Consider the following 72,089-nt stretch of genomic DNA (forward strand, 5'->3'; position numbering starts at 1 on the left):
AAGAGTTCAATCTTGGTTTCATCAGACCAGAGAATCTTGTTTCTCATGGTCTGAGAGTCTTTAGGCGCCTTTTGGCAAACTCCAAGTGGGCTGTCATGTGCCTTTTACTGAGGAGTGGCTTCCATCTGGCCACCCTACCATAAAGACCTGATCGGTGGAGTGCTGCAGAGATGGTTGTCCTTCTGGAAGGTTCTCCCATCTCCACAGAGGAACTCTAGAGCTCTGTCAGAGTGACCATCGTGTTCTTGATCACTTCCCTTTTTTGGTACCATTCCCCAGATCTGTGCCTCGACACAATCCTGTCTCAGAGCTCTACAGGTAATTCATTTGACCTCATTGCTCTGACATTCACTGTCAACTGTGGGACCATATTTGGACTGGTGCGTGCCTATCCTAATCATGTCCAATCAATTGAATTTACCACAGGTGGACGCCAATCAGTGAGTGTGGGAATGGCTACGTCTGACAGGTTTTCTCCAGAGGCTGGAGTTCCTCAAGGCTCCACCCACAGTCCACTCCTATTTGTAATGTACATTTCAGATATTTGTTACCCCAATCCTAGAGAGGACCATGTCTCTGTTTGCTGATGACCTGTGCTACTGTGCATCTTCTTTCAACTTCCCCCATGGAGCCAAAAAAGCTTCAAAGAAGCATCAATGAAATTGAATTGTGGTCAAACATGTGGAGAGTAAAACTATAAAAAACCCAGTGTCTTATTGTCCAAAACAAGAAAAACAAACAAAACAGTTGACCTCACTCTCTAAGGGCAAACATTTCAGACCAATCCTACAGCCAAGTTCCTGTGTGTCGCATTCCAAGAAGACATGAAGTGATGCACCCATATTTATACTATAGTAAACTGTAAAAACTACCGTACACTACAGTCATGTCCAAAACACCACAGTAAATACTACAGTCTCTATACCATAGTATACAATAGTATTTTTTCATGTAGGCACACACACACCAGGACTTTATACAGCTGTCAGGACCTGTGTATTTGGCCCTATTCCTAAACTGTATTTGAGCTGACCGGTCCTGTCGTCACCAGCTCTGTCACTGTCCCATCCAGTCTCTGCATCATCACTCACAAGAATGTTAGCTCCTCTACACACACACACTCTTACATTTTCTCACACACGACACGACCATACCCACTCATTTTCTGTGAACCATAAAGTGAATCGTTGCTGCTCCTGAAGATACAATACATGAGTGTGTGTGAGTGTGTGTGTGTGTGTGTTACAGGAGTAATGTGTGTGTTACAGGAGTAATGTGTGTGTTACTGTATGATGGTTCCGAAGTGTAAGATTGGTTTAGTTCAGGGTGACTCAGAGCACCAGTGGCCTTCAGCTCTGACAGCAGCTGTCTTACAGAAGAAAACCAGCGTGATTGGCAGGCAGGTGGGGCTGCTTGTGTTAGAGAGACAGAGAGAAGAGAGAGATAGAGAAGGAGAGAGAGAAAGACTGTCCTTTAACAAACTGAGTGACACAACATCAGAGGGGACACTGTCACTGTAGACAGAACCTCTGTCACTTCCTCTGTCCCTTCTTCTGTCTCTCCCTATGTCCCTTCCTCTGTCCTTTCCCCTCTGTCATTCTTTCCTTTTGATCCACCTTTCTGTCCTCCTTTCTCTCTAATGATGTCTCTTCATCCCTTTCCCTCATTGTATATCACTTTCTTTTGCGGTTCCTGTCACTTTTTCCCTCTATCTCCCTCTTCTCTTCACTCAATATGCCCTCTGCCCCTTTCTCAACCTCTCCATTGGTGAAAACCATTGGGGTTTGCTGACAGATCCACTTTGAGTGCCAAGACCTCTTATGCCCGGAGCACTCACTCCACTCCATCACTGAGCCGCACCACAGATACCCATATTTCACTTTGCCCTACTCTTGCCAATGAGCAGTACTGTATATGAGATGGATGGATGAATGAATTGATGAGTAGATGGATGGTTTGATGGACCGACCTATGGATGGATTGATAGATGTCCATACCTGGGTTTACCTCAGTATGCAGACCGTTAGTTCATCTAAGAACCCAGAAAGCCCCAACCCCACAGGCTCTGTGGTGCAGAGCAGTCTCATTCCATCTCCCCCTAACGCTGCCAACCAGAGCTAAATCCAAACCATTGACAGCTGGCTCGCTGACCCAAGGAGCCTCTCTTAAACCCTTTTACATTATTATATGTTATCCTAATGGTAGCAGTCAGCATACTAAATAGCAGTATTGTGCCTGATAAACGATGGGCCTTTCAGCTGATATATGTGGCAGGGCCAAAAGTGAGAAGCGACGTTTTATTCCTGGCCATCAATCTGGCCCAGGATCCCTGGTCCTGGAGGAGATGGTGTTAATTCATTTTAAAGGGACTCGGCAGGGGGGGGGGGGGGGGGGGGGGGGGGGGGGGTTGATGGGCCCTCACCCCGTGATTGAGATCCCCAAAGCGGAGCTGCTTTATGGGCCTCTTAATTTAGAGTGTCAGGCATTGCCACAGACGCCTTGTGTGTGAATGAAAGGGGAGAAGATGAGCACTTGGGGCTGACCACAGCGGGAGAGATGAATTAGCAGCAGTAGGACAAGCTCACCTCGCCGTGTGTGTGTGTGTGTGTGTGTGTGTGTGTGTGTGTGTGTGTGTGTGTGTGTGTGTGTGTGTGTGTGTGTGTGTGTGTGTGTGTGTGTGTGTGTGTGTGTGTGTGTGTGTGTGTGTGTGTGTGTGTGTGTGTGTGTGTGTGTGTGTGTGTGTGTGTTTGACTCTCTCCACACATTCAAAACAAAACAGGCCCCCCTGAAAAAACAAGGCGTTAGGGCAGGCTGAGGGACTGAGACCATTGCAGGTGTATTCACTCCACGCCAGACCGCTAAATTATTTATATTCGCCATCCATCTTTGATTGGATGGGAAGTGTTGACATCCATATATCTTGTAGGTCATAGATATAAATGACGATGCGCAGACACGCATGTCCCTAGTGTCCCGTCGCACTCCATATGAGGAACAATAATCAATCTCTCGCTCTGACATCGAATCCCTGGCAATGGAACAAACCAGACGCAGCTGAGAGACCCTGACTAAACAGTGGCACTGTAATATGTATTTACTACAACAACAATATATTACAAACCTGAACATTACCACATTTTTGATGGAGATTGTTTTAAAAGTCTTCTTTTGAACAATTTACTTTTAGACTCATTCACTCCTCAAAAGTATCTGTTGAACGGCTAAGCATCAATGTATGATTCCAATCAATCAGAGAGACAAATCCTCTGTGTGGTGCCAGCCGTGCTCCATTCTGTAAGAGACAGGCTTTCTCTTGGAATACATACCAGATCCCCAGTTTGTCAGGGACACAATGGCAACGCTTACAGAGTCCATTTGCATCATTGTACGAGCAACAAATAGAATTGATTTCATCATTGATTATTGTCTTTTTGGAGAGATGAGGCATCCCTGAAGAAGAGTTGAAACTGTTGGACATCAATCAGATCAGTAAATGTATCTTCCCTGACCTTTTCTTGTCATTAAAAGATATGCAGAACATATTGCCTTGGGCAATGAGTAACAGAACAAAATACCTTCCAAGTTCCTTACTGTGAAATGGAATAACCAAAACTCCCAAGGCAAGTATCTAAGTGGTAATACTACTCTATGACTAATCTTTACCGAAACTATTTTAGAAGAAGACGAGGGAGAAATGTTATACTTTCAGTTGAATCAAAACAAAAGTCCTCTACTGTACCAAAATAAACAACATGGTATCAATAGCTCTATGTTATCAATAGTTGTTCAATCATTATCTTATCATGCGTCTCCTAAAACGAGGGAAACAAGACAGACTAATCTCTATTCAGCTCTAGTAAACACCAGTAAATGTGGTTATGTAAGACAAGAGGGACATGTTTATCCAACAACAGCCTTTCAAACATGCCGTCTCTGCCTGGCAACTGTACCGTTTAACCATTACCCCTGAAGAGTGTCCAAGCTGCATTACTTATCAGGGGTGTTTGCAGTACAGGATCAAAAGTCTTCATAGAATTGACTTAGCTTCACACAATTAAATATTGTGAAAGACAATTCAGTTACTTTTTAAATCATTGCACTCTGTGTATGCCCCTGCTATTTGCTGCTTTGACCCAAATGGAGACTTGTCAGTGTCATAATGGTATTACCCACAATGCATTAGGTCACACTGCTTGTTTCACACCGCTTGTTTGAGCAGGGCAACTCGGGTCTAATTGAAGATGCATATCACACTACAACAGTTGCATATTAACACAAAACCAGGGACCAATTGATCATTAGGCCATCGATATGTAGTTTGCATAAAATTATTCCCCTTAAATAGTCTATGTTTGAGGTGACACAGGGTTTGCTCATCAATAATGCAAATGGAACATTAGGGCATTAACAGGCTGTCTATGGGAGTGAGGGAGCGCAGGTCTTCTGTAAGTTAATATCCAATACACCCTTCCATGCCAGAGAAAGGGAAAGGGGGACACCTAGTCAGTTGTACAACTGAATGCATTCAAATGAAATGTGTCTTCTGCATTTAACCCAACACCTCTGAATCAGGGAGGTGCGGGAGGCTGCCTTAAACGACATCCACATCATCGGTGCCCGGCGAGCAGTTGTTGTTGGTGGTTAACTTCCTTGTTCAGGGGCAGAATGACAGATTTGAACCTTGTCGGCTCAGGGATTCGATCCAGCAACCTTTCGGTTACTGGTCCAACTAGATGCTATTTATACTTATTGGAGAGTTTTAGAGACTTTGGTGCACCATTTTGGGAAAATAGTGGACTGAATTGGTTGAGCTGATACAAAGGTCAGGACATACTCAGTATTGTTTAGGCAAAGTTTAGGCAAGTTGTGATATCTGATACACATTGAATGAAAGAAAATGTTTATGTTGGCTATTTTTCTTTATTTAAGTATACTTTTCAAATGGAATGCATTTGATTAACCTGTAAACTGATATATTCTGTGTAACATAAAGTGAATAATTTCTGAGGAAATGTTCCAAACGGGAGTCCAATAATCCTGAGGAGAATTCCCCAAGAAGACAGGGAGTCAGGACCTGTCTCAAACCTCATCCTCCATCTAGATCCATAAATGCTCCTGCCTGCCAGCTGCAACCTTGAGACACCTCAGCTCCCTCCACCCATCCCTCCCTCCATCCCTCCATCTTCACCTCCACGGGGTGAGCCAATAACGCGCAGAGAGAGAGAGTGGCAGCGGGAGGAAATGTTGTCTGCTAAAGCGGTAGTGTCTTCTTTCGGAACCCCTGCCACAGCACATGGGAAGGGGACGTCAACGTGATCCATCACGCCATTGATTCCCGCTGGAGGAAAGGATGCAAATCCGCAGGCCGAAATGGAGAGCCTCAGCAGCAGTGTGAGTCCGCAAAATGTCCTCAACTCTCAGAGAGGGCTGGATGTATTCTCCATGCCTTCTTTCACACTGGAAGAGTATGGATATTAGAGGAAAGTGGAGATAGTTTCACCACTCTCTTGCTCTTGTATGACTAATTTGCATAATCTGACTGCCTATACTGGAAGAGCAATGAGACCAGAGTAAAAACCCTGAGAGCGGATATGAAGAGCACTGTCACCAAATACCGTCTAGTATTTTTCAAACAGTCGCGCTCTATACAGTATAAGATTTGTAATAACACTTATTTATGGAAGGGGAAAGTGTTACAAACCCAATGGAAAATAATATGAATTCTCCAATTGAGTTTCCATGACAGAAATAAGGATAATAAAGGAATGGTGCTAATTAAATTTCCAATCAGTCTGATCTGTTATTCAGCTTCTGAAACCTGGGGCAGGCATACAGATATAAGGCAGCTAAATGAGATAAAGAGTTAGGGAAAAGTGAATGCTGTGTTTTTGATTGCATTCGCTAATCTGTAGATTTGTTGAAACCTTCAGCAGTCCTATGCAGATATGACAACCGATATCAGAATCAGAGATGAACTCTGTGATCAGTTACAGTGCATTCCGAAAGTATTCAGACCTCTTGACATTTTCCACATTTTGTTACGTTACAGCCTTATTGTAAAATGTATTAAATCGTTTTTTTCCCTAATCAGTCTACACACAATACCCCATGATGACAAAGCAAAAACAGGATTTTGGACATTTTTGCAAATGTATTAATAATAAAAAACAGAAATATTACATTTACATAAGTATTCAGACCCTTAACTCAGTACTTTGTTGAAGCACCTATGGCAGCGATTACAGCCTCCAGTCTTCTTGAGTATGACACTACAAGCTTGGCACACCTGTATTTGGGGAGTTTCTCCCATTCCTCTCTGGAGATCCTCTCAAGCTCTGTCAGGTTGGACGGGGAGCGCCGCTGCACAGCTATTTTCAGGTCTCTCCAGAGATGTTCGATCGGATTCAAGTCCGGGATCTGGCTGGGCCACTCAAGGACATTCAGAAACTTGTCCTGTCTTGTCATTCCTGCATTGTCTTGGCTGTGTGTTTAGGGTTGTTGTCCTGTTGGAAGGTGAATCTTCGCTCCAGTCTGAGGTCCTGAGTGCTCTGGAGCAGGTTTTCATCAAGGATATCTGTACTTTGCTCCCTTCATCTTTCCCTCGATCCTAACTAGTCTCCCAGTCCCTGCCGCTGAAAAACATCCCCACAACATGATGCTGCCACCACCATGCTTCACCGTAGGGATGGTGCCAGGTTTCCTCCAGACGTGACGCTTGGCATTGAGGCCAAAGAGTTCAATCTTGGTTTCATCAGACCAGAGAATCTTGTTTCTCATGGTCTGAGAGTCCTTTAGGTGACTTTTGGCAAACTCCAAGTGGGCTGTTATGTGCTTTTTACTGAGGAGTCTGGCCACTATCATAAAGGCCTGCTTGGTGGAGTGCTGCACAAATGGTTGTCCTTCCGGAAGGTTCTCCCATGAATAGCACACATACACAATCCATGTCTCAATTGTCTCAATGCTTAGGAATCCTTATTTATCCTGTCTCCTCCATTTAATCTACACAGATTGAAGTGGATTTAACAAGTGACTTCAATAAGGGATCATAGCTTTCAGCTGGATTCACCAGGTCAGTCTATATCGTGGAAAGATCAGGTGTTTATAGTGTTTATAGAATCAGGGTGTTTCTTTGCCTAATCATCTTTGTATTTTTCATTATATTCATATATTCATTATATTTTACATTATATTTTTGCAAAATGAGTTACCCAATACAATGTTTGTATCCCTAAATACTGTGTTCCATTCTGTTAATGCTTTGCGTTCTCAGAGAGACAGGACTACTAGCTGTTGAAATACCGTATGCTATTATCAAACTAAGGGGCCTCTCTCTCATTAAGGCAAACCGCTGGATTATCTCTCTCTCTCTCTCTCTCTCTCTCTCTCTCTCTCTGTCTGTGTGTGTCTGTGTGTGATATTGCCAGAGTATGTTCCTGTCATGCATGTCATTGCCTTTGAGAGGTGAAGGCTTATTTAACACTAGGCAAATGGAGGTATTTGTCAATTTTTTAAGTACTCTTAAAAGTACTTTGCTGTCTGTGCCCAACACCATGGTTATTTTATCCTCCCCCGGAAACACCTTTACTCAGAACATCTAAACAGAAACAGAAAATTGAAGATGGTTGTGTTGTGAGAGGAAAGACTAATGAAGGTGGGCGTGCACACGTGTGTGTGTGTGTGTGCATATTGTGCCAGTGTGTGTGCGTGTCTGTAGGGGTGCACATATGTTACGTGTGTGGCAGCACGGCAAAGAGCACGTGAAAGAGAGATTATGCCAACACATTTCATTTCCATTAAAACAGACAGTTAGCGTTCTTGCATTACTCGCCAAAGTAAAGAGTGGAGGCTTACCTAAAACACCCTGTGTTGTCATTTCTACTGCAGGGACAAGCTTGTTTTCATTGTAAAAAGCAGTGGAACGGAGCAGTCCTTAAATCACTTCAACCCAGCATTTATTAAGGAACGAAGGTATACACATACATCTCAGCCACCTTTCAAACCCTAATTACAGGAGCAGGCTAATGCATATGCAGTGGAGGGCCCAGCTAAGATATATAAATACAAGACCAACCGTGTTGATGTTCACTGGCTTTGGAGGTAGTCTGTATACTATTGGATTGACAGAAGGATACCAAGCCAGCGGTCCGCACTGGAGCATCCCATTACACGCATCCCTGTGCGCCGATGACGTGGACGTTGATTAAGGAGCCCCCCGGACCTCTCTGATTCAGAGGTGTTGAGTTAAATGCGGAAGACACATTTCAGTTGAATGCATTCAGTTGTACAACAGACTAGGTATCCCCTTTCTCTTCCACCAGATACTCACATAGTAGCCTACACACATGAGCATAGATGCACACACACACACAACACACATGCACACGGACGCACTCACACACACACACACGCGCGCCCACTAGGCATCCACAAACACTCAACAAAAGTGCAAACTTTGTCGAAACACTGCACACTGACTGAAGGGGGAAGACTCTGTATGGCCTACCTAGGGAAACATACCTTTTTTAAGACTATTCATGCTTGTCTGTTTTGTTCATTACAATTTCATCTGATCAACATCACTGTTGAATTTCAAGGAGAAATTAAGACTGGTTGAATAATATAGTGTCAAAGACAGTGTAACTTATACTGAAACTGTACTGGTGATGTTCCAGTCAGTCTCCAGAGGGAGTCTGAGGAGAAGTGAAGTATAGTAAGGTCTAAGGAGCCTCTCTCTGGATCAATGGTGCTACTACACTGTTTCTGATTATATCTATGTGGACAATTTTCTGTGTAGAAATCATAGCTCTTTTTTCCTGATTCTCTTGGCAGTAAGAAGACCCTGGCACACGTCGAAATCTATCTCTAACTCACTCTACTCTCGCTCCCCTCCTCTGTCTCTCATTTCCCTCTCATCTCTTGTCTATCCCTCCCCTTCTCCCTCCCTCTCTTTTCCTCCCCCTTCCCTCTCTCTTTCTCCCCCCTCTCTTCCCTTGTTCAAGCTGCCGTCTCAGTGTGTAACCTGGCCCCAGTGGCCTGTTTGCCATTCTGCTCATTACCAAACACAGGAAGGTTTTTCGGAGTTCAAGACTCCTTATTGATCAGTCACAAGACCCTGATATCAACCTCTGTTCTCTTGTGTTGGCCCAGGGTTAGCCAATCCTCCAACAAGGAACACAGCTATTAATAAACATTCTAATTCACCTAGCAGATATACTCAGACAACACCAACACAGCTTCAAAAAATACAGTGTAGCATAATCTGTAACATGTTTCATAAAATCATTACACATAAAAAGGCCATGATTTTGTAATTTTTTTTGCGTTTTGTGTAACTTATTTTTTTTACTTATTGTGTATATAATATTGCTGCTACTGTCTCTTATGACTGAAAATAACTTCCGGACATCCGAAAAGAGATTACTCACCGCGGACTGAACGAGACTTATTCCTTTAACGAGTCCGACGAGAAGGATATCCTGCTTTCACTGGAACAGGCCCAGATCCAAGCTTTTTGCATGAAGAAAAGACGCTGGAAAAGAGGCCGCAGATTAGGCATCCTTCTGAGAATCCGGTGGCGAGCGAGTAAACTCCCATTGCCTTTAATACATACTTATTGCTAACGTGCAATCATTAGAAAATAAAGTGGATGACCTACGATTTTACCAAATGTGCAATCAGGGAGAAAAAAACCTAGACCACCTTTACTCCACACACAGAGATGCATACAAAGCTCTCCACCGCCCTCCATTTGGCAAATCTGCCCATAATTATTTCCTCCCGATTCCTGCTTACAAGCAAAAACTAAAGCAGGAACTACCAGTGGCTCGCTCAATATGGAAGTGGTCAGATGACACACATGCTAAGCTACAGGACTGTTTGCTAGCAAAGACTGGAATATGTTCCTGGATTCATCCAATGGCATTGTTGAATACATCACCTCAGTCATCGGCTTCATCAATAAGCGCATCGATGACGTCGCCCCCACAGTGACGATACGAACATAGCCCTACCTGAACCCATGGATTATAAGCAACATCCGCATCGAGCTAAAGGCTAGAGCTGCCGCTTTCAAGGCGCCAAGACTAATCCGGACTCTTACAAGAAATCCCACTATGCCCTCAGACGAACCATCAAACAAGCAAAGCGTCAATACAGGATTAAGATTGAATCCTACTACACCGGCTCTGATGCTCGTCGCATGTGGCAGGGCTTGGAAACCATTACGGACTACAAAGGGAAACCCAGACGCGAGCTGCCCAGTGACACGAGCCTACCAGACGAGCTACATGCCTTTTATGCTCAGTTCGAGGCAAGCAACACTGAAGCATGCACGAGATCACCAGCTGTCATGGATGACTATGTGATAATGCTCTCGGTAGCCGATGTGAACAAAACCTTTAAACAGGTCAACATTCACAAAGCCTCTGGGCCAGATGGATTACCAGGATGTATACTCAAAGCATGCACGGACCAACTGTCAAGTGTCTTCACTGACTTTTTCAACCTCTCCCTGACCGAGTCTGTAATACCTACATGTTTCAAGCAGACCACCATAGTCCCTGTGCCAAAGGAAGGGAAGGTAACCTGCCTAAATGATTACTGCCCCGTGGCACTCACATTGGTAACCATGAAGTGCTTTGAAAGGCTGATCATGGCTCACATCAACAGTATCCTCCCGGACACCCTAACCCAATCTCAATCGCACTCCACACTGCCCTTTCTCACCTGGACAAAAGGAACACATATGTGAGAATGCTGTTCATTGACTACAGCTCAGTGTTCAACACCATAGTGCCCACAAACTCATCACTAAGCTAAGGACTCTGGGACTAAACACCTCCCTCTGCAACTGGATCCTGGACTTCCTGACGGGCCGCCCCCAGGTGGTAAGAGTAGGCAATAACACGTCTGCCACGCTGATCCTTAACACTGGGGCCCCACAGGGGTATGTACTTAGTCCCGTCCGGTATTCCCTGTTCACCCACGACTACGTGGCAAACACGACTCCAAGACCATCATTAAGTTTGCTGACGACACAACACTGTCGTACCGAACAGGCCCTCATTTACATCGACGGGGCTGTAGTGGAGCGGGTTGAGAGTTTCAAGTTCCTTGGTGTCCACATAGCCAACAAACTATCATGGTCCAAACATACCAAGACAGTTATGAAGAGGGCAAGACAAAACATTTTCCCCCTCAGGAGACTGAAAAGTGTTGGCAGGGGTCCCCAGATCCTCAAAAGTTTCTACAGCTGCACCATCGAGAGCATCCTGACCGGTTGCATCACCGCCTGGTATGGCAAATGCTCGGCATCTGACCATAAGACGCTACAGAAGGTTTTGTAAACGGCACAGTACATCACTAGGACCAAGCTTCCTGCCACCCATGACCTATATAATAGGTGGTGTCAGAGGAAAGACCATAAAATTGTCAGAGACTCCAGTCACCCAATTTATAGACAGTTTTCTCTGCTACCGCACGGCAAGCAGTACCGGAGCGCCAGGTCTAAGACCAAAAGGCTCCTCAACAGCTTCTACCCCCAAGCCATAAGACTGCTGAACAATTCATAAAATCGCCACCGGACAATTTACATTGACCCCGCCTCCCTTATGTACACTGCTGCTACTCGTTGTTTGTTTGCTACCTATGCATAGTCACTTCACCCCCACCTAAATGTACAGATTACCTCAACTAACCTGTACCCCCGCACACTGACTCAGTACCGGTTCCCCCTGTATATAGCCTGGCTATTGTTATTTTTATTGTGTTACTTTTTATTATTACTTTTTATTTTAGTCTACTTGGTAAATATTTTCTTCTTCTTGATCTGCACTGTTGGTTAAGGGCTTGTAAGTAAGTATTTCACGGTAAAGTTTGATTTGATTTTGATTTGATTTGATCAATTCATTTTTAGATAGCAAAGTTTTATAAATAAAGTGTCAGAAATGAAAAATGTAGGAATTCACAAAGAGAATAAGTGCATGCCCCACCTCCACCCGCCATTCCACTCGCGATGCCCTAACTCTGCCATCCTCCTCTCTGAATGCCAACGCACCAGGGGTCTCGTTAGCCCTCTATTACAGATGTGACGAGCGTCCCATAATGGGCCAATTATCCCAAAACTCAAAATTTCACTCCAAAGGAAAACGACTGTGTAGTGATTAATGGGAAACACTTTAGGGGGAAGAGTAACACAACGCTGCTGGATGGGGAAGAAATATGTATCATTCAGCCACCACTACAGATGCTTCCTCCCTTCTGACAACTGCAATTCATTTGAGATGCTATTAACATGCATAATTATGCTAATCAAGCGGTAATTAAGTGCCAATTCATCAGAGACAATTTTTTGTGTGTAATTTTGTGGAACACGGTTAGTTTGTTGTTTTTTTTCTTCCTCTATTTCCTTTCACAATATTGTCTAAGTGTTGTGTTCACGTTACATCCACTGTATCAGCCCTCTACTCCATGTCTCCTCTCATATCGGACTGTACACATCATCACATCCAAGATTCACAATCAACCTTCTTAACACCTTTCAAGAGAAGGCCTCAAATAGAAAGTAGCCTATGATGATCAATAATAAAGGAACAGTTCCTACATAATTTACGCAAACTAAACATAGATTTGTATTGCCAAGCTGCCTACAGTGACTGAGTACATACTGTTAGTTACAAAGAAATTAAACTGACCATGTTTGATACAGCTGTGTTCTTAGTTTATCCTCTATGCAGTCCGTCCAACCCTAGCTCCACCCCTAGTTAATGACTCGTTCAATTTTGAAAATCTGATATAGGCCTACTTCATCCATAATAGCATCCATCACGCTCTCTACATGAATATCACTGGGAGTAAAATAATCCCTCTCTCCAGCCCATTGACTGTCACTCTGGTAGTCTAATCGTGCTGGGTCTGTCTTAAAGTAGCTACAGTATATAAGACCATAGGCTTGTATGAATCTGATCTCTCTCTGTTACTCTCTCTCTCTGCCACTCTCTCTCTCGCCCTCTCTCCACAGCTCACTGACTCTACAAGTTGAACCCTTTTGGTTCAATGTAGAACCTTTTTGGTTTCCATGTAGAACCTTTTCCACAGACGGCATGGAACCCAAAAGGGTTGTACCTAGAACCAAAAAGGGTTCCCCTATGGGGACAGCCGAAGAACCCTTTTGAAAAAATTTTTTTTAAGGGTGCAGGCTATGCCTATTATCGTTATATGCAGGACTACTCCAGTGACCCAATTTGGTATACAAACTTCATAAAAAACAACAGTATAAAAAATACTCCAAATATAGTTTGGCATATTGTCTACAATACAACTTGTTTCTATTTGTGTCCTAGTAATTTGTGTCGGTCAGTGCACTATGACATAGGAAAACACATATGAAACATAATTTGCTGTGGCATCCCTCTGTCCAGTTTCACCCTGAGAGTCAGACAGGTGTTCTCATTGGACATGAAGGTCTCTGATGATTGATGTCACTCTTGATCACCACTAACTCTGGCCTGGGGTTTACGAAACTGCTAGTTTCCCACCAACATGGGATCTCTTTGGAGTCAGCACTTTTAGGAGAATTTTGGCAGCTGCAACAACCTCCAACGGTACATCGAGATGGACAGAGTCTCACAACAAGGGGCATCATTTCTCTTTCCTTGTCTTTTGCTCTCTCTATCTCTCTCTCTCTCTCTCTCTCTCGTCATTTCTAAAAACAAAACTTAAACACTGTTATAGAGTTTCTAAAATGACCTTTTGGACTGACAGAAGTGTACTCGAGGGCAGACGTTTATAGTTTTTACAATTTAAAGGGCACTAATTACGACATGGAAGTAGTGCAAAAGCATTGTGCAAAGTCCCAAAATTACCATAAAGCTCATTATAAATTGGCAGCTTAATTTAATTGGAATCGTTTCATCAACAATGTGCGTTATGAAGAGGCGACTGTATTTATGTATTGCTCAATTTACTTCTCTAGTTAAAGAATCGTCTCTTCATATCGCAAATTGTTGAAGAGAAGTTTCAAATTAATTCATAGTGTGAGATTATTATAATTTTTACGGTATTGTTTGGTCTTTCTATAATGCTTTTGCATTACGAAAATGTAAATGTAGCCCTAAGTCTTTGTTTCCAAAATTCATGGACATTGATTTAATTCTGCATCCTTAAATACTATACATGTGTGAAGCTGGCCAGCTCTGTTGTTGTGGCACATGTTGTTGTTGGCTGTGCCCCTCTCTACACAGTTAGCAGGCCTTGACAGATCTATTTAACCCAGGCTGTGCCCCTCTCTACACAGCACTCTGGCCCGGTTCACAGGAGCAAGGCTGAGAAAACAGCCAAGCGAGAGGTCACCATAACACACTGTGCAAATGTTTGACCTTGAAATCTCTCCTCCATCTCTCCCGCTCTCTATTACTCAACGTTTTCATGTCTATTTTTCTTCTCCTGCTCTCTCCTTCTATACTCCACCTCGTGTGTGTTCCTCTTTCTACACATCTCTATCTCGCTATCCTGTACAAACTCTCTCCTTCTATACTCCACCTCGTGTGTGTTCCTCTTTCTACACATCTCTATCTCGCTATCCTGTACAAACTCTCTCCTTCTATACTCCACCTCGTGTGTGTTCCTCTTTCTACACATGTCTGTCTCGCTATCCTGTGCAAACTCTCTTCTTCTTCTATGCCTCTCTAACACCGCTCTCCTCCTCTCTTTCCTCTCTATTGCTCCCCAGTTTGAAGACACAGAGGGCCCCAGGTTCCTCGGGCTCCCCATGGTCTCCCCTGACCCCAGCCTATGAATGAATGATGACTGCATGGCCGGACACATAAAGACTCTTTATGGTGGTGGACCTGCAGCTGGTGCTTACAGGGTGTCATGTTTATGATGTGGAGGAGAGAGAGGTGAGGCGCTGAAAGGCAAGTCCAAGGCGCTGAAAGGCACGGCTGCATGCTCCCGAGTTGGGGAATGTAAAGCGAAATGAAGTTATGTTGCTTCATGTAATACATACTGGACTCAAAAGCCACATGGATGGATAGTAATTTAGTACATTTATCATAGATGATCACAGAGTTTAGGGAGAACATTTTCTATCATACTTTTTAATTTACACCAATATTGGCTATAATCTTCCACTGTTACATGAAGAAAAAGGCCTCTGAAATAACCACCTGTTTGAAAAAATGAAAGCAACAGTAGAGGAAGTATACCATTTCTGTATTCAACTCCTTCGTCTGAGTGGATCAATCAAATCTCAATTATGTTTTCTGTACAGTAGGCTGTGGTTATGTTGTTCCATTAGATTCCACGAGTGGGAGAGATACAGTACATCTATCCTATTCCTAAAAGTCTGTGTGCAGCGTTTGCTAAATGTCCTCAGAGAGCAATGGCATGATGCTCGATCTCTTGTGTGTTGAAGGACTCCTTAAATGTCTCTATAATTCTCTCATCTCTCCGTGACTGATCTCTCCCCTGTCTCAACATATTCCCTCCACATTTTTCAGGCAGTGAAAAGGCCAGTCCTTTTTCAGCTCCTAAGCACACATGACAGGGATTTGTCTCGGGCGCCTGTAAAAAGGCCCTCGGGTGCCTCGGGCGGCCGATCATAACAGATCTCAGCTAGTCCTCTGAATCATACCCCCATCAAGCTTGTTTTGGGCCGTTAGTTGGCCTGTCTGTTGGTCTGTCCAGCTCAGACCACTGGGAGAGGGAAGGACAGATGGACAGGCAGAGGTTGGAGAATCACTGAAAAGGCACATTCTGAAAGATTTCCCATGCTTCCAATTGCTCATTCGAACACAACATAAAGGAATTCACTTGGTATATTTTAACTGGGAATTGATATTAAACATAAAAGATGTACTACGCAGAAATCGCTCAGCCATTTCCTGGTTTCTAAAATTCTAATTCATCTTTAAGTCTTTGCTAGGTAAAGCTCCGCCTTATCTCAGCTCACTGGTCACCATAACAACACCCACCCGTAGCACGCGCTCCAGCAGGTATATCTCACTGGTCATCCCCAAAGCCAACATCTTTGGCCGCCTTTCCTTCCAGTTCTCTGCTGCCAATGACTGGAACGAATTGCAAAAATCGCTGAAGTTGGAGACATATCTCCCTCACTAACTTTAAACATCAGCTATCTGAGCAGCTTACCGATCGCTGCAGCTGTACACAGCCCATCTGTAAATATCTTATCCAATCTACCTACCTCATCCCCATATTGTTTTTATTTACTTTTTTGCACACCAGTATTTCTAATTGCACATCATCATCTGCACATCTATCACTCCAGTGTTAATTTGCTAAATTGCATTTACTTCGCTACTATGGCCTATGTATTGCCTTACCTCCTCACGCCATTTGCACACACTGTATCTAGACTTTTTCAATTGTGTTATTGACTATACGTTTGTTTATTCCATGTGTAACTCTGTGTTGTTTGTGTCGCACTGCTTTGCTTTATCTTGGCCATGTTGCAGTTGTAAATGAGAACTTGTTTTCAACTGGCCTAACCGGTTTAAATAAGGTGAAATAAAAAAATATTTTTGAAAATTTTATATGTTGCCTAATTTCAGGTTATGTCACAAAATATTATAGTGTAGAGAATCATTGTACCATCTAAACCGCTTTGAAGTATCTTTCCCATAAACAAAAATAATGCATTTTCAGCTGTTTGAAGCTGGTGAACAAAACTGAAAGTAAAAGATGCAAAAACAAAACTTAAGCACGGGCAGGATAGAAATAGCAACATAGATCTGTTCTATCACTTCTTAGACTTGCTTTCAGTGATAATGACAGGTCTATAACACACATTCCTATGTGCATTTGGTCAGGTCGCCCAAAAAGGTACATATTGCAGCTTTAATGCTAGAGAAACACAAAATATAAAACCAAGAGACACACAGATAGGATTGCTCCATTTGATACAGTGAAGGTTGCGACAGACAGACAGACAGGCAGGTTGGATGGATGGAAACACAGAGGTCTTGACACAGCAAAGCCGTATAGGACAAGATAGGCTGTGAGGTTTGACAAGGCAAAAGGAGGCTTACGCGGACGTCTGGCTGCTCCTTTTGACGGCATGTCAGGCTTGGCTCGCAGGCCGCTTGGCCGCGTCCGCATTACGCAATCATCGTTGTGGCAGGCCTGTCAGAAAACACTGGTGTGCGGGAGACAGATCCGACCTTGGCTCGCCCAGCGACCAGTGTGTGACGAACGTGCCACCCTGCCAAGGAATATGTTCCCCAAACTGGCAAGCTGGTGGCAAGCCTGTTGACGAGAATGACCAGTGACATCATACAACAACATGATCACGCTCCGCTCCAGACATCTGAGGGAGCTCAAGGATCAAACAGACAGACACACCGACAGGGTGATGAAGGAGGTGCTTTGGGATTTGGTTGTTACTGGGACCTCTAACACTAACTCTTGATAGAGAATGCAAGTTTGCTCTTTACAGAAAGGACACAGGTTTGATTAAAAAAAATCTGTAACAATTGTAAAACACTAACAACACACAAAAAAGCAAGCAGGCACACTTACAAGCGCAATAGGACTATGTCAAGATGGTCATTTTTTCAATGCATTACCGATCCAATGTTTTTATATGTGATATATTTCAAGTGAATGGACAGGCACAGTGGGAGAATAATGTGTAATCATTAGCAAAGGGTTTACAAATTATTTATGTAATATAAGCAATGATAATTTACTCAGACTTTTTTCCCGACTGCCATTAACAAGTAACTTGGAATCCAATAAATGTCACAATCACTTTCACTTAATTAAAACAATAGATATCATATAGCAAGGCGTGCTGTCATTCATACCCTAGTTTCCTGCACACCGCCATTTACAGCCAATGCTTTATGAGGGAGGGTGACACAAATAATAGTCATTAAACTGTCAGCCAATGGGAGCTGGATCACATTACCGAAATTAGCTAAGACGCACCATTATAAACAAGGCCTTCCCTCTACACGCGCACACACACACGCACAGACACACGAACATTACAGGAGGGAAACAGGACAAAAAGGAGGAGAGGAAAGGTCTTTCTACTTACTGCTAACACTTACAGGGCAGTTCAAAGACATACCCCCAAGCTTTAAGGTTGTTTCCACACAGAATGCTCTTTTGTCCCCACCATATTTGGGCGGTTGAGTTGAAAAGCTGTGTCTGATCCCATTAGGGCATCTGTCTTCCGGCCAATGGCCATCCTGACTGTGACGTCCTGTTAAATAAGTGTCCATCGGACCACGCAAGATGAGCCTTCGTGCTTGACCGGTGCCGTGACATCCAATCATGTCCTCTGTGTTGGCATACCACCCCCGTTCACCTCCTGCCCGTCAGAGAGACATTTGGGGGGTGTTGTCATCACGTATGTCCTGACAAATGTATTACATTGAGATGAGGGGTTATAACAGAGGTAGTATTACCATGACCCCGCTGATGCCCTGACTAACACCAGCAGGGCTGGGAACTACCATTACAAAGTACGTGGGGAAAGGAACATTGAAAGACAAGAGTTCTCATTATCATTCTGTAAATCGACTATGAAGTGTTTACTTCCAGCAAGGTCCAACCTTTGTTAGATGACATTGGGCACTTTCAGTCAAAATTATTTGATGTTACTCATTTCTCTTAGTTGTGAATGGCATTTGAGAGATTATAATGGCCTGACAGCACATTCCATAATTGTAGAAAAATAGCAATCCACTACATAACTCATTGTTATAAGTGGTGTTATTAGGCTTTGTCACGGCAACCTACTGTATTCTACAGACAACACTGACACCTGCTGGTGTGGAACATCCGCCCAATCTTCACAGTCCAACATGATATTTACATTACCGCCGTTGCCAAACTTTTCTGAAACTACCACATGTATAAGGCCAGTCACATACAGACAACCTCCTACAGTTTAACCCACAGAACAATATCTTTATATATACCCCATCTCCCCTCCAACCTCAGCCACATCCCTGTCCCCTCCAACCCATCCCATCCTCCACACCCACTCCTTTCCCTCCTCCTCTCTTCCTCTAATAAGCATTTAACATGGGCCATTGATTGGTGTGGCACACTATCGGTGGGACTAATTTATTTATGATCTTGTCATTTCCAATCATTGATCTGGATGTCCTTCGTTAGGGAACTAATGATATGCAGAGGTAAAAGATTCATTAATTATTGTGTTTGGTCTAGTTGAGGCTGTTCTGCAGGAGTAGAGGGCTCCAGAGGGCTGGTGATTGCAGGACAGGGCTCAAGAGGTGACTGCTAAAGGAGAGGGCTCCAGAGGGGAGGTGGCTGCAGGAGGAGAAGGCCCCAGATGGGAGGTGACTGTTGGTGACGGCTCCAGAGGGGAGGTGACTGTTGGAGAAGGCCCCAGATGGGAGGTGACTTCAGGAGGGAGAGCTCCAGAGGGGAGGTGACTGTTGGGGAAGGCTCCAGAAGGGAGGTCACTGCAGGAGGAGAGGGCTCCAGATGGGAGATGACTGTAGGAGGAGAAGGCCCCAGATGGGAGATGACTGTAGGAGGAGAAGGCTCCAGATGGGAGGTGACTGTTGGTGACGGCTCCAGAGGGGAGGTGACTGTTGGAGAAGGCTCCAGATGGGAGGTGACTTCAGGAGGGAGAGCTCCAGAGGGGAGGTGACTGTTGGGGAAGGCTCCAGAGGGGAGGTGACTGTAGGTGGGGGGAGCTCCAGAGGGGAGGTGGCTTCAGGAGGAGAGAGCTCAAGGGGGGAGATGACTGCAGGAGGAGAGGTCTCCAGAAGGGAGTGGACTGCAGGAGGAGAGGGCTCCAGAGGGGAGGTGCTTCAGGAGGAGAGGGCTCCAGAGGGGTGGTGACTGCAGGAAGAGCGGTCTCCAAAGGGGAGGTTTCTGTAGACTGCAGTTGGAAAGTGCTACAGAGGGGAGGTGGCTGTAGACTGCAGGAGGAGAGGTCTCCAGAAGGGAGATGACTGCAGGAGGAGAGGGCTCCAAAGGGGAGGTGGCTGTAGACTGCAGGAGCAGAGGGCGCTAGATGGGAGGTGGCTGTAGACTGCAGGAGCAGAGGGCTCTAGATGGGAGGTGGCTTTAGGAGGAGATGGCTCCAGAGGGGACATGACCACTGTCCTCGGCTGGCAAACTACCGGACATTAGGACAACCACTGAAACAGAATCCTTTGCACTAACATGTGGTTATGGTCATCCGATCAAGATGAACCAATCACTATCTGATCAAGGTTTGTCACTTGTACACTTGGCATGAAAATGTGTCTCTTATCCATCCACTGTGTCCACATTGTGATCAGATTTTTAGAGGGCGGGCTAATGATTATTTTAATGGTTTGACTGTCCAGTTCCGTCTACACTTCAGAGATATGCAGACACAATGCATGCCTGACAACCTCCATGTGGTCTACACCGGTCTACAAATGTGGGCACAATCGGGATAAATAATGCATGTTAGCACCAGGTATGAACGGGGCTAGAGACGTTGACAAAATGTTGCAGCCATAGAGAATGATAGATGCCTCCAGTGGTCAAAAGGCATGCATAGCGCCATTGAGGGCTTCCACCATTTTAATGTAGTCACAGATTATCCATTATATTGACCAGATTCTAAAGTGGCCGCACTAAATGTCCCCCCCCACATCCTGAAATTGCATTTTTGTCCCAACCTATTTTATCATTGGAATGTGATACAAAATGAGGCAACGGTGTGCTGTAGGACCATGCAGACGGTGTGCTTCAGGACCATGCAGACGGTGTGCTTCAGGACCATGCAGACGGTGTGCTTCAGGACCATGCAGACGGTGTGCTTCAGGACCATGCAGACGGTGTGCTTCAGGACCATGCAGACGGTATGCTTCAGGACCATGCAGACGGTGTGCTTCAGGACCATGCAGACGGGGTGCTTCAGGACCATGCAGACGCCTCCGAGCGTCGGGTAGGCTGTTTGGAGTGTTTATCCGACTGGATAATAAAAAATGTTTAAATGATAAACGTCCCCCCCGCTTTTAAAACCAAAGTTGCACCCCTGCACATAGGGGTTGTTTTGACGTGTCAGAGGTGGAACTGCGTTAGAGCTATAAAATCCACAAGTGGCTCCCAGCATTATACCAAAAGCAGACATTGTCATTGGCTGCACAGAGTTACATTAACAGAAATCCTTTGTTCACAAGTTTGCACTCTGGAAAGTGAGATGTAACCTACACCTCAGGATGACAGAAATCATTATTTAGTTTAATGATTTTTAAGTTCAGGCATTAACGCCAAATGGTTAAGGTAAGGGTTAATGTTTGGGATAGGCTTAAAACAAAAAAAATCTCAAAAACAACTTTCTATTGCTGGATTTGAACATGCATCTTTTGAAATCAGTGGCAGATGCTTACACCCATCCACAACACTCAGCAAAACTGAAACGTACTTGAAGGTAACAGCGCTCACTGTTGCCCCTAGTGGCCGGTTTCCGTCATCTCCCGACATCTGCAGACATGGATGGACGTCGAATAATGACTTGAATCTCGGCCAAAGTGTTTTTTTCTTAAAGTTGCCAGGATGTCACGTGTCCTACTTATATCACTACACTCATACAACCTAAGTATTGTGAAGCTTCTATTCGATCAGGTAAGCCACACATCGCAAATGACCTACAAACAAAAACGCCTTGCTTGGTGAGCGGGAAAAAATGAAAAACCGCCACCACCTGGAGAACAGATTTTTGGCCCAGTTTTCCCTGTTGCTTCACCTCTTGCTCTCTGACATAGTCAACTGGGTGGGACTTCCAACTTCATTGGCTGATCCTTCCTTCAAACCCTGTTGGAGTCAAGCCCAACCGGGTCATCAGGAGGGATCAGCCAATCATAAAGAAGAAAATTGACTACTTCAGAATGGAGATTGCTTCAATGTCACTGCCTATGCTGTCACAGATGCTATTATGGCACAGATACAAAGATGAGTCCTCTAGCTATCTCTTTGGATGCAGCACAGATAGTTGATATGCTATTCATTATTAACCGTTATTTCCCCAGATAACCTGGGTGAGAGGTTGAGGGAAGAGGTGGGGGTTGAATGAACCCATAAGAAGGTGGGGATAGTTAGCTGACAATGGTATTATGATCAGTTAGGTTGGTAATGTAGCCAGGATACAGGCTATACACATGTATTGTCATATAACCCGTGTCTGGCTTTGTACCTTCAACAATATTCTGGTTAATGTATACTGGAAATGTGAGGCATTTTATTTTGAGATGCTTTAATACATCCTTGATGGTCAATGAAACTGATGTAAACTGCTGCAAGAGAGAGAGGAGAAAGAAGAAAATTATACCATAGACACAGTAATTACTCTACAACATGCATTCTAGGTCTTTCTCTCCATATCCACTTACACAGAAGTGGTAACGAATTATGTTGACGATTGGTGCCGCACTAGTAAACTAGACAGCAAATAGAACGCATGGCACTACGCATCTACACAGAACTACATAGGTCTTTGAGTTATGTAGATACTAACCAGGAAACGATGTCAAACACTTGAAATACACAATGTGTATTATATGTATTGTAAAGAAAATTAAAAGGTGGAAACATTTACACTGAACCTTTCATGTAAAATACTTGTCTAACGGGGTTATTCCTCTTTCCTTATTAAAAACTCTACTAAAAACGGATTCCAATCCTGAGACATGTCCTTGCCTTTTTAAACCAGTAGAGGGCAGCGCTAGACCAGTCAAACAAATCACAGGACGTCATTTTTTTTCTCCTCTTCTTGTTTCAGACAGTTCTTTGACAGGGATATAATTGTTCACATTGAACAGACGAAGAATAACTTTTGCTGCCATGTCTACAAAATCAGTTGTGGACAAGTAGAGGAGTGAATTGATTGTATGAAGTTCGGTAAAATCATGTGACATTCCTCCAACTGCTAATTATGAAATGCAAGAAAAGTCCTAATGTAGATTGCGCTGTTGAATGTTTTTCTATTTCTTTTTTGCACTTCTTTCCCAATAAAGATAACATACTGTCATCCTGTTTGTACTTTTCAAGATGTTGGTACTATAGTGTCTGAAATGGTCATTCATGTTTTGTTCTTCCAATCCGACTGTTGGTTACGTCTGCCTTTTTGTATTCATTTTTTTGTTGTTGACATAAGTCACTCAATTTCATCATTAACGGAATAACATTTTTGATCAAAGAAGTTGCATTGATACACTGTATATATATTTTTTTTACAGCCACTGATTTCCCTGTATCGTCGCTGAAGAAATGGTGTGGGGTTTTGACCTAAAAATATAGTTCAGAGAGCCATCCTCCACTTCTGATCTTCACGAGGGTGAATACACAGAGTGCTTTCTGCTGGTTTGGTTTTTGCTTCTCACAAGTTCCAAAGCAGAATCTGGTCACTGCGTTGTCTCTTTACACTGGAATAACACATATGTAGACTATACAGATGTTAAAGCATGACTTTAATGATGGACCTGAGGATACAATGAACACCATAATGTTGCAACAATATGGAGAGCAGCATGGTATGTAACAGTAGTCCAACATAATGAATTATACTCCACCTACTGTAGTATTTTAACTTGAGCCATAGCGTCACAAACACCATGAGGGAAAAGGACAAACTGTATGATAAATAACATATCTTCAGTTCTCTGAAAAACAATGCTGAAACTCACCAGGTTGTCCTCAGTCTGAGCTGGAGACAGAACTGTCCTCAGTGGTTGCCTGATGGAACATTAATCAGCAATCTGAAAACTTCAGCATTCATGGCTTAGCAGTCACATGATAGTATACGTGTAACAATGTTGTAAATTCAGGTGTGCATTGATGGAATAATTATTTGAAGCCGCTGTAGCATTATTATTGTTTATAATCCATGATGTGTGTTAGGAGTCAGCAAGAGCACTTTGCTTCAAAGAGTCAACATTGTTTAGTTTGGCCAGTACCCCTATCATCTTCCACCACTATAAATAATGCATTTAGGAGTACAATTAAAATGAACTATCCAACATGCAGCATACAAAAAGCAAGCGCCTACAAATTATTTTTATTTTCAATATATAATTAGAGGCTAACCGAGTTGTATTGTGTGCAAACATGAATGATCATTTTATTTTGTGAATTTACCAGTTATTAAATAAAACACAAAATAAATCAAACAAGCTTATATAGTTTGTATTCATTTTTGTACATTGTACCATAACTCAAGAAAGGCTGTTGATCGCTAAGATACAGTAAATCCAGCAAGGTCAGGAGGAAGGCTACAACGGTCAGTAACACATAGAGGTCATGTTCTGAAGCAATGGCAGAAGATAGGAAAGTTGAATCCATCTCATTTTTCGAGGAATGCAGAGAGCGGCTTTCAAAGGGAACCATTATACAACCGTAACATTATGAATCCTCATTTAGCCGGTCAGTCATGATTTCAACATATCCAGGTCAATTACTTGATAAGCATATCCAGTAAATAAGTAAATCCAGCTAATTATCATACAGGATGTCCAGCTAATACCCAATTAGTACATCCACATCATTATATGCTCACACACTGTAGCTTGTCCAGCAAATAACCATTTGGTGATAAAATCAATATGTTAGAATTTCCCCCGAATCACAAAATCAGCACCTTGATTCAGGGAGAGCGGGGGCGTGTTCACATAGGCATGTGGGGCAGGGTTAAAAGTCATAAGATTGGCAGTCATTGGCTGAGGGGAGCGTCAGTGTCAGCTTTTGGGCCCCACCTGCTCCCGACTCTCTGGCTCTCTGTCCAGGATGGGGCTAAGGCCTCGGACCCCTGTGTACAGCCGGTGGGAAACCCCATTCATGGCTGAAAGGCCCCCACTGTCTATCGGGCAGATGTAGTCCGCCAAGTCATCCGGCCTCCTCTTCCTCAGGTGACTGAAGTGGGTGAAACCAAGCTTCTTGGGCTGAAATAATACAGGAAGACAAGGCCTTAAGCTAGGGTTCTCTATACACAGTATGTACATTGAACAATAACTACTGTGGATTATTTCTAAAACGCAATACAAGAACATTAGGCAGATGTCATTACATGTACACAGTATTCACAGCACATTATAGGGTAATCACAGGCCCTCTTCCATGGACATACAGCAGTCGTACCCGGACTTTGGCGGCGGTAGTGAGGGGTGCATGGCCGGTGGCGTTGGCATACTCCCGTTTCTCCAGAGTGGCCTGTGTCCCCACCAGGGCAGTGAAGGCGGTGGCCAGGTGGCGGCGGAGCAGGGTCTTCTGAGGGGGGATGTTCAGCAGCATGGCCAAGGTCTCAGAGCTGAACCGCAGCTCCAGAATCTAAAGTACAGGGGTAGAAGAGAGGGCTGGAGCTCACTCAGGTAGGAACACAACCATCTTTAAGTGCTGCATCCCAATTCTCCTGTCTTCTTCCAAAGTGTGTTCCTGCAGATGACAGGGGGTGTGCAGCTGCACACTTCAGAAATGTTTGGGGAATTGGGACGCATGCATGTTCTGAGGTGCAGTCCACTCACAATGAGACCTCCATGGACCCCACTGCCCCGTAGGTTGGGTGCGTACTCAGCCAGGTCCACCGCCCGAAGCCACTCCATCACACGATGGTTGGACCATTGGATCACCTCTGAGGGAGAGGGGTTCCTCTGCCCAGGGAGAGAGCAAAATGAGAGTTCCTCGTTAAACAAATCTTAACTAATTTCTCATCCATCATTCCAACTTTTCTCCTTAGTCACTAATTTCCCTCCTCCCCCCACCTTAGGGTCCCTACCCGCTCACCTCTTCTCCAGGCCTTCGTCGGAGGCAGTGGGGGTTGAACTTGTTGACGTGGAGGACGTGGATAGCACACTTTATACTGAGGTGATGAAGCTGACTGGTCACCTTCAGGTAAAGCAGGTCATTCTGGGAAACAGTTTAGATACTGTAGCTCAGTAGGAAAGCTAGGGCGTATTCAATGTATGGAAACCTTTTTATATTAAATGGTGATATCAAATGTGAGCATTTACACTCAACATTTATTGTACGATTCACTTAAAAAGACATCTCATTGTTTAGCTTTACCACGGTGAGATACTGGAGCATCCTGCCATCCACTCGCCCCTCGTGGAACTGGTCCTTGTACTGAGGAAGGCCTATGTCATCCAACCATCCTGCATGTGACCAATCAGAGCTAACCATTTTAACAAGGAACATTTTCCATCAAAATATCCTACAGACAATGCAGTTGACTCATTGTGCACCTCAAATACCACACTTCTGGCAATGTCTGAATATAGTAGATTTTGATAGAACAGTTTAAGTCGTAGACGTACGTGTAACCCAGATGTGGTCCAGTTCAGAGGACTTTTCCAGGGCTTTAGTACTGAACCCCCTTAGAGCCAGCTGTAGTTTCTTCCTGTGTAGCGGGTGTTTGATACCCATTTCCTGTGGACACAGAAACATTTACATTAAAATTAAGTTCCCAAACATGCAAGGTTTTACTGTGGTTTCCCAAAACCAATCAATGACTATGTTTATAAGTTCAGAACAACATGAACCTGATTCCTGCAGTGTTACATGTTCTCCAGAGAGTATTATGACACAGTGTCCATATCGAATCCTGCTGAGACTGAAAAGTTCTGAGTGACTGAACCTAATTGTGACCCTGAGTCTGTCCTAATATAGACACCATACAAGCAACCATTTTGTATGTTTTTAAGTTCATCAGAGTAGCAACTCTCTCCCTCAATGACCTTCTCAAAGTCCTGTGGCCTTGCGGACAGGAGCGTCTGTCCGTTGTCGACCCACTGCCGAGTCAGGTTGACGTACTGGCCCAGACCATAGTCCTCCAGCCAACCACACACCTGCTCTCTGGTCCACTGGCTGAATGGAGTGTTCATATCCCTGATAGACAGAATGAGAGAAGTTAGATTAAGAATGCTTGAGAGAGAGAGAGCACTGAAGCAAAACAGGGTTCTGTCTACATATATTGCATATGGCCTATTCAACATCTATACGATGTGAACAGTATGCCCTATATTGAAACGGGTGCAGTAGCAAACATATGACTCATTTCAGGAAACTAGGCGTATCTCGCACGTCACTACTTCACAGGAGAGGCATTTGAATCTAATGTATATATTTTCTCATCAAAAAGCATTTTTTTGGCAGAAATGCCTTCTAGAACATGTGAACTTTTATGTGCCTTAAAAACAAACTTGTATGCCGTCTGTAAATAAAAAATATTTTTTTTACATTTCGAGCCTAGTTGGTTTAACCATGGAAAAAGACAGTAAAAGGGGATAACTAGTCAGGTTTACAACGGAATGCACTCAACTGAAATGTCTCTTCCACATATAACCAACTCTTTGAATCAGAGAGGTGCCGAGGGTTGCATTAAAAATCGACATCCACGTCTTCGGCGCTTCGGAATTACCTTGTCAGCTCGGGATTCAATCCAGCAACCTTATGGTTACTGGCCCAACGCTCCTACCCGCCAGGCTACCTGCCACTAGCCATGATTGGCTGAGAGAATGGTTGGGCTGGACATGCTGAGATGATTTCAGATTGTTCTGCCATGTTGCACTCTTCTGTCTATTACGTAAGCTGCTAAATATGTGTAGGTAATCCTTTCTAAAGTGGCTTTTTTGAAAGATATCACAAAAAACTGCATAAGTGTTGCTAAGGCTCTCCACTTTCTGGAGGAACGAGTTTTGAAATCAGTGGAATGCCTGGTGGAAGCAGAGTATGATAGCTAAGGGGAAGGCGTTTGATTGCAAATGCAGAGGGAGTCAAAAAGAAAACACGGAAGTCTGTTGAATAAAAACACGCGTCTAGATTACATTTTCAAACTAAGGGCAACCATGGCATTTGTGACAAAAAGGGAGAAGCATTCATCCATGTATACGGGTAAGAGAGTCTAGCAAGCTACATTAAGATATTATACTTTTCTAATTTTGTTAGAACGTCGTTTTCATTGCACGTTAAAGTGTACTGTTAGCTAGCTAATATTAGCTGGCTGGCTAGCTAACATTGTGTGTATAATCTGTGTAGTAATGTTTTCAATTTTCAGAGCTATTTACATTGCTAGTTATAGACTAGCTAAAATTGAACTTAGCTAATTTGTTAGCTTTCGCTACCTGTAGATTCATGCAGGATAGCAATGTTAAGAGTTGGGATTATGGTTCATTGATTAGCTAGGTACAAGTCTAAACAAGACTCCATCCACTATGCAAGTAACCATTTCACTCTGTTTACACCTAACAAGCTAGAAACTAAGCAAAATCATTGTTTAGAAAGTTGCTTTTAATTCCCTGGTTTTCTAGACTTATATATATTAAATGCATGAGTTTATTGGTGTTAAAAGGCACCAGTTATGCTATTTTTATTTAATGTAAAAAACACCATTTCAAATTGTTCTACATAAGACCAAATAGAGGCGGTTGGTCCCATATTGGGCACACTTTATTTGTATAGATGGTCATACTATCAACAAGCCATCTGTTGATAAGCAACTCTTTGCTAAGGTTACGGTTAGGTGTAGAATAAGTGTTAGGGTAGGGGTTAAGGTTAGTAGAAATGTTACTACATTGTTAATTCATGCCATAATCTGTTGGGGAATTGGGTGGTGTCAAGGAGTTATCCCCCAAATCCAGTCTTACCGAACAGTGCTCCCAGACTCAGGGGTCCGGGTCAGCCTTGGCCCTGCTGTGGCACGCAGCCCCCCTCTCCTAAACTGGTTTGGTTCCAGGTCCTCCCCCTGCAGACCCCCTGACTGGGTCCGCCTGATCCTGGAGGAGAGGACCGTATTTGATTTCATAGACATACTGTACATAATATTCAAGACTTGGGCGTCATTCACACCCCTAAGCTTGCCATTTTAGGTGAGGTATATGCTCAATTTACTGTATGTATTTTAATTTAAAAATATATATACCACTCACTTTCCCCAGAGCTTTCTGATACTGTTATTGTTCCTCAAGTGTTCTGGTGAGCCAATAGTTCGTTGACCCGACTCCGCCCCTGAAGACTGGGGTGAAAGGTCAGAGGATGAGGTGTCGTCCATTTTCTCCGTCTTTCCTGTAAGAAGGGGGAAAGATCAACAAAAATGATCTTTATTTTCTAGTTGTGTATCTATCATTGAAACATTTAAAATCTGAAGTTTATATCTGGGCGAAGGTTCTGGTTAAATGTGAAAATGTGCAATGCAAGAATAAAAGCAATCAACTGGTTCAAAAAATTAATTTCTTTCAAGGAGAGCAAAACAAATAGCTGATGTTATCTTGGTGAAAAAAGTTTCATACAGGCGGAGAACCTTCAAAAAGACTTGAATCTTAATGACAGAATTATGTTTATTGCCAATAGCCTGTGAAGAGAACTAGCACGAACATGTTAATTAACTCATAGCTAGTGCCATGGACACATATCCCTGAAATATAAGAAACATGAATGTATTGGAAATGCCAAGTTATATGCTGTCATCTTACACAGAGCACACATTCACCCCAACAGACATTTTCCCAGTCCCAGAACAAATTAAAGGAAATGTACAGCATTATACCATGAGCCATGAATGCATTACTCCCTTCCATCTTATGAGCACAAGTGAACAGCAAACCTGGTTAAATATATTTTTATAAACAACATCTCACGGCACAACTTCTCTCCCCCATGTGACCTACTTGTGCACGTACAGACATGTATGTAACTGATAGATGCACATGCACGCATTGAAAAGCATTAACATGATGTGTATGTCAATTGTAAAGTATTTTGTCTGTAATGTATTTTTCGATGTGTCGAGCACCAGTAAGACTCACTGATAGGCGCTAGGGGATTGGTAGAGCTTTGCTTTCTCATGTTTGTATTGGAGGCCTTTGGCTCTAACCGAGCACCCAAAAGGAGTGAGAGCACATAGAAAGGGGTTCCAGCTGCTGGGCCTGTGCCTGTTTATGTGCACAGCACAAAATCCCACCACTGCAACCAACTAGTTGCAGCTGGGAGGCCAATATAGATACATTTTGTGGGAGGATCATGTACTCATGGACTTGATTCCTGCCACTCCAAAGCCCAGGGTGGAGTTGAGGTGAGTGTGGTCCGTGAGAGAGGGTGGGGTTGTGTGGACCTTGGTCATTTAGAAAGAGAAGGTGGAATTGGGGTAAGCGTGGTCTGTGAGAGAGAGGATGGGGTTGGGTTCAGTGTGGTCAACCAGAAAGAGGGTGGGGTTCTGAACATGGTATGTCAGGCAGTCAGGAATATCCCTGAAAACCTTTGCTCCGGTTGGGGCCTCGCTGCTATTAGCTTTGATCAAAGTGACACTATCCACTGATCAGAGTCCTGTCTCAAAGGGAGGACCAGGTCTTGGTCTGATCAGCTATCTGGGGCTTTGTGCTCTGTGGTGTAGAAGGGGCCAGAACTAAGCACATATGGTTTCTCGGAGCAGGTCTGTCCACCATGCAACATAAGATAGTGAAACCTACAGTATATTCTGAGGTGAAGGTGTCTGAAGCACTAACAGACAGTGTGTGTGTGTGGTGGGGGGGTGAATTAATGCTTCTTTAGGCTTACTTGAGTCTCCATCCTCACTCCCCTCTGGAGACCTCTGGCTCTGTGTCTCACTGCACTCTCCATTATGCTCTGGGAAGGAGGCCTTCACCGGCAGGGTCTGGCACCGGTTATCTACAGGCCCATTCTGGAGAACAAACAGACAAATTAAACAATTAGACCAATAGAAAATGTTTTATTTTACTTTTGATTAATTCATCTATTTTCTATAAAATTGATTGACAAGACACAAAACAATCATGTGGTCAGAAGTGTGACCCAAACACAAAAAACAGTAATGGTTAGATATGAAAGTGAAGAGTTTTGTTCACAGTAATAATACCTCAGTAGACACTTCAGCCTCTACAGGAATCACCACTACATGCTAGAGGTAGGAAAGGTGAAAAACAGTCATTAGATGACAAGGAGTTAGTGCTGTGATACAGATTGGGGAGAAAAGTGTAATGCCCTTTCTAGACAGATTCTCTCACTCTGGTCAGTAAATGGTGTCAAGTGAAAATGTCCCCACTACCTTCGATGAAGATCCATTCTGTAGGTTGTCCATACTGCTTGATAAAAGTCGGGGATGTGTCCTGATAAAAATGCATTATCATCTGATTATTCAATTCACAATGATTTATATTGTTTAGTGCAGCCCCATAGATCTCTTAAAGAAGTCCCATAAAAGGTGTTCCATTCCCAGAGTCTCACCAGAGTTCTCTTTCCTTCTGGGCTGGCAGTAGGGACACGAGCTGGGGGGATGAACTGCTGAAGGACATCTGGACCAGAGGAGAGACGGGGATGAGGACAGGGAACAAGGAATATGATGGTAGCGCCATAACCTCTAGTTCAACAGTCAGAAGACTTGTGAAAAGGATGCTTCTGAACCATATTGGGTAGGATCAAAACATGTTTAAATCCAAAGACACTTTCTACCTTCATATTGTGCTGATACTGAAAACTGGAGTAATTGTCAGTGTATGCTTGGGGCTGAGAAAACAATTTTTTTCCCCCCTATCTGAACATTCCCCTTCCTCTGACCCACCTCAGTCTTTTTGTTCTCAGGGAGTACACTGGGAGGAACTGTCCTCATCACCACTCCATGCTCCCGTTCCTCACTGCTGCTCGATGGAGTACTCTCATTGGATATTGAGAGGATAGTGGGTGGAGCTATCAGAGAAAGAGTGTCATAATGAAAATGTTCTGCTTTCTCTAGTTCATTATACATTTGAATGTAAGGAATGTTTTACCCTTTTGGTGGCTTTTCATTTAAACAATCAATAACTAGAGTAGTACAATGTATGGTAGGGGAGATTGTTACCTTGTCTTGGGGTCACAACATCTCTGAATTGTCTGCACTGGACTAAGAGCAGTGTGAGCTCCTCAATACGCCGGTCCTGTAACAGGGAGATGAATCCATACAGTACCTTGAAAAAGTATCTTCACATGTTGTGATACGTGGGATTAAAATTAATTTAAATTGTCAATCTACACAAAACACCAAATGCCAAAGTGGAAGAAAAAAAATGAGAAGTAAAACATTGTTGTTTAAGTGTTCAGCTCCGAGTCGAAACGTGTTAGAAACACCTTCTGCATTGATTACAGCTGTGAGTTTTGGGTAAATCTAAGAGCTTTGCAAAACTGGATTGGGACATATTTGTCCATTATTTTGCAATAACCATTGTCACTTCCTGTTGAACACGAAATGAGAGAGAGCTCAGTGGTGTTGTTTTGAAAGTGTATTGGAAAGTTTTAGTAGCTAGCTAACATTTTAGTTTGGATCTCACGACGCAGTTAGCATCAGTTGCTGGGTCTGCTAGTCTCTGTCCAGTGATCCTGCCAACTAAGGCCGGGTCTGAAGATCTATTTACCTAGCTGCCTATCAAGCAAGCAGGGTATTCTTGAGGGCTTGAATGCAGGCCGCCACGCGGTTAGCCATTGTAGGCTGGGACAGAGGATTGTCCCGGGTTTGTGGCTTTCTAGATCCCTGCTGTTTGTCATGTTCAATCTTCCCTGTGACCTGCCTTGTTTGAAACTGTGAGGAGTAACAGCCTAGCCTACGTTGCTAGCTACCATGACAAAGACCAAAGCCTGTGTGAGCACCGTTGAGGACAGTGGTGTCCATCACACGTGAAGGATCTTTTAAAACAAACGAGTTCTAAAAGCAGTCGTTGAAACAAGAAAACTGGGTTGTGTTTTGTCAAATTCTGGTGGATCCAACCCTGAAGCACTGGGGTGGCAGCATCATGTTGTGGGGGTGCTTTGCTGCAGGAGGGACTGGTGCACTTCACAAAATCGATGGCATCATGAGGATGGAAAATTATGTGGATATATTGAAGCAACATCAAGACATCAGTCAGGTCAGTTAAAGCTTGGTCGCAAATGGGGTCTTCTAAATGGACAATGACTCCAAGCATATTACCAAAGTTGTGGCAAAAAGGGTTACTGACAACAAATTCAAGGTATTGGAGTGACCATCACAAAGCCCTGACCTCAATCCTATAGAAGATTTGTGGACAGAACTGAAAAAGCATGTGCAAGCAAGGAGGCCTACAAACCTGACTCAGTTACACCAGCTCTGTCAGGAGGAATGGGCCAAAATTCACCCAACTTAGTGGGAAGCTTGTGGAAGGCTACCTGAAATGTTTGACTCAAGTTAAGCAATGTTAAAGGCAATGCTACCAATTACTAATTGACTGTATGTAAACTTCTGACCCACTTGAAATGTGATGAAAGAAATAGAAGCTGAAATAAAATCTCTACTATTATTCTGACATTTCACAGTGATAAAATAAAGTGGTGATCCTAACTGACCTAAAACAGGGATTTTTTACTAGGATTAAATGTCAGGAATTGTGAAAAACTGAGTTTAAATGTATTTGCCTAAGGTGTTTGTAAACTTCAACTGTATATATCTTCCTCCACATGGACTATCCTGAAGCTGTGCGCCAGAAGAGGAAAAAAACTTATCCCAGCCATGAAAGCTGCCAGAGCACTTGGAGACGTTGCTTACATCCACTATGACAGGCTCATTGTCCAGCTTCCCTCCCAGAAGCCTGGAAGGGATGAGAGAGCCAAGCCTATGGGTTCGTAGCGTCAACTTTGCAGCACACACCTCAATTTATTAATGGACTGCTGAATGTATATTTTTTTCTCTTGCTTGGATAATTATTTTGATGATAGCGCAGTAGCAATACAAGGAAAAAACATATATAGAAGAGACAAATGCTCATGGGGGATATGTTGCTGTATATACAGTGCCTTCAAAAAGTTCAGACCCCTTGACTTTCACATTGTGACGTTTCATCCTTAAACGGATTAAATTGTTTCAATCTACACACACACACACACACACACAATACCCCATAATGACAAAGCAAAAACAAGTTAAAAAAATAAAAATCACATTTACATAAGTATTTAGGCCCTTTACTCAGTACTTTGTCAAAGCACCTTTGACAGCGATTATAGCATTGACTGTTCTTGGGTATTCGCGCTACAAGCTTGGCACATCTTTGTATGTAGATCCTCTCAAGCGCTGTCAGGTTGGATGGGGAGCGTCGCTTCAAAGCTATTTTCAGGTCTCTCTAGAGATGTTCGATCTGGTTCAAGTCTGCACTCTTTTGGGTAACTCCAAGCCGGCGGTTTTGCTTTTTACTAAGAAGTCGACTCCTTCTGGCCACTCTACCGCCTGATTGGTGGAGTGCTGCAGAGATGGGAGAACCTTCCAGAAGGACAACCATCTCCACAGAGGAACTGTGATGCTCGGTCAGAGTGATCATCGGGATCTTGGTCACCTCCCTGACAAAGGCCCTTCTTCCCCAATTGCTCAGTTTGGTCGGGTGGCCAGCTCTAGGAAGAGTCTTGGTGGTTCCAAACTTCTTCCATTTAGGGACCTTCAATGCTGCAGAAATGTTTTGGTACCCTTCCCCAGATTTGTGCCTTGACACAATCCTGTCTCGGAGCTCTAGAGACAATTCCGTTGACCTCATTGCTTGTTTTTTGCTCTGACATGACAACTGTGGAACGTTATATAGACAGGTGTGTGCCTTGCCAAATCATGTCCAATCAAGTGAATTTACCACAGGTGGACTCCAATCAAGTTGAAGAAACATCAAGGATGATCAATGGAAACAGGATATACCTGAGCTCAATTTCGAGTCTCATACCAAAGGGTGTGAATACTGTATAACTGTTAATTTTTGTAAAAATGTCTAAAAACATATTTTTTGCTTTGTCATTATGGGATATTGTGTATAGATTTGAGTAAAAACATTAAGGGATCTGAATGGAGCAAAGTACAGAGAGATCCTTGATGAAAACCTGCTCCAGAGAACTCAGGACCTCAGATTGGGGTAAGAGACATTAAAGCTAAAAGAGACATTCAATGTCAGATTGGTTATTGTTACCCAGCTACCAATCACTGCACTTTATGAGGCTTTTGATAAGCTCTGTGGTCTTTGTAGTGGAATCTGTGCTTAAAACTCAACACTTGACTGTGGGACCTTAAAATGTTGTATGGGGGACAGTTAGTCATTCAAAACTCCAGTCAACCCCTATTATTTCAGGGTTAGGTAATTTATATGATTTGTTAGGCCATATTTTACTCCTGAACTAATTTAGGCTTCTCTAAACAAAAAGGGGCTGAATACTTATGCAACAGTCTTAGTTAAGTAAAAAATATATATATATATATATAAAAAAAATTATCCACTTTGACATTAGCGTATTTTCTCTAGATAGACTTTGCTCCTAGTGGCCGGGACTTTAATGCAGGCAAACTTAAAATCAGTTTTACCAAACTGTCACGTGCAAAAAATTTAAATAAATCCTTGACCACCTTTACTCCACACAGAGATGCATACAAAGCTCTCCCCCACCCTCCATTTGGCAAATCTGACCATAATTCTATCCTTCTGATTACAAGCAAAAACAAAAGCAGGAAGTACCAGTGACTCGCTCAATACTGAAGTGGTCAGATGACGCGGATGCTAGACTACAGGACTGTTTTGCTAGCACAGACTGGAATGTGTTCCGAGATTCATCCAATGGCATTGACAAACACACCACCTTAGTCATCGGCTTCATCAATAAGTGCATCGATGATGTCGTCCCCAGTGACTGTACGTACATATCCCAACCAGAAACCATGGATTACAGGCAACATCCGCATCGAGCTAAAGGCTAGAGCTGCTGCTTTCAAGGACTAAACCATACGCTTATAAGAAATCCCTCTATGCCCTCAGAGAACCATCAAACAAGCAAAGCATTAACACCCTCTTAAGTTTGAATCCTACTACACCGGCTCTGACGCTCGTCAGATGTGGCAGCGCTTAAACTATTACGGACTACAAAAAGGAAACCCAAACGCGAGCTGCCCAGTGACATGAGCCTAACAGACGAGCTGCATGCCTTTTATGCTCGCGTCAAGGTAAGCAACACTGAAGCCTGCACAAGAGCACCAGCTGTTCTGGATGGTATGTGAGAATGCTCTCTGTAGCCTATGGAAACAAAACCTTTAAAAACAGGTCAATATTCACATAGCAGCTGGGCCAGACGGATTACCAGGACGTGTACTCAAAGCATGCGTGCACCAACTGTCTTCACTGACAATTTTCCACCTCTCCCTGACTGAGTCTCTAATACATTTCAAGCAGACCACCATAGTCCCTGTGCCCAAGGAAGTGAAGGTAACCTGCCTAAATGATTACAGTCCCGTGGCACTCACATCGGTAGCCATGAAATGCTTTGACAGGTTGGTCATGCTCACATCAACAGCATCCTCCCGGACACCCTAGACCCACTCCAATTTGCATCATCTGTTGGGGCAATCTCAATCGCACTCCACACTGTCCTTTCTCCCGTGAACAAAAGGAACACCTATGTGAGAATGCTGTTCATTGACTACAGCTCAGTGTTCAACACCATAGTGTCCACAAAGCTAAGGACTCTGGGACTAAACACCTCCCTCTACAACTGGATCCTGGACTTCCTGACAGGTCACCCCTGGTGGTAAGAGTAGGCAACAACACGTCTGCCACACTGATCCTTAACACTGGGGCCCCACAGGGGTGTGTACTTAGTCCCCTCCTGTATTCCCTGTTCACCCACGACTGTGGCCAAACACGACTCCAACACCATCATTAAGTTTGCTGATGACAACAGTGGTAGGCCTGATCACCAACAAGATGGCCTATAGGGAGCTGGTCAGAGAACTGGCAGTGTGGTGCCAGGACATCAACTGCTCCCTCAATGTGAGCAAGACTAAGGAGCTGATTGTGGACTACAGGAAAGGGCATGCTGAACAGGCCTCCATTAATATCAACAGGGCTGTAATGGAGCGGGTTGACAGTTAAGTTCCTTGGTGTCCACATTACCAACAAACTGTCATGGTCCAAACATACCAAGACAGTCGTGAAGAGGGCACGACAAACCTATTCCTCTTCAGGAGACTGAAAAGATTTGGCATGGGTCCCCAGATCCTAAACAGGTTCTACAGCTGCACCAGAGAGCATCCCGACTGGTTGCATCACTGCCTGGTATAGCAACTGCTCGGTAAGGCGCTATAGATGGTAATACGAACGGCCCAGTACATGGGGCCCAGCTTCCTGCCATCCAGGACCTATATAAAATAGGCGGTCTCCGAGGAAAGCCCATAAAATTGTCAGAGACTCCAGTCTCCTAAGTTAAAGACTGTTTTCTCTGCTATCGTACGGCAAGCGGTACCGGAGCGCCAAGTCTAGGACCAAAAGGCTCCTCAACAGCTTCTACCCCCAAGCCATTAGACTGCTTTACAATTCATAAAAATCGCCACCGGACAATTAACATTGAACCCCCCCCCCCCCCCCCCTTGTACACTGATGCTACTCGCTGTTTGTTACCTATGCATAGTCACTTCGCCTCCACCTACATGTACAGATTACCTCAACTAGCCTGTACCTGAATCGGTACCCCCGCTATATAGCCTCATTATTGTTATTGTGTTACTTTTTATTTTAGCCTACTTGGTAAATATTTTCTTCTGCTTGATCTGCACTGTTGGTTCAGGACTTGTAAGTAAGCATTCCACTGTAAAGTCCTCACTTGTTTTCGGCGCATGTGGCAAATAAAGTTTGATTTGATCCATTTTAATCCCACTTTAAACACAAAATGTGAAATAATCCAAGTGGGCTGAATACTTTAGCAAGGCACTGTAAATGGTTTTCTCCATACACTTTTAACATAAGAGTTGAGAAGTGTGACATGGGAACAGCTGGAAATCAGAGTAGTGGTAACAGAGTGCGTGTGTGTGTTTTGAAGTGGTGCCAGTACCCTGGTCTAGTTTCTCTTAATGGACCAAACTCCAAAATTAGGTTGGGCATATTCAGGACTCATTAATTGTGGCTTTGCCTAAAATGGATGGCTGTGGAGAGAGCGAGCGAGCATGAGGCACATTTGTTTCAAGAGCCAAGATTCCACCCGTGCATGCAACTGTAAGAGTACAAAAGCCCTACTGTGCCATTAATGCCTGTGGGTGGTGCTACTGATGAGCGGATACATACACCATCGGCTTTCCAACAGCCCCTGCCATCCAAACAGTAATGATGGTTGTGCTGTGTATGCCAACACCGCTTAACGTAGACAATGGTACTCAACTATATTCAAAGCAATGGGATCACACTGTTCAATGTTATATTTCGTGATGTATGCCAAATTACATCTCACTACTGGACCAAGAGAGAAAAACATACATTTATCGTAACTTTTGACAGCCGCCTACTCACCTTTTCATCATTGGCAACCAGCAGTGTCTCCATCCCCGTCTTTAACCTTTGGAGCTCCTGGTCTGTAGAAAGGAGTCATACTGCAGTTGCCAGCATGTATGCAGTACCATAATATGACAATGTATTTGCAATCTTTCATTTAGGCATATGTAAAATAGATGGCGCAGAACCTTTCTCAGATGGAAAAGGTCTCATCTAGCCAGGGAAAGTCAACAGTATGAGCTAGAGGTCCATACAATAAAGTAGAAATGAAGCAGAGAAAGTTGACAGGCAGCCATGTGCAATGGAAAAGACATCTTCTGAAAATGAAACTTACTCAACTACAGTATACCACTAGTAGCAAGAGCACAATGCCATATCAAGGTTATGGTACTGGACGCCAGTTGGCTGACATTAACAGATCAAGAGTTCCTTCCCAGTGGAAATTCTGTATTCTGATCAGTGATTCAATATACTCAGTTGAAGAAATGTGAGCTCATTAAAATGTTGCCAGACAGAGGAAGCCAAGGTCCATTCCTGGGTTTGATTTTCTTGGAGCCCCACAACAGGGTATGCAAGACAGTGTGAAAGGAGTGCATTTAGAGAAGGGATAAGATGGTGAGGTTGAAAGAAATGTGTTAAAGTTGTTAAAGTGTTAAGGCTTACGCTTGTTGTTGAGCCTTCTCCTGTACATATCCTCTAACAGTGGAAATTATGCAATGTGGAGAGAGAGAACCATTGTTAGACACCACTCACATGCAGGCACACCTTTTGCTACCACTGTTGCAGCATGTTATTGATCCATGACTGACAAAAACCTGTTGACTAGTCACCAAGAAAGGACTCATTGCTCCTTCATTACAGAATAAACCCTGTATTAAAGTTACGCAGTTTGGAAGAAGCGTTTGTTTGGGTGCTTACCTCTCTCTGATGTCTCAGTGGACAGTGGTCTGGCCAGGAGCTGTGTGTGCAGGCTGTCTATCTCAGCATTCTTACTGAGCAGGAGCTGCTGGAGGTCTGATAGCTCTGCCTGTGTGATTGAGGGGGGGGGGGGGGGAGAAATCAGGAGCATGCATAAGCTAACACACACTTATGCTCTCAGAAAGACAACATACTAGCCTAGTGCTAGCTGCGCCACCAGAGTCTCTGGTTTCGCGCCCAGGCTCTGTCGCAGCCGGCCGCGACCGGGAGGTCCGTGGGGCGACGCACAATTGGCCTAGCGTCGTCCGGGTTAGGGAGGGTTTGGCCGGTAGGGATATCCTTGTCTCATCGCGCTCCAGCGACTCCTGTGGCGGGCCGGGCGTAGTGCGCACTAACCAAGGGGGCCAGGTGCACGGTGTTTCCTCCGACACATTGGTGCGGCTGGCTTCCGGGTTGGAGGCGCGCTGTGTTAACCTGTTGGGGATGGGGGCGCTGTTTAGACTATTTATGCTAATTTGGCTAATTTTTTAAACGGCTTCCCACAAAATCCTTGATCGTACAATATGCATATTATTATTATTATTGGATAGAAAACAGTCTATAGTTTCTATAGGAGTTGAAATTTTGTCTCTAAGTGGAACAGAGCCCATTCTACAGCAATTTCCCTGACATGGAGTCAGATTTGAGAAATGTTGGCCACTCTTCTGAAGTCAGTTAAAAGGGCACTGTCGTTGCTATGACTATACGGACACTTCTTACGTCTTCCCCTGGATGCCTTTACGTGATGACGATTCCAACGGGGTCGATTGCGCGTTCACAGGCCCTACAAATGAAAAAACCCTGAAGCTAGTCATTCTTTGGGAGCTGCGTCATGAGCCTAGAGGACACCGGCGCGCACCTGTTCCAAGCGTTAGTTTAGCCTGTTGGGGATGGGGGCGCTGTTTAGACTATTTATGCTAATGTGGCTAATTTTTTAAACGGCTTCCCACAAAATCCTTGATCGTACAATATGCATATTATTATTATTATTGGATAGAAAACAGTCTATAGTTTCTATAGGAGTTGAAATTTTGTCTCTAAGTGGAACAGAGCCCATTCTACAGCAATTTCCCTGACATGGAGTCAGACTTGAGAAATGTTGGCCACTTTTCTGAAGTCAGTTAAAAGGGCACTGTCGTTGCTATGACTATACGGACACTTCTTACGTCTTCCCCTGGATGCCTTTACGTGATGACGATTCCAACGGGCTCGATTGCGCGTTCACAGGCCCTACAAATGAAAAAACTCTGAAGCTAGTCATTCTTTGGGAGCTGCGTAACGCGCGTGGAAGACACCGACCCTCTCCTGTTCCAAGCGTTAGTTTAGCCTGTTATATTTCTCCGGTCATCTTTTCACTCGTTATAGGAGTTACAAACATCATAAAGTAGTTAATTTAAAGCGTTTTATAGCAATTTATATCCGTTTAGTGCGATTTTGGGACATTTATTTTTGACACGATGTGAAAAGTTGGGCACGCTTTTCAGTTCATCCCGAACGTAGTTGACATTTCCACATGGCAAGAGGACAGCTTTCCACCAAAAGACGATTTCTCCCAAGAAAGGATCCTTTGCCCAAGATACTGATGGAAGAACAGCTCAAGGTAGGACATTTTTATTATGATAAATCGTGTTTGTCGAAACATTTTAGTGGCTTAGGACGCCATGTTTTTTGACGTAGCTTCGCTTGGCGCAAACTGTATTGAAAAGTAAGGATAAATTAAAAAATGTAATAACGCAATTGTATTAAGAATTAAATTGTCTATCAATCCCTGTCCACCCTATATTTTTTAGTCACGTTTATGAGTATTTATGTATAAGAGTAGATCACTGTCTAAGTGGCGCAAGGACAAATTCTGACCAGCTGAGTTACATTTCACATTGTCTAACCATGATTTTGGTGGCTAAATATAAACATTTTCGATCAAACTGTATATGCATGTTGTAATGTGATGTTACAGGAGTGTCATCGGAAGAATTCTGAGAAGGTTAGTGAAAAAATTAATATCTTTTGGCGATGTTGACTTTTATCGCTCACTTTGGCTAGAATCAATGCTGGGCTGCTAATTGCTATGTGCTAAGCTAATATAACGATTTATTGTGTTTTCGCTGTAAGACACTTAGAAAATCTGAAATATTGTCTGTATTCACAGGATCTGTGTCTTTCGATTCGTGTATGCTGTGTATTTTTACGAAATGTTTGATGATTAGTAGTTAGGTAAACACGTTGCTCATTGTAATTATTCTAGTCCATTTGTGATGGTGGGTGCAATTGTAAACTATGCCATCTACCTGAAATATGCACTTTTTTCTAACAAAACCTATCCCATAAATATGTTATCAGACTGTCATCTAATGAGTTTTTTTGTTGGTTAGGGGCTATAAATATCTTAGTTTAGCCGAATTGGTGATGGCTACTGGTGTTGGTGGACAAATAAAAGATGGTGGATTATGCTAATGTGTTTTTAGGTAATAGATGTACATCTTTACATATTGTGTCTTCCCTGTAAAACATTTTAAAAATCGGAAATGTTGACTGGATTCACAAGATCTGTGTCTTTCATTAGCTGTATTGGACTTTATGTGTGAAAGTTAAATATTTAAAAAAAATATTTTTTTTGAATTTCGCGGCACTGGTTTTTCAGTGGGGGGGGGGGGGGTGTGCCGCTAGCGCCACGCTGATCCTAGACAGGTTAAGAAGCAGTGCGGCTTGGTTAGGTTGTGCTTCGGAGGATGCATGGCTTTCGACCTTCGTCTCTCCCGAGCCCGTACGGGAGTTGTAGCGATGAGACAAGATAGTAATTACTAGCGATTGGATACAACGAAAATTGGGGGGGAAAAAAATGGGATACATTTTTTTTAAAGACAACATACTGACAGTTTAAGTCAACACATTCATAACATAATCCTCATACAACTGTTGGAGACTAAGTCAAATCAATGTTTATTGGTGGCGTAAACTGTTTAGCAGATGTTATAGCAGGTACAGCAAAATGCTTATAAATACACACTCAAGCTGATATTTACATGATTTGTCTGGTTCATCTTTCCAGAGCAGGCTATATGTTTATATAGGGCAGACTGAAGTTCATAGTAACGCAACCACAACCAACATGACCATATATAGCCTGATAAGTCAAAAATGTGTTAGACTAGCAGTGATTAAAGTTAAAATGCATATGAACAAATAGGAGATTCATGTCTGTCCCGAGTGAAAGTAAAAAGTACCTCAATGAAGAAGTTGAGGAAAAGGTGAAATTGAGGGGTGGAGAGTGCAGGGAAGTGAAAGAGTGAGCCAGGTAGAGAGCCTGCGAGGTATGGCAATGGGGTGTGTTAACCAAGGCATTGTTAACCGCCAAGAGAAACCACCAAGGGACTGTGCTACCATTTAAATCTAGTTCTACAAAGAAAATGGTCAGCAGATTTGTAAAGAAAATAAGCTTTTGTGAATGACTTTTGTGTCTGTATGACTCATCTAACTGGGCAGAAAAGCAGATTGGACAGAGTTTAGGAAAACTGCAGTTAGCTGAGGAATCTGGGCACTACTAATACAGTCTAGACATAACAGGAGGTAGGCTAACATATGTTTATTATACCTTTGTTGCTTTGAGTCTCCTCTCATACTGGGACTTCTGGTCTTCAAGATGGTCTACTTTCTCCTTGAGAAGTCTGAGCTCTTGAAGTATGACCTGGGGACATTGATAAGAGGATATACAACTTGTCATTGTCACAAATGTACATCAACAGATAATGGATTGTTTTAAGTCTGGAGACTGTCAATTAGTCCATGAGTTCTATCTGCTAACTATACTCACAATGAAATGCCTCTTAAAAATGAGGCAGTACTGTGCATGGATCAACCCCCTTATCTACACACTAAATGGGATTGCATTGGGTCTCATGAACTATGCATGTGCAAGTTTGGTGGTGAGGGGTTCCTTAGTGCAAGCACAGATCTAAGTGTCAGAGCCTTGGGATCATACCATACACAGTGATGGACAACTACATGCTTAGGATCAAAGGTCATGCAGACATTCTCTGCCTACACTCTCTCTTCCACAGCAGCACTGCTCCTCAGAAGTACTGGAGCTATTCTCCACGCCTGAAAATGGGATCACGTCAGGAGGCTCCTCCAGCCCACTGTCGTGTACCTCCTCTGGGCTACCATCACAGGCGAGCCCCTGGTCTGGGTTTTGGGCATCCGTGGACCCAGTGTCGCAGGCCTTCTGTAGGCTGCTGTCAGCCTGGCCTGTTTTCTCCCGGATCCTGCAATTGATCTCCTGCTGAAACCTACACATCTGCTCCTGCAGCTCACTAATCAAGTTCACAACACTCTGACACACAAAGGGAAGAGAGAAATAAGGAAAATTAAAATAAACACACAGAATGAGGGGAAGAATGAAAAAAGGGAAGGACTGCGTGTGGAGTTCCTCAACTGTATACTACTAACCATTTTTTTACACCCATTTAGTTAATAAATTAACAAATGGAATGTTTAAAGCCATGCACTGTTTTGGGTTTATATGTCTGAGTGCACCACAATGAGAAACACAGCTCTGTGAGGTCTAAACACACTCTGGGCCTGTGAAGTAGTTGTCGGGGTAAATATGCTTATGCCCTACTGGAGTGAGAACAAGAGGTACCTAATCTCACACACATGTATGCTACTGCCACATGAAAGAAACAGTCTAGTCGATTAGAGCAAGGCATGTTCTCATACTTAGAGCGTAAACAACCATAGAGCTATGCCTGGACTGTGGAAGTATCACATGGTGTCCAGTATAGAGGATATGACAGATATATGGAGAGCTGTCCACAGCTATATATAACCATGAGCTTAGTGACTGCTCCAGAGCAGGGAGGCCTCCAAAGTGAGAGTGTCAATGTGTGTGCGTATTCACATGTATGCTTGAATGGTCACACATGGCACATCAGTGGATTGTTCAAAGCAGAAGTTTCATTCTCTCCAGAAAGCTGTCATAGGGAAGGCAGTGTGTGTACATGACCAGAGCAGAAAGACTATTGCACCACATGTCCTTAAATTACTAAACCTACTGAATATCCTCTACATTACAAACCACAGGTATGGATAATTTCCTGTCTAAAGTGTTATGCTACTCGGTCTTGAAAGGGGTGGGGTTTCCTCATTTAACACCTTCCTCTGCAGCTCACACAATAGGCCAGTCATGTTTTCAACAACATCAGGACTTTAGACTGAAACGTAAAACCTGTCGCCGAGTTAAAGTCTACTCACCCTCAGGTTTACCCAGTCATCAATCATGCCAGCACGGCTTCACATAGTATGGATGTGCTCTGGGGCACAGAGGCTCATTGACAAGCCATGTTTTGCAATAGTTCTGAGGAAAATGTTGGACCTTACCTTCATGTGGTGATGGGTGTAGGTAACCCAACATACCATATGGGCTTAAGCAAACATACATTTCAGGTTGAACTAAAAACAGAGCTAGGACTCCTTGGAGAGAAGTTTCATTCCTAGGTAGTCCAGGAAGAGGGTAGAATACATTTTACTCTGTCTTTAAAAGTATGTTTGTCATAAAGTCAGCTGCTGAATACATGGTTGGGTCTCCCAAAACATGAACAGGACTTCTACATGCACCCCTGTCATTTCCTGGTAAAGCTCACTTCACTAAACAGATATGTCACAAGGGACGTGAAACAAACCCCCTTAGAAAGAGTCCTGACAGAATTCAACTTCCCTATACTTGTTTAAGCGCAACAGTCTAAAAACAAATAAAAACATGTCAGTTGTTGTAATCACAGACATTCTAATCTGTCTCGGGGACTCAACTCTGACCGCCTCAGTCATACCTAAGCTTAGTATTACTCATCACCCCTCCTTATGTGTGTGTGTGTCCTTACCTCTGCTTTGTGCTGCCTCTCAACTCCATGAATCTGTTTCTCCTCCATGTCCACTAGCTTCAGTTTCAGGTAGGACACCTCTCCCATCAGATCCAACTTCTGACTCTCCAGTGACGTCCTGCTAAGAAGCTCCTGCCACCAAGGGAGACACACGTGTTAATACACCAATCATGCAAACGGTTAGAGACCACACACACACTCACTCACTCACTCACTCACTGACCGTTAGAGACAGTAGTAAAGACACCAAGCCCAAACAGAACTTCTATTCTGGACACTAAAGAAGCTATCGTCTGCTCAGTTCTCTCAAAGTAAACCCTCTGCTGTCAGACGCAGTCCACACAGCTAAATATACACAGCTTCTGTGCACTATTTTTACTGCCCCTCTCAAAGGCAAACACACAAGCACAAAGCATGTAGAGGAGAGCGTAAAAGAGCCCACAGAACCGTGCACAGATCCCATACAACAACAAATAGAAGTACTGTAGAGGCTCAGCACATGCCTTCCTATTTGAATGAGGATTGCTATCAATCAAACATGCTGATTAGGACCTTGCTTGATACACTAATTATCCCTCTTTATCAGAAAACCTGTCCCCTTTGAAAGTACCCATTTCTCTCAACAGCTAATTATGTTGATTTCAGGCAGGTGCAAATTCTCAGAGGCTGCCCAAATCTGATATTTTTTTCACTCTCTTGTTTTTTGACCAGAGCAGCTCTGAAAAAGCGCTGATGTGAAAAGATCTGATTGGTCAAAAGACCAATTAGTGAAAACATATCTGAATTGGGCTGCCTGTGTAAACACAGCCTTAGAAAGGTCCAAAGAAAATATCTGAAGCACTGAGGCAGTCCAACCATGGGCATTTAAAAATGTAGCTTTTTTGAAGCGAAAAGGGTTGGGTTTCTGAGAGGTTTCTGGGAGAGTGCACATGGAAAATATTAGAGCTGTGTCACTAGTAAGAGATTTGCGGCTCAGGTCCAAAGCCTCATAATGACCAAAGCTCATGGAAACAAACCCGGCCCTTCAGAACAACCCTGCTGTACAGAGTTAACCAGGGGTGTATTCATTACGAAAACTGTTTACTGTTTAAGAACCAAATGGAAACAAACAGAGCAAAACAAAAGATTCAATTGGACAAATTCAGGTAGGTCCCTCCCGTTTCATTCCTTTTGCTTCTGTTTAATAAACCTTTTGCAACGTAATTGAAGTTTGCAATGGCTACCAAATGAAATGCATTGAAGGCATTTGAAGACAGTCTAACACAGTCTGCATAGTATACAGAATGTATTTGGGGGAACTTTGGAGCAGTTGAAAGCCTCTCCTTGGAAGGATGATATACTGTAGCAAAAACAACTTACTATTATGCTAAGTTTGTCCTACCTCAGTTTCCAGTTTGTATGGACTGACAATAGTCCTTTTCATGCATGAAGGCTGAAGATGTTGCTGTCATGAAGTTATCTTAGCTCAGTTGTAAAGAGGATCCTTGATTCTGACTGAGTTTCCATGTCTGCTCTGAGTTTGAACTCCACTGCACCTCACAGGAGTGGAAGACATGGACACCACCTATACTGATGACAGAGCACTCCCTTCGACTCCCTCCACCCCTGCTCTCTCTCACTGCTTAATCTCTCAGTGTATTTACTTTCTCGTTGTCCCTTTACACCTTCTCTTCCATTTCTCTCTCATTCTCTGTCCCTTCACTCCCTCTTTCCAACCCTCCCTCCCAGCCTGCGGCGATGTGTCCAACCTCATCTGGGTGGTTAGGGGTGTGACCGACTACGCTCTCTGTCCTGTGCACACCTGCCCAGACAGACCAGCCCTAGAGCAGAGCACCATGACCAAACCTTCCAGAGCAGACGGACGCTCCACTCCAAGAATCAGTCCTGGATGGGAACAGACCACACTAAATATTTGGGTTGCCGCAGAGATCTAGAGCCCGGCTCACTGGAATCCCGGGGAGGATTTTCCTCCTGGGATACTGGACTCTCTAGGAGGCAGTCTACCATGAGACTCAGCATGTCTAGACAGTCTGTGTGACAGAGTGTGTCTAAATCTAAATGTCCTCTACTCACACATGAATTATTTTAAAGTATTCTTGTCATACATAAAGCAAATGTCATGATGTCAGTCTAAGGGAGAAGGCATAATATTTGTGCTGCTGTGATGCAGACTTCAGAACCCAGTTTGAATAGAAACAGGAACTGTTTTTTTTTTTTTTTTTGTCACTTTTTGGGGGTGGATCAGCTTAATATTGCGGAAAGAATGTTGCTTCCAATGTAATTGTCTGCATAATTTCCAATCCCCCATATTTTTTGGGGTAAATATATATATCCATTCACGTATGCATACATATACACATATATACATACACATACCTACATAGACATACATACTTTTTTTAAAGAGTATACCTTTATTATTATTTCCCGCAAACCCTACCACCGATCCCCAATTGGAGTAAACTGATAAACATTTCTGTTTTTACCTTCAATTTATACATCTTATACACATTTTACAGACACAGTCTACTTTATAATAGTTCTCTCTTGTTTGTTCTTAGTCCTTCCTCTATTTCTGTTGTCCATCCAGTTTGATTTCCACTTGTAACTGTGCTATTTCACAATAGCTCCGCACCTATACACATTTCACAGATCCCGTATGCCCTACATTGTTTATCTTGTTATTAGTCCCACCCTTCAGCTCCACTCAACCTTTCCCATCTATCTTCCAACATCATCCATTTCGGATTTTTATTTGCCATATATTTTTCAACTGTGCTGTGATGCTTCACAAAAGATTTGAATCTTCCTATTCTCATAGCTTCCACGGATTGTAAATTAAAAATAAACATTTTTGCTAAAATAATTATTATATTATTGATTGATTGACTATGGCTTTTCAAATCCCCCAGTATTGCTATCTGTAGCGTTAGTTCTACGCAAATGTTGCAATTCTTCAACCATTCCTGGAGCTGTGTCCAAAAACGAGCTACATGCGGACAATACCAAAATAAATAGTCTCACAGCAGAATGTACAGAGCTGGGAAGATTGTATCCCCCATATATATAACATTCTATTAGTTGCAAGAATTTTGTACAATAATTTAAATTGAAAAATTCGAAGTTTTGAATCCGGCGTTGTTTTGCGTATCAATTCATAAACCATGTGCCATGGAATGGGTACATCGAAAATCTCTTCCCAACTATTTTGCAATTTATATGGCACAGCTGTAAGTTTTTTGGTCCTTAAATGTAATTGGTATATGTTTTTATTTATCACACTTTTCTTTAACCATTTATGTTCTTTAATATAAGGCCGACATACAAGTTCCTTACTTTTATCCCCTTCCACCTGCCTCTTCCATTTTTGTGGTAATGCCGCAATTAATTGGTTGTAATTTTGGGTAGAGCAGACATTTCCATATGTCTGTGTTAGCTGCATGTGTGACATTACTCCACCAGTCCTATTTATGATATCATTCACAAAAATTATACCTTTTTTAAAAATTTCTTCGATAAATACAGTTTTTTTATCAATTACTATATTTGAATTTAACCACAAGATTTGTTGTACTATTTGTTCCGTCCTTTCAGGTGGATTAAACTGAAATTGCAACCAACTTTCTAAGGCTTGTATAAAAAAAAAAGATATTTTGGAAATTATTTCCTTTTCAAGCAACCGAAAGTGAGCAGGTGTAATCTGAATAAAGGGAAAAAGGCCCTTCTTGAACATAGGATGAGACATTCGTACCAATCTACTAGAGAACCAGTTTGGATTTAAGTAGAAACAGGAACTGTTTGGAAGTGAATAGGAACTGTATGGCAGTGAACCTGATAACCATACAAAACGAGGAAGTTGATATCATACCGAAGTCTAAACAGACTGTGAATAAGGTTGAGGTTCAAAGGTTTGTATGAATGGAAGAGGACCAGTGTGTGAGGTCCTTACCTGCTGCAGCATCTCTTCTGTAGAGTTTAGCTTGTGTTGGTGTTCCTCCAGAGATCTTTCCAGATCACTGATCTTTACACCCTGAGCTTCCACCTGGTCCGTCAGAACGCTCACCTGTGTGTGTGGAATGAAGGAGAAACTCAGTCACACTAGTATGCAGCAATACAACATTTCTGACACCCTCCTTTCAATGTTGTCAACCCCCTTGACCTCTGTTCATGCTTCATTCCCACACTCGCTTTCTCCCTCCCTCCCTCCCTCCCTTTGCTCCTTCCTTCCCCCCCCTCCCTTCTTCCCTCTTTCCTGGCTCCACCCTCCACCTGGGAAGTTATCTAACCCCAACATCCACATGCACTTTCTCAAAGTCATTAAAATCACCTCTCTCTGCCTGCCACCCATTTCACAACAAATCAGCTCCTTAATTGATATACCCTTCACAATGTCAGATAACAAATATTTCCAAAGCTGAATGAAGGACTCTTTGTCCTTCATGAGTTTTTCTCAGATCAACTCATCAGGCCGGCTCTGCACTACTCATGATATAGATACAGCTGTTGAGAAAACAAAAAGAGCCAACCTACCGAAAGAGCCAATCAGCTACAACAGGCAGGGCTCAACCAGCCCATCAGATGGAGTTTAGTGGAGGAATGTGTTAGTGTGTACATGAGACCTATACACAACAACAAGACATCACATCTGCCAACAAACAGAGGTGTGTTGTAGCCAGCAAGTCTGGACCTGACTGCAGAAAAACCCTTACTCAGCAGCCCTGAGAACTAGTGTACACACACACACACACACACACACACACACACACACACACACACACACACACACACACACACACACACACACACACACACACACACACACACATAAACTTAAGAAGCACTGTCCTTGTTCCTAACCCTTGTTGACACCTGTTCAACAAAACAACACAACAACACTGGATTAACCCCCGCCCAATTCAATTCAAGCGGCTTTATTGGCATGGGAAACATATGTTAACATTGCCAAAGCAAGTGGAGTAGATAAGGTACAAAAGTGAAATAAACAATAAAAATAAACAGTAAACATTACACTCACATAAGTTCCAAAAGAATAAAGACATTACAAATATCATATTATGTATGTATATAGTGTTGTAACAATGTACAAATGGTTAAAGTACAAAAAGGAAAACAAATAAGCATAAATATGGGTTGTATTTAAAATGGTGTTTGTTCTTCACTGGTTAACCTTTTCTTGTGGCAACAGGTCAGAAATCCTGCTGCTGTGATGCACACTGTGGTATTTCACCCAGTAGATGTGGGAGTTTATCAAAATCAGGTTTGTTTTTAAATTCTTTGTGGGTCTGTGTAATCTGAGGGAAATATGTGTCTCTAATAGGGTCATACGTTGGGCAGGAGGTTAGGAAGTGCAGCTCAGTTTCCACCTTATTTTGTGGGTAGTGTGCACATAGCCTGTCTTCTCTTGAGAGCCAGGTCTGCCTAGGGTGGCCTTTCTCAATAGCCAAGGCTATGCTCACTGAGTCTGTACATAGTCAAAGCTTTCCTTAAATGTGGGTCAGTCACAGTGGTCAGGTATTCTGTCACTGTGTTCTCTCTGTTTAGGGCCAAATAGCATTCTAGTTTGCTCAGTTTCTTTCCAATGTGTCAGGTAATTTTCTTTTTGTTTTCCATTGATTTGGTTGGGTCTAATTGTGTTGCTGTCCTGGGGCTCTGTGGGGTCTGTTTGTGTTTGTGAACAGAGCCCCAGGACCAGCATGCTTAGGGGACTCTTCTCCAGGTTCATCTCTCTGTAGGTGATGGCTTTGTTATGGAAGGTTTGGGAATCACTTCCTTTTAGGTGGTTGTAAAATTTAACGTCTCTTTTCTGGATTTTGATAATTAGCAGGTATCGGCCTAATTCTGCTCTGCATGCATTATTTGGTGTTCTACGTTGAACACTGAGGATATTTTTGGATAATTCTGGATGCAGAATTCATCTCTCTCTAAATCTCTCTCTCTACATCTCTCTCTCTCTCTACATCTCTCTCTCTACATCTCTCTCTCTCTCTACATCTCTCTCTCTAAATCTCTCTCTCTACATCTCTCTCTCTCTCTACATCTCTCTCTCTACATCACTCTCTCTCTCTACCACTACACTTTGTATACCAGGGTTGACTGGCCTTCTCTAGTCACTGGTAGGCTCAGTTACTGGTATACTTTTATTTACAAAGCCATTTTAGGTTTACTACCTTTTTATTTGGGCATTTTTATTGTTCAGAAATGTGGTGGGTACTCTCTTTGTTCGCTGGACTTTATCCTGCTAACTGTTCCAAATGTCCAAACTGAATTTGGTAAAAGGGCTTTTATCTACTCTGTGCCATCGTCTTGGAACACCTTACAAAATACTTTTAAACTGGAAGAACTTGTCCCGATTGGTGTTTTTAAATGACTGATGAAGGATTTTTTAGGCTGATTCCCTGACCTGTCAATGGTTTTAATTTGCTGTTTTTGATTTTGCTATACTCTAGTGAATTCAATGGTTTTTACTAGATTACTTGTAGTTTTTCATGTTGTCTGTCATTTTTGTAATGACTTGGTGCTGCCTATCTTGACCAGGACGCTCTTGAAAAAGAGAGTTTAAATCTCATTGAGCCCTTCCTGGTTAAATAAAGGTTAAATAAAATAAATAAAATAAAATCTTTCTCTCTACATCTCTCTATCGATCTCTCTACATCTCCCTTTCTCTCTCTCTACATCTCTCTCTCAATTCAATTCAATTCAAGGAGCTTTATTGGCATGGGAAGTGTATGTTAACATTGTCAAAGCAGGTGAAGCATCTCTCTCTCTCTCTCTCTCTCTCTCTCTCTCTCTCTCTCTGTCTCTCTCTCTCAATTCAATGTGCTTTATTGGCATGACGTAACAATGTACATATTGCCAAAGCTTACTTTGGATATTTACAATATTAAGATAATAATAATCAATATTGTCAACCGTTGAACAATAACAATATAGAGGACATGTGCAGGTTGGTCTGTGCTCACTGAGCCTGTACTTTGTCACGGTTTTGATCAGTAACCAGGGTCAAATAGTTAGCCACACTGTACTGTCGATTTAGGGCCGGATAGCACTGCATTTTGCGTTGTGCTTGTGTTTCCCATTAATAAGCAATGTAGTTTTGATTTGACTGTGTTGTAATTTAGTTTATTCTGATTGATTGGATGTTCTGGTCCTGAAGCTTCAGTGTGTTAGTAGAACAGGTTGGTGAATTCAGCAACAGGACCAGCTGGATGAGGAGACTCTTTTCTTTGCTCAGCTCGCTCGCTCTCTCTCTCTCTCTCTCTCTCTCTCTCTCTCTCTCTGTCTCTCTCTGTCTCTCTCTGTCTCTGTCTCTGTCTCTGTCTCTGTCTCTGTCTCTCAGTCTCTATCTCTCTCTCTATGTCTCTCTCTCTCTCTCTCTCTCTCTCTGTCTCTCTCTCTCTCTATATCTCTCTACATCTCTCTACATCTCTCTCTCTCCTCTGCACCTCTCTCTCTACATCTCTCTACATCTCTCTATATCTCTCTACATCTCTCTCTCTCCTCTGCACCTCTCTCTCTACATCTCTCTTACATCTATCTCTCTACATCTCTCTACATCTCTCTCTCTCGCTCTACATATCTCGCTCTCTCCATCTCTCTACATATCGCCATCTCTCTCTCTCTCTCTCTCTACAGCTCTACATCTCTCTCTTTACATCTCTCTCTCTCTCTCTCCCTTTTTTTCTCTCTCTGTCTCTCTTTGTCTCTCTCTCTCTCTCTCTCTCTATTTGTCTCTCTTCCTCTCCCTCTTTCTCTCTCTCTCCCTCCCTCTGTAATGGCTGATACATGATAGAGCTACTACTGTTTATATTTTATTGAGGGCACCAGGGGGCCAATGCAGTGTAATGTATCCTCTTGTATATCAGGAGGCTCATATTCAACTCGGGGGATTCAACTTCAGCTAAATTTAAATAATAATTGCTATAGGTGAGGGGTATATAAACATTACTACAACTCCTTTATATGCCAATGTGCCGCGAAACACACATGCCTACAGACACAGATAGCTAAAAATACACAATTCTCTCCCATACAAACACACAAATGCATTATGGCAAATACAAAACATACACATGCATACATTGTTTATGACATAAGGTAATCTTACCTGGAGGACAAGGGACTCTTTGTCTCCCTCTAAGCGTGTCAGTCGTTCTTGGTTAGTCTCTCCGTTCACAAGGGACTGCTGGTTTACCTACAGAGGAGCGGTCAGTTACTGGTCAATTTGTGGTCAGTACAAGTACAACTGTGAAGTGAGAGGAGTTACCCACAGTGTCAGCTCTACCTTGAACCAGGGCTCCCTGAAATGAAAGCTCAGACTCTGGAGAGAACAACAAGAACACACACACACACACACAGCATTGGTATCACATTTCGTATAACCTATTGTGGCCGTGGGGTGAGAAGGTCGTGAGTGTGGAATTCTGTAAGAGGTTTATGCTTCTTAAGCTTACATCAAATGATGATGAATATTTTAGTATTCTAAGAATTTGATATTTGCTTCTCGACCAAGGTTGCAAGACCTCAGGCCTTCCTAAATAATGGCTTAGCCGTTCATGTATGAAACCAAATTAGAAGAAGTTGCTGAGAAATCCAGACTTTTTTAAACCACAACCATGGAAAGTTTGTGGCACAGCGACATTGAGGCTGAGCTAGCCAGCTCAAGTGGTTTTAGGTAATTGTGAAATACCATTAAACCTTTAATAGACTATGTAAGAACACTGCAGATCTAACTGTTGAAGATTCAGAATCCACAGCATGTGGCCAGAGTTTAACTTCCTTCAAGAGTCATAGGAAAAAGAAGACAAAGTATGCATATAGCCATATATCTTTTGAACAATAGAATATGCAAATCCATTATCTCTTCAGTTATTTTAAGTGCTGCAAATAACAAATATTTGCGGAACATAAACATCCTGTAAACAAGTCCAAATAAGCAAGTCAGTTTGGTAAAAGAGAGAGAAAAAGCCTTTGTATATTATCATCTATCAGGCCATTTTGTGTCCAAGTTAATCCGTGACAACGAGGTCCAGATGGGACAAGCCAGCAAAGAGCTAAAAATGTCTCCCTAATGACAACAAGATGGTGAAGGAGAATTCAGGAATGGGCTGATGATAACTACATCCAGTCTAGTCCTATCAGGTCTATTTCAGGTCCTTCCTGTACTGTACCTCCCAGAGGAAGGACAAAGTCTGAAGTGAAAACACATGTTGCCCATCCATTCATCTATTCTCCTCAGGTACTATGACCTCTTGACCTGTCTGGTGTTTACCTTTCACGCAACCCAGTATCTCCCGACACATGTTTCCTGCCCCTAATTGGTGATTGGTCACTGGGACCTTGATTGCTGATTGGCCGCAGGGACCGTGAAACAGGTTAAGCCTGGTGCACAAGCTCACCATACCAGATCTGGTTACCATTCAGTGACACGTTTAAATGTTTTCCTCCTATCCTAGATAACATCCATTTAGCCACAGACTCAGATTAGCCTACACATTCTTCCTTGAAATACAGTAAATGTTCCTCAACAGATTGATTGACAGATTAGCCATATAGCTAATTGAACTATACGGAAATAAAGTTTTCCTGTTATCGTACCATGTATGAAGGATATGTAGAAGCTCATCCAATCATAATCACCTGCAGAATTTTGGGTATAGTTCCCTTAAGGAACAGCACCTCAATCAGTCAATCTGCATTCTCTGTGAGAACTTCCCATGTCTGGAACACACTGCCATCAGACACACATAACTGCACCACCTATCCCACCTTCACAAAGAACAAAGACATGGCTAAAGGCCAATCAGACTTGTTAACATAATCCGCAGCTGTGTATTGCCGCTTTCCATGTTGTCTGTAGCGTGTGAGGTGTGGAAACACTTGCTTTTATGTATTTTGTTTTGTTGCTTTTTTTGCTATTGTCCTGCATGCTACGTGTTGCTTGTTCTATGTTGCTCTGCATGTGCTCACTGCTCATTGTTTTTCTGTATTGTAATTGTTTTAAGAACCTGCCCAGGGACTACTGTTGAAAATTAGTTGGCTGGCTAAAACCGACACTTTTACTGAATCATTGATTAATGTGCGCTGTCCCTGTAAAAATAAACTAAACTTAAATAGGTAAAATATTATATTATTCCTGTTCAGTAAAGAAACGCAGGGAGAGTTGGGTCACGTGTGGCTCAGTTGGTAGATGCCAGGGTTGGATTCCGACGGGTGACCAGTATGAACAAGAGAAAATAAATAAGGTATTTCTGCTACATTAAATCCATGCTTAATCATGTGGACAAGTATCCTGCCTCTATTGTATTGTGTTTTGGAGAACATGGGGGTCATGCTAGCAGTAACTGCATAAAGTTACTGTGAAACCAAGGTCAATTTAAAGCCATTTTCTCAGTTCCAGCTATGAGCAGTTACTGCCTTTTTGCTTTTTAGGACAGTGTGATGCACAACTTTCCAGCTTACGGTCAAAACAGGTGAGTCTGTACTATCAATGTTTCTAACTGTGTTACAATGAGCAACTCCACAACACAAGTCTTTCTCCATGTGCATCTCCAGTATGCAAGGAATTTCACTGTCTGTGTACAATAACAATAACCAGATTCCTCTTTGCAGAAGCAGTACAGATGTATAAGCAGGGAAAATGCATGAAAGCGAAACCTCAAAGTCTCTTACCTTTTTCAGCCAGGCAAAATGCTTATAAAAATCTATGTTATACTCCATTCTGTTGGCCCATTGTGGCTTTGACTATTTCCTCCCTCAAACTCTACACTGTAACTTATCCTGGCAAAGAGAGAGAGACAGAGACTGAGAGAGACAGACAGAGAGAGAGAGAGAGCAAAAAAGAAAGCGAGAGCACGATAGAAAAGAGATTGATTAATGGAGTAGAGCTCAGAAAGAAAGATACTTTATCACTGTTAATCTCCCTGAATCCTTCTATCTTCTTCCCCTCCTTCCCTCTCTCTTGCTGCAGAGAGACTGTAGTGGGGACCCTATGGTGTGCTGTGTCTGGTTCGGACCCTGGCTGTGCGGTTTGGAGCCCAGACAGAGGCAGGCTGAGAAGTGGCTAGTCTCACTCTCTTTCTTTTTCTCTCTCTCTCTCTCTCTCTCTCTCTCTCTCTCTCTCTCTCTCTCTCTCTCTCTCTCTCTCTCTCTCTCTCTCTCTCTCTCTCTCTCTCTCTCTCTCTCTCTCTCTCTCTCTCTCTCTCTCTCTCTCTCTCTCTCTCAAACACACTCACAAACACACTCTCTCTCTCTTGCTTTCCGTCTCTCTCTCTTTTCATCGCTCTCCTTCTCCGTCTCATACACAAACATTATCACTTTGTTTATTTTGTCTGTATTTCTCCCCCCCGTTTCTCTCTCTCTCTGAAGTACCCCTCGATGTAGCTACTTTTGGGATCTCTCTAAAGGGGCACCGTAGAGAGGGAGCATTCTGCTACACATGCTTGTCACAGATGTGGTACAAACCAGGAAAGGTAGGTAGACAGAGAGGAGGGGGAGGAGGAAGAGAAAGAGGAGATTAAATAGGCAGGAGGGGAGGGATGGAGGGTGGGTGAGGAGGATGAAAGGGAGAATAGGAAGGGGAGGGAGGGGGATAGAGTAGTTGAAGTGGAGTTAGGTGGGGAGAGTATCAGATGTTCCTTTCCTTACCCTGAATGTGCATAGTAAGTATGTGATATAGTTTATGTGCAAATAAAACCAACATCAAAATGCAAGCAGGAAGGAGTGGATAAGGAGAAGAAAGAGGAGGAAGGGATGGAGGAGGGGAACTAACTGCTCCCAGTCTGAGCAGCAGCTACCTCTGGATCTCATTACCAGTGGCAGATGAGAGACCCCTGCTCTGGCTCCTACTGCTGGGTGGAGAGGGGATGGGAGGGAGCATCCACCCCTGAATAAAGACCACCACAAAACAGACCTTATGCCTTCATGTACCCTATAAATACTGTACATGACCTATAGTTGTTCACCCAGCAATTCTGCTTGGCCTCTTACAGTGCCTTACATTATTTGCAGGTAGAGTTCTCAGAAATCATAGGCTCTCTGTGTGGGAAAGGGGGATACCTAGTCAGTTGTACAACTGAATGTATTTAACTTAAATGTGTCTTCGGCATTTAACCCAACCCCTCTGAATCAGAGAGGCGTGGGGGGCTGCCTTAATCGACATCCATGACAATAGCGCCCGGGAACAGTTGCTGGGGGTTATCTACCTTGCTCAAGCCTCCTTTCAGTTACTGGCCCAATGCTATTAATTGCTAGGCTACCTGCCGCCCTTCTGGCTGTTGGAAGTGAGCTTGATTCAATAGCTGCCGTTACTGCAGAACAGATTTGATCATTGTAGCCATGTATTGTACAATGGAACCCAGAAAAAAATACACCAAACTAGCCAGTTTAGTGTGTGAAGTGAGTTTAGGCTGTATTGAAGGTACTCACCCCTCCCTTCTCCAGCCATTCTAACAGGGCGTGTGCTGTGTCTATGGGGACCTGTCTCCTCATGGACTCCTGGTCCACCTGGCCCTCCAGGGCTACCCTGAGATCCTCTACCAGCTGCAGCACCCTGATGTCGGGGGTAATGGCTGAGGTCAGGGCAGGAATGAGGGCAGAGTCCGAACCCTGGGAGGGGTAACCCTGGGCCCCAAACTTCAAGAAGGCCTCGCAGAACCCTCCTGCCAGTTAAATGAAATAATTTAGGTTAGAGTTATAGTTAGGGTTAGGGCAAAGATCATAGTGGTGATACAGCCATCAGAGCCTTAACGCTAGCTATCCCAGAGTCTAGCAATCCATTTTGACTTGTTTTGATTTTCTGAAATCGCATTACTATAAACTGTTCGAAGTTGAATATATTGTATGTGACCGCTCCACAAGCAGGCTGTCAGAATTGCTGAGTGAAAGTAGTATGTGCTGATGAATGTCTCATGTCAGTTTGAATTTCCAAAGCGAGTCACTGAATACATCAACATACTGTGTGAAATAATTGAAAACATCCAACTGCTACCTAGCCAGACCACTGGAGGGCACACTCCCACTACAATGCTAGCTTCTATAGTGCCTGAAGGCTGTCAGCTTTGAAAGTGTTCTCTATAGAGAAATTGTAAGGACATTGTATGTTGTATTGACCGCCTCTGAGTAAAGGCAGTGGGTCAAAGTGCTGTGCTCTGATGGTCTTTTAAATATTGTACCAGTCTGCACATATATAGATATTCATGTTCTCATGTCACCTTAGATGCATGCCTATTATGGGAATTGCTAGAATTTTCATTATTAGCATTATGCTAGCCTGTCTGACTATCTCTATCTGAGTATCTCTATGGATGATGTCATTGTTTTCTCAGTCTTAGAGCAGTGTGCTGTGGGTCATTAGCACTATGTATCTCTATTATTAGGAACCCCAACAGAGTCATCAATATACTGCTGTGGTTGTGACAAACAGTGGTGATTGAAATGTATCACCCCTGTAAGAAAACAGGGAGAGCTGAACAACATGGAGAGAGAGCTAGTTATAGAGCAAGGTGGACAACTACAGACAAACCTTACTGTTATATTTGTCTTGCTAGCACCGATCTTACTGACAGCTGCCTTATTGAGGAACGTTTTTACATTCTATGACATGTGATTTTATGGACCTAGTTGAATGCACTGACTGTAAGTTGCTCTGGATAAGAGTGTCTGCTAAATTACCAAAATGTAAACGTAATAAAATTGATAGTATGAATGGAATAGATCAGGTGGGGGAAGAAGAGAGGCAGTTTAAAAAACTAGCAGAAAGGTTGATATACAGTAGCCTACTGACAAGGACCATCTAATCAAAACCTGCGAGTTTCCCCCAGTAAATCTGCTCTAGATGGAAACAAAATCAATCCCAGTATCTCAAACTTCAAGATCACAAGAGGAACTTTCCTTTCCTCATTTTATGTAAAATCTAAAGTAAACAATTTTTTAGATTATGCTTAGAAAGAACTGAACACAATGTAACATTCCTACTCTAAGTTAATCTATTTAAATCTCAATGAAACCTTCAAGACATTATCAAATACCAGTCTAAAGAGAGCAGTAATTGCAAGCCGGGTTGTCTTTGAGGAGGTCTTAATAAAATGGAAACTTACCAGCGATAATGTTATCCATTTGCTCCAAGGCTGCGTCCAGCATGTGGCTGGCATCTGACGTCATGGCAACGGGCTACTTCATACACTGTTACTCACTGGATCACCTTGCACTAGTAGAAATTGAAGTAGAGAGAGGGGGAGGGGGATGCGGGGAGTGAGAGTAGAGCCGGTGAGAGGAGTGTTTGAGAGAGACAGAGAGGGGCAGAAGGAGCAGATTGGAGGGGAGTAAGAGATGGGACAGTTTTCAATCATGAACTAAAATGTAAAACCAGTCAAAGAGATTCTAATCAGCATTCAGATGACTGGAGCTTTAGGGAATACTCGTTACCTCTTAGATCAAAATTACAGCAAAACAACAACAGCTGCCCCAGCCCTTTTTCCCATGTAGATATCCTCCATGGATGTGGCTTTTGGCTTTAAATGTTCCTCTCATTTTGTGGACGGAGTTCTTGCCATTGTCAGCTGTCCTATCCACTTGGGATGGAATATCAACCGTGGCATTGTTTGTGTTTTTGTGGGCCTCCCGAAAAACTGCATCGCAGTTCTAGCTGTGCCACTAGAGATTCTGGGTTCGAGTCCAGGCTCTGCCGCAGCCGGCCGCGACCGGGAGACCCATGGGGCGGCACACAATTGGCCCAACGTTGTCCAGGCTAGGGGAGGGTTTGGCCGGCAGGGATGTCCTTGTTCGATTGCGCACTAGTGACTCCTGTGGTGGGCCGGGTGCACATTCACACTGCACACTGTCCTATCACTGCCTGATATAGCAACTGTACCGTCCACAACCGCAGGGCTCTCAAGAGGGTGGTGCAGTCAGCCCAACGCATCCCTGGAGGTACAATGCCTGCCCTTCAGGACATCTACAGCACCCAGTGTCACAGAAAGGCCTAGAAGATCATCAAGGACCTCGCCACAGAATGGAGAGTCATCCTCTCTGTCACTACAACCTGTTTTGGACTATTTGCTGTATAATTACACGCACACGCGTACACACACAAACCTACTCACAGGAAAATGTATATACAACTTTAAACCTAATGCACATTGCCACATTGCCTCTGTTCACAGATGTAATCGTGTCATCTTATTTGGTCTATAAACAGATAAAATAAAGTTTTATGTGTCACATGCTCCGAATACAACAGGTATAGACCTTACCGTGGAATGCTGACTTACAAGCCCTTAAACAACAATGAGGTTTAAGAAATAGAGTTAAGAAAATATTTACTAAATAAACTAAAGTCAAAAATAAATTAAAAAGTAACACAATAAAATAACAATAATGAGGCTATATACAGGGGGAATCGATACTGAGTCAATGTGCTGGGGTACAGGTTAGTCGAGGTAATTTGTACATGTAGGTAAGGGTAACATGACTATGCATAGATATTAAAGAGAGTAGCAGCAGTGTGTGGGGGGGGGGGGTCAATGCAAATAACTGGGTGGCCATTTGATTGTTGTTTAGCAGTCTTACGGTTTGGGGATAGAAACTGTTTTCCTCTACTACAGTAGAGGATCTATCTGCGTACCCTCTCTAGCACCAGGATCAGCGCACTCTCAAATGTTGTTTTTGCCATCATTGTAAGCCTGCCACACACACACACTATACGATACATTTATTAAACATAAGAATGAGTGTAAGTTTTTGTCACAACCCAGCTCGTGGGAAGTGCCAAAGAGCTCTTATAGGACCAGGTCACAAATAATAATACAATAATAATCAACAATTTTGGTCTTTATTTAGCCATTTTACAAATACAACTTTATTTGTTATTTGAAAATTGTGAATAACTCACCACAGGTTAATGAGAAGGGTGTTTTTGAAAGGATTCACATAACTTGGCAATGTTGGGTTGTATTGTAGTCTTAGTCTTAAATAATTTTACAGACACAGTCTGTTCCTGTATTTACTTTTCATGCTAGTGAGGGCCGAGAATCCACTCTCACATAGGTACATGGTTGCAAAGGGCATCAGTGTCTTAATAACTTCTTATGGCTGCAGGGGCAGTATTGAGTAGCTTGGATGAAAAGGTGCCCAGAGTAAACTGCCTGCTCCTCAGTCCCAGTTGCTAATATATGCATATTATTATTAGTATTGGATAGAAAACACTCTGAAGTTTCTAAAACTGTTTGAATGATGTCTGTGAGTATAACATAACTCATATGGCAGGAAAAAACCTGAGAATAAAATCCAACCAGGAAGTGGGAAATCTGAGGTTTGTAGGTTTTCAACTCGTCGGCTATCGAATACACAGTGGAATGTGGGTCAGTTTGCACTTCCTACGGCTTCCACTAGATGTCAACTGTCTTTAGAACCTTGTCTGATGCTTCTACTGAGAAGTGGGGCCGAAGGAGAGAGGAATAAGTAAGGTCTGCCATGACCTGACCATGCACGTTTACATGAGGGAGCTCTGTTCCATCGCACTTCTGAAGACAATGGAATTCTCCGGTTGGAACATTATTGAAGATTTATGTTAAAAACATCCTAAAGATTGATTCAATACATCGTTTGACATGTTTCTACTGACTATTACAGAACTTTTTGACATTTTGTCTGCTTTTAGTGAACGCGGTTCGTGACTTTGGATTTGTTTACCAAACGCGCCAACAAAAGTAGCTATTTGGACATAAATGATGGACATTACCGAACAAAACGAACATTTCTTGTGGAAGTGGGAGTCCTGGGAGTGCATTCCGACGAAGATCAGCAAAGGTAAGTGAAGATTTATAATGCTATTTATGACTTTTGTTGACTCCACAATTTGGCGGGTAACTGTAAACTCCTTTTGTGGCTGAACGCTGTTCTCAGATTATTGAATATTGTGCTTTTGCCGTAAAGCTTTTTTGAAATCTGACACAGCGGTTGCATTAAGAACAAGTTTATCTTTAATTCTATGTAAAATATGTATCTTTCATCAAAGTTTATGATGAGTATTCTGTTATTTGATGTGGCTCTGCAATTTCTCCGGATATTTTGGAGGCATTTCTGAACATAGCGCCAATGTAAACTGAGGTTTTTGGATATAAATATGAAGTCCTATGAGTGTCATCTGATGAAGATCATCAAAGGTTAGTGATTTATTTTATCTCTATTTCTGCTTTTTGTGACTCCTGTCTTTGGCTGGAAAAATGGCTGTTGTTTTTCTGTGATTTGGCGGTGACCTAACATAATCGTTTGTGGTGCTTTCACTGTAAAGCCTTTTTGAAATCGGACACTGTGGTGGGATTAACAAGAAGTGTGTCTTTAAAATGGTGTGAAATACTTGTATGCTTGAGGAATTTTAATTATGAGATTTCTGTTGTTTGAATTTGGCGCCCTGCACTTTCACTGGCTGTTGTCATATCGATCCCGTTAACGAGATTGCAGCCCTAAGAAGTTTTAACAGCGCGATTTGCCAAGACAGGATACTCTGAGCACAGCTCAATCCAGAAATCTGGCAGTGACTTCTGATTAAATTCAATTTTCACAGAACCACTTGTTGCAATTTCGATGAGGCTCTCTTGTTCAGATATCGATAAGTGGACTGGAGGCAGGGCATGAAAGGGATAATGAATCGAGTTGTTTGTGTCATCCGTTTCAGGAAAGTACCTGCGTAATTACGCACCCAACTTACTCAGGTGCTTCGCTATTTTTTTTATATTTTTTTTATTTCACCTTTATTTAACCTGGTAGGCTAGTTGAGAACAAGTTCTCATTTATAACTATATATACAGCTATATCACATTTGACATCGTCTCTAAGCTTGAGTTAATTTGCTCACAAAAAATCCTACAATGACGGAAAGACCTGTGTTGTCCTTGTTAATGCAGACAGAGAAGAGCTCCAACTTCTTAATCATAGCCTCAATTTTGTTCCGCGCATTGAATATAGTTGCGGAGAGTCCCTGTAATCCTTGATTCAGATCATTCAGGCAAGAAAAACCTCACCCACATAGGCCAGTCGTGTGAGAAACTCGTCATCATACAAGTGAAAATTATGATCAGTAAAGAAAACTTTAAGCTCGTCTCTCAATTAAAATAAATTTGTCAATACTTTGCCCCTTGATAACCAGCGCACTTCTGCATGTTGTAAAAGCGTTACATGGTCGCTGCCCATATCAATGCATAGTGCAGAAAATATACGAGAGTTCAGAGGCCTTGCTTTAACAAAGGTAACCATTTTAACTGTAGTGTCCAAAACGTCTTTCAAGCTGTCAGGCATTTCCTTGGCAGCAAGATCTTCTCGGTGGATGCTGCAGTGTACCCAAGTGGCGTAGAGAGCAACTGCTTGCACGCGCGTTACCACTCTACTATGTCTCCCTGTCATGGCTTTTGCGCCATCAGTACAGATGAGCAGCAGCTATGTTTGGCTACATACGGACCGTTAGTGGAATTCCCGCGAGAGAGTAACGGTTAATGTGATTGGATGTTAATTATTTGACTAGGCTACCTATATTTGACATTGTGTTGTTCTTTTGCTGAACACAAGATGGTTTAATTTTATTTTTGGCTGTGAAACAAGGCTACTCAGGTGAGAAAAAAACCTTACCCAAATGTACAGCCCCGTTGGAAAATATATTTGAAAATGTGAAAACAGCCTCCCGGGTGGCGCAGTGGTCTAGGGCACTGCATCGCAGTGCTAACTGCGCCACCAGAGTCTCTGGGTTCGAGCCCAGGCCCTGTCGCAGCCGGCCGCGACCGGGAGGTCCGTGGGGCGACGCACAATTGGGCTAGCGTCGTCCGGGTTAGGGTGGGTTTGGCCGGTAGGGATATCCTTGTCTCATCGCGCTCCAGCGACTCCTGTGGCGGGCCGGGCGCAGTGCACGCTAACCAAGGGGGACAGGTACACGGTGTTTCCTCCGACACATTGGTGCGGCTGGCTTCCGGGTTGGAGGCGCGCTGTGTTAAAGAAGCAGTGCGGCTAGGTTGGGTTGTGCTTCGGAGGACGCATGGCTTTCGACCTTCGTCTCTCCCGAGCCCGTACGGGAGTTGTAGCGATGAGACAAGATAGTAATTACTAGCGATTGGATACCACGAAAATTGGGGAGAAAAGGGGATAAAATTTAAATAAAAAAAATAAATAAAAAAAATAATGTGAAAACAAGGTGAACACCCCCCGTGGGATGGTAGAGCTAACGTAGGCTAATGTGATTAGCATGAGGTTGTAAGTAACAATAACATTTCCCAGGACATAGACATATCTGATATGGGCAGGAAACTTAAGTTATTGTTAATGTAACTGCACTGTCCAATTTACATTAGCTATTACAGTGAAAGAATACAATGCTATTTTTTGAGGAGAGTGCACAGTTATGAACTTGAAAATGTATTAATAAACCAATTAAGCACATTTGAGCAGTCTTGATGCAACGTTATGAACAGAAATGCCATGCAATGGATCAGTCTACATTTTTTGGGCCTTCCTCTGACCCGGTATAGAGGTCCTGGATGGCAGGAAGCTTGGCCCCAGTGATATACAGGGCCTTACGCACTACCCTCTGTAGTTCCTTACGGTCGGGTGCCGAGCAGTTGCCATACCAGAGACGGTGATGCAACCGGTCAGGAAACTCTCGTTGGTGCAGATGTATAACTTTTCAGTCTTCAGAGGGGGAAAAGGTGTTGTCCTGCCCTCTTCACGACTGTCTTGGTGTGTTTGGACCATGATAGTTTGTTGGTGATGTGGACAGCAAGGAACTTGAAACTCTCGACCCGCTCCACTACAGCCTCGTCGATGTGAATAGGGAGCTGTTCCGCCCTCCTTTTCCAGTAGTCCACGATCAGCTCCATTATCTTGATCACATTGAGGGAGAGGTTGTTGTTCTGGCACTATACTGTATTTTGTAATAGCATCCCTCACCCTGTTGCAGAGTGAAATCCACTACTGCAGTAGGCTACTATAAACTAAGTAAACACATACAGTACCAGTCAAAAGATTGGACATACCTACTCATTCAAGGGTTTTTCTTTATTTTTACTATTTTCTACATTGTAGAATTAGTAGTGCTTTCTTATAGAAATTCGACCATGAAGACCTATTTCATGAAGTCTACTTTGAACAGTTAATGTTGAGATGAGTCTGTTACTTGAACTCTGTAAAGCATTTATTTGGGCTGCAATTTCTGAGGCTGGTAACTCTAATGGACTTATCCTCTGCAGCAAAGGTAACTCTTGGTCTTCCTTTCTTGTGTCAGTCCTCATGAGAGACAGTTTCATCATAGCGCTTGATGGTTTTTGCGACAGCACTTGAAGAAACTTTCAAAGTTCTTAAAATATTCCGTATTGACTAACCTTCATGTCTTAAAGTAATGATGGACTTCCATTTATATTTCCTTATTTTTAGCTGTTGTTGCCATAATATGGACTTGGTCTTTTAATAAATAGGGTTATCTTCTGTATACCACCCCTACCTTGTCACAACACAACTGATTGGCTCGTTAAGAAGGAAAGAAAATTCACAGATTAACCTTTAACAAGGCACACCTGTTAATTGAAAACCATTGCAGGTGACGACCTTATGAATTTGGTTGAGAAAATGCCAAGAGTGTGCACGCTGTCATCAAGGCAAAGGGTGGCTACTGTGAAAAATCTCAAATATTAAATATATTTTGATTTGTTGAACACTTTTTTTGGTTGCTACGTGATTCCATATGTGTTATTTCATAGTTTTGATGTCTTCACTATTATTCTAAAATTTAGAAAATAGTAAAAATAAAGAAAAACCCTTGAATGAGTAGGTCTGTCCACACTTTTGACTGGTACTGTTATTTGCCAATGTGTTGTAATCACACACATCCAAGGGTCGATATGTTGACTGCTTACTGAATCACAGATAAGGTTGTTACTTCATAGCACTCTGGCTCCATAGTGGCAGAGATGCAATCACTGGAGAATTGATAACCTACCAACTGAACTGCACCACAACAAAGCTTATCTATCAGATTAGTCCGATTTCATCAAGTCCTTGACCAGAACCAGAGTGCTGCATCATCCTATCACCCTATCTTATAGTTAATTCAAGGTCTTTGGTACATTAGGAAAAAAGGTGTGATATCTAGAACCTAAAAGGGTTATTTGGCTGTCCCCATAGGATAACCCTTCGAAGAACCCTTTATGTTCCAATTAGAACCCTTTCCACAGAGGGTTCTACATATAATGGAACCAAAAAGGGTTCTCCTCTGGGGACAGCCAAATAACCCTTTTTTTTAACTTTTTTTTCTAAGAGTTTATAATGACATCCACTCTGAACATTTTGACTTGTAGGACTATTTGAGTCACAGCCATTCAGTTGTTGGCTAAATAAATGCTTTTATTTCTGTCCAGGGAATTACAAAAGCACGTTAATGATATGGTACATACACTGTGTTTGCTCCCACAAACCTCTGCACCGCTCAACACAGTCCAAGAGGAAAGAAACAACCCTCTGGGTGTCCAGTGACCAACACAGCTCAGATAGCTGTTATAGTGGGGAAGACGGCATCATAACATTGTTCTACAGTTGGACTATTTGAGAAATGATCTACACACCCTCCCCTACCACCTGCTCTATCCCTTCCCTCTCCTCTCCCCTCTCCTCTCCCCTCTCCGGCCCCCTAGGCTCGACAAAACAGACCTTCTGCTGTTACATCTCAAGTTGAGTTTCCTTTCTTTCAAGTAAGTACAGGTTTTAAATTTAATCCCGTTCCATACACTGTAACCATGAATCTGTCTTGGTATTGACTGAAATGCATAACTTCTATTTGATTTGACCTACATTGACATATGCCGTTGGGAGAATGTTCACTCGCCGTGTTATTGGCCCATGGGTAGCATCTGTTGGGGCCAGGATGGCTCATTAACAGTATTATAATGTACATTTAGCCAGCGGGCTGCTACAATTAATGTTACATTACACAATATCGAATGTGTGGATCTTTTTATCTTCTGTAGTGTAATGTGTTCACATAACCCAATTTAAATTGTATTGTGTTGCAGATTAATTTGTAATAGAGCGTTTATGTTCCACTGTTGCCCCTCTGTTCCATTTGCATTCACCTGTGTTTTCTTTTGATAGTGTACGTGTCCTATCAGCAAAGACGGTAGAGAAAGCGAAACATCTCGCAGGCAATTTTTTTCTGATTGGGCAGGGTGGGGTGAGCGGGGGTGAAGGGGGAATAGGTAGACCAGAGCCAGCTGTTATCGGGTAGATTCCTGTTGAAAACAATTGTGAAGGTTCCTGCCTGTGTAAGTGGGCTGCCCCTCTCATTTGTGACCATCTTTGAGAATACACGCCGGAAAGCATTCTCACGTAAGAAAGGGAACGCCAATTTACACATACAGGAATCTTGACCTATTTGTTTTTATGGTAAACAGCCTTTATGTAGCATCTTCGTTATCCACCATCTTTGCTATCTGTATAGGAGAGCATGGAGGCAGTGATGTCCTGCTATGCCTTACAAGGCCACCAGAGAGCATCAAATCACTACATACAGTATGTAAATGACCAAATGTTGTACGCATGGCAATCATGAACGGTGTTCTGTCTAATATACTGTTCAGCAAAAAACACATCATAAAATAGTCTACACATCAACACATAGGCTACACATCAACACATAGTCTACACATCATAACATAGTCTACACGTCATAAAATAGTCTACACGTCATAAAATAGTCTACACATCATAACATAGTCTACACATCATAACATAGTCTACACATCATTACATAGACTGCACATCATAACATAGACTACACATCATAACATAGTCTACACATCATTACATAGACTGCACATCATAACATAGACTACACATCATAACATTGTCTACACATCATTACATAGACTGCACATCATAACATAGGCTACACATCATAACATAGTCTACACATCAAGACATAGGCTACACATCATTACATAGACTACACATCATAACATTGTCTACACATCATTACATAGACTGCACATCATAACATAGGCTACACATGTTAACATAGGCTACACATCATAACATAGGCTACACACAAGTGCAAGATGGAGTGGGGTAACTGAATTGATTCGCTTAAAAAATGTCAGTCCATTTATCCATTGAATCCTCCTGTTTCTCTCTGTCTCTGTCTCTGTCTCTCTGTCTCTCTGTCTCTCTGTCTCTCTCTCTCCCCCCCTCTCTCTCTGTCTCTCACTATCTCTCTCTGTCTCTGTCTCTCTGTGTCTCTCTCTCTCTCTCGCTCTCTCTCTCTGTCTCTGTCTCTCTCTCTCTCTCTCTCTCTCTCTCGCTCTCTCTCTCTCTCTCTCTCTTAAATGGTTGCAGAGTCTTTTATCCTCCCAAGACTGTTACACGTGTAATATGTTTTATATCCAATGACAGTAAAGATCATTATTGTTGCGATTCATTTGAAAATGATCAAAACTGCCAGTTCAGTGTTTGGCTACAGTTTGGCCATGCAGCTCTCTGTAAAGGCAGAAAGGCTCATACAGTCCAGTGAAGATTAGATTGCTTCTCAGGGCAGTGAGCCTGGGTGAATCCTCAGAGAGCTGCACACAAAGACGGGCGCGGAGAGATCAGAGTGGTGCCTCCTGGGTAGTGATGATGTACAAACTTGGCCTCTCCTAAAGACCATAACAAATGCCTTCATCCTCCAGCCAAGACCATTAGCGGCCAGATAAATGCAGTGTGTGTGTGTGTGTGTGTGTGTGTGTGTGTGTGTGTGTGTGTGTGTGTGTGTGTGTGTGTGTGTGTGTGTGTGTGTGTGTGTGTGTGTGTGTGTGTGTGTGTGTGTGTGTGTGTGTGTGTGTGTGTGTGTGTGTGTGTGTGTGTGTGTGTGTGTTTCATAGGGTTTATGTACATGTGGGTGTGTTGGTAGGAAGTGTTTTGTAGAGGGACGATGTGTGTTTTCTTCTATGTGTGTCTGTCAGTGTGTTTATGCACTCTACCCAGTCTTCCTTTCAGACCCCTAGACACTTGTATGGCCACAGGGTGTATCCTGATGGCTTATTGGATTCCTTTTAGTGATGGCCATTAGCTAAACAAATAAAGGCCGTGTCTCTGTGTTACGACCTCCACCACTGTGGTCACAGGATCAACATTTTAACTTCAAACATGAAACCAAGCAGAACTAGTTAGGGTGGGGAATCATATACTGTACCTTGGGACTTTGGTCTAGAGGTGTTATCTCAGTGAATGTTGCAAGGTTTTGTAATAACAGAACAAATGCACAAATATATGTGTATGTGTGTGTGTAGTCATTCCTGCTTATCTGCCTGTGTTTGTGCGTGTGTGTACGTGCATGCGTCTGCCTGTGTTTGTGTGTGTGTGTACGTACATGCGTCTGCCTGTGTTTGTGCGTGTGTGTACGTGCATGCGTCTGCCTGTGTTTGTGCGTGTGTGTACGTGCATGCGTCTGCCTGTGTTTGTGCGTGTGTGTACGTGCATGCGTCTGCCTGTGTTTGTGCGTGTGTGTACGTGCATGCGTCTGCCTGTGTTTGTGCGTGTGTGTACGTGCATGCGTTTGCCTGTGTTTATGCGTGTGTGTACGTGCATGCGTCTGCCTGTGTTTGTGTGTGTACGTGCATGCGTTTGCCTGTGTTTGTGCGTGTGTGTGTACGTGCATGCGTCTGCCTGTGTTTGTGTGTGTGTACGTGCATGCGTCTGCCTGTGTGATTGACTGCTGGGTTTAGTGAACTTGACATTCCGTCATCATGATGACACTGACCTTCTCTCCACAAATGTGTTCTGGCTAATGCAGTTTCCAGAGAGTGGAGAAATCAATTGCTCAGTCAGGACAGGAGGTGGACTGGTTCACCATGGTCAGTTTACTGACTGCTGCACTGAGCACAGCGTATCACCTCTTGATTTGATTTGATTTATTAGGTTCCCCATTAGCCGACACCAATGGCGACAGCTAGTATTACTGGGTTCCGACATATAACGAACAAGATATTACAGACAAAATACATTTAGAAATATGAACATGTCATATGTGTGTGCATCTATCAGTACACATGCATGTCAGTACAAACACACAACAAGTAGGTCACATGGGGGAGAGGCGTTCTGCCAAGAGGTTTTGCTTTACTTGTTTTTTGAAACCCGTTTTGCTAATCACTATAGCTGCGCTATCTGAGATGGAAAGGAGTTCCATGCACTCATGGCTCTGTATGATAATGTACACATTTTTGTATTTGTTCTGGACCCGGGGAATGTATAAAACAAACCTGTTGGCATGTCTGGTAGGGTAAGTGTGTCAGCGCTGTATGTAAGTTGACTATACAAATCATTTGGAATTTCCAACACATGAATGTTACTTTTAAAACAAGAAGTGATGTTGTCAGTATTTCCTCAGCCAAGAGAGACTGGCATCCATAGTATTAATATTAGCCCTCTAATTACAATGAAGAGGAAGCTCTGTTCTGGACTAGCGCAGCTTAACTAGGTCTTTCTTTGCAGCACTTGACCGTATGACTGGACAATAATCAAGATAAAATAAAACTATAACCTGCAGGAATTGCTTTGTGGAGTGTGGTGTCAAAATAGCAGACCTCTACAAATCTTTACCACCATTAAATCTATATGTTTTGACCATGATAGTTTACAATCTAAGGACACACCAAGTAATTTAGTCTCCTCAACTTGTTCAACCACCACATCATTCATTACCAGATTTGGCTGAGGTCTAAAACTTAGGGAATTATTTGTACCAAATACAATGCTCTTAGTTTTAGAGATGTCCAGGACCAGTTTATTACTGAACACCCATTCAAAAACTGACTGCAACTCTTTGCTAAGGGTTTTAGTGACTTCTTTAGCTGTGGTTGCTGATGCTTATATCATTGAATCATCAGCATACATGGACACACATGCTTTGTTTAACACCAGTGGCAAGTCATTGGTATGAATAGAAAAAGGTGAGAGGGCCTAGAGAGCTGCCCTGCGGTACACCGCAATTTACATGTTTGACATTAGAGAAGCTTCCATTAAAGAAAACCCTCTGAGTTCAATTGGATAGATATTTCTGAATCCACAATATGGCAGAGGATGAAAAGCCATAACACATGCGTTTTCTCAACAACAGGTTATGGTCAATAATATCAAAGGCTGCACTGAAATCTAACAGTACAGCTCCCATAATCTTCTTATTATCAATTTCTTTAAACCAATCATCAGTAATTTGTGTCAGAGCACTACAAGTTACGTGTCACATAATTTCTCAATTTGCATTAAGTCAGCCAATCAGATGTGCAGCCCGACTTATTAGCCACGTATTTTTACCCATCTCTTTCAACCATACAGTTTTGTAATTCTTCATCAATCCATAGAGTTCTAACAGTCAGTTTCTTAACAGTTGCATGTTTATCAATAGTTGGAAGAAGCAATTTCATAAATTAATCAAGTGCAGCATCTTGATGCTCCTTATTAATCACATCAGACCAACAAATATTTTTAACATCATCCACATAATAGTCACCTCAAAATCTTTTGTATAATCACTTATACATTATTTTAGGACCAGCTTTTGGAACTTTGGCTTTCCTTGATATAGCCACTGCATCCAATGGGTATGGATACAGCTTTAGAACAAAGTTCTACAGTATTAGTAAAAATGTAATATCTATATATTTTTTAAATACATGTGGATGAGCTTGTTCCTGTGGTGTTTGTAAACACCCTGGTAGGTTGATTATTAACCTGAACCAGATTGCAGGCATTTTTTACAGAGAGAAGCTTCCTTTTGTGTGGACAACTTGATGAAAACCAGTCAATATTCAGGTCCCCAAGAAAGTAGACCTCTCTGTTTACATCACATACACTATCAAGCATTTCACAAAAATTATTTAGATACTGACTGTTAGCACTTGGTGGCCTATAGCAGCACCTCAAAAGGAAAGGCTTTAGATGTGCCAAGTGATCCTGCAACCATAACACTTCAATAACACTTGACAAACGACCA

The 72,089-nt window shown here is 42.9% G+C and overlaps 1 protein-coding gene across 7 annotated transcripts; it reads right to left on the reverse strand.

Annotated features, from left to right (window-relative positions):
- Positions 1-24,146: 24,146 nt before the first annotated feature.
- On the reverse strand, positions 24,147-59,331 carry LOC129854356 (liprin-beta-2-like). Of its 7 annotated transcripts, none has more exons than XM_055921299.1 (25): positions 59,188-59,331; positions 57,518-57,750; positions 53,199-53,285; positions 49,023-49,136; positions 45,074-45,205; positions 43,240-43,527; positions 42,790-42,882; positions 39,159-39,267; positions 38,904-38,936; positions 38,259-38,320; positions 31,817-31,892; positions 31,541-31,665; positions 31,207-31,274; positions 31,028-31,088; positions 30,839-30,880; positions 30,520-30,643; positions 28,896-29,031; positions 28,614-28,742; positions 26,706-26,856; positions 26,286-26,397; positions 26,035-26,123; positions 25,753-25,875; positions 25,494-25,619; positions 25,111-25,299; positions 24,147-24,914 (listed from the first exon to the last, which is right to left on the reverse strand). In XM_055921299.1, exons 1-25 carry the CDS (start codon positions 59,249-59,251, stop codon positions 24,711-24,713), a joined length of 2,970 nt encoding a protein of 989 aa, XP_055777274.1. In that variant the 5' UTR covers positions 59,252-59,331; the 3' UTR covers positions 24,147-24,710. The 7 variants fall into 7 exon arrangements, with proteins under 7 accessions (XP_055777274.1, XP_055777276.1, XP_055777275.1 ...); XM_055921301.1 differs by having other exon boundaries at positions 43,345-43,527; positions 59,188-59,330; XM_055921300.1 differs by lacking the exon at positions 38,904-38,936.
- Between the last annotated feature and the right edge of the window lie 12,758 nt (positions 59,332-72,089).

Source organism: Salvelinus fontinalis, chromosome 4 (assembly GCF_029448725.1).
Source record: "Salvelinus fontinalis isolate EN_2023a chromosome 4, ASM2944872v1, whole genome shotgun sequence".
Taxonomy (NCBI): Eukaryota; Metazoa; Chordata; class Actinopteri; order Salmoniformes; family Salmonidae; genus Salvelinus; species Salvelinus fontinalis.

Coding starts and splice junctions, on each gene's coding strand:
- LOC129854356 (XM_055921299.1), bottom strand. CDS start 59,251: ATGACGTCAGATGCCAGCCACATGCTGGACGCAGCCTTGGAGCAAATG. Junction 38,937..39,158: donor CACTGAGACATCAGAGAGAG/GTAAGCACCCAA, acceptor TTCCACTGTTAG/AGGATATGTACAGGAGAAGG. Junction 29,032..30,519: donor GAGTGAGGATGGAGACTCAA/GTAAGCCTAAAG, acceptor CCCTTCTTACAG/GAAAGACGGAGAAAATGGAC.